We start from the raw sequence: 72,089 nt of genomic DNA on the forward strand, positions 1-72,089 counted from the left end.
AAAGAAAAAACTTGCCAATTCCTCTTTAGAGCTGAAGAGTTCAAAATGTTGAACACTTCTATTGCTCTGTTAATGAGGTCATTAATACCTAATTGTTTCTTCATTTATTTAATTCTTATTTCAATAAGACCACAAGAAATAACACCAAATTCTTTTATTTTGTATATCATGTATTTGATTTTTTCTTTTTTGATATATATGATATATCTCATGTATATCATGTATTTGATATAACCAAAGCTATGTAAAGTGCTTCATTCTGGAATAAAAATACTTCCACTGTTCTATTCTTTTTCTCTCGGGTTAATGTAACCGCCCTAGTATGCATGTCATAAAATCAATAATAAATAAATCAGCAATATGGTATATAACCATATATGGACAATTTAATTGTCACACAATTCTACTTTTTATACAATCACATTATTATCCTTAATATTATTATTTTAATATTTTTTTATATCATTTAATTATAAATTTATTTTTTATTATATATTGAGGTTTATTTATCTTTAAAACTTAAAAAAAAATATTTTGCTTATATTTAGTTAGTGCTTGGATCTGGGTGGTACGGTTGTCGACGACGGATATTGAATGTCAACCCCGTTTGGTTCCATGATTGCATGCGGGTGAGGGAGGAGATGGTGAGAACGTGAAGGGTGTTTTGGTTCATGTGAGGAATGAAGAGAAAGGAGAGAGTATTGAAGAAAAAACCACTTCACACATGAGAACTTCCCAATGTACCATTCATTTTCTTCATTCATTCTTGACGACCGTGCCTCAATGCAACGACGAAGAACTGCCCACTGCCATGCACTTTTGCACTGTTTGGGCATGGTATGAGATTCCTGACTTTGGGTCAGGAATCGTTTGACCACAAAGTGCATTTCAATGACATGAATGCAGCGGGTGAAGTAGATGGTTGCCTATTAATTGTTGTTTCAGTTGTATATGAAAGTTATGCTTTGAAACTTCAGAATTCAGTGAAAGAAACTCAAAGTATGTTCAGGTATTTTTTTTTTTATATGTAAGGATCTAGAAATTTACCTTAGAGTAGAAGTGGTATATTTTAAATGACACCTGAATATTTGATTATTAAAATGAAAAGAGCATATAAATAGAAAATTCAGTTATTCAGGTTTCATTTTAAAAAGAACCACCATCTCTCTAGAAATTTTCTTTTCCCTTTTCCTCTCCCTTCTCTCTAAGATTCTAACCTCCTCGCTTATCAGTTTGACGATCGGAGTACGCCATTAGACTCCTGGCAGCGAAGACTACAAGACTGCTCGATCAGAATCTTTGATAGAGTAAGTTCATTTATGTTCCTTTTTCCTTTCCTCCCCCTTCTTTTTAAGATTTTGACCTCCTTTTGCTTATCAATTTGACTATCGGAGTCTGACATTAGACTACTGGTAGCGAGATCTATAAGATTATCCGATCAAAATCTTAAATAGAGTAAGTTCATTTTTTTTGCTCTTCTATGAGTCAATTTTGAACTTGTTAGGTTGTCTCTATTTATGCTCTGCATGTAAATCTTTTAGCTTCAGGGTGAATCTCTGTTACCTTAGGGTCTTAGTGATATAGTTAGATTTTTTATAAGGACTTTGTGGTGCAGGTTAATTATCTTTAAAGCTTCTGGTAGATTTGGAGCTCTTATTGAGCATTTGCTCAAGTAAAGGTAAGGGAAGCTAGTTTTAAATTGCCAATAGAACCCTAGGCTAGAAGATTTGGATGTGGGGATGACGTGGTCACCAGTTTCAAATGTTCTTGCAGGATCTCTTGTTTTTGTGTAGATTGGAAATTGTTTGAGATTGAAAATGTGAAATTTAGATATAGTAGATGGTGTAGAATGTATATAAGTTTGGAATTGAATGAATTACTGAATGTATTTGAAAAAGGTTTGTGATGATTCATGTGGATGAGGGAGGAGATGGTGAGAAAGTGGAGGGTGTTGTGGTTCATGTGAAAAATGAAGAGAAAGTAAAGAGTATTGAAGGGAAAACCACGTCACACTTGAGAACTTACCAATGTACCCTTTGTTTTCTTCATTCATTCTTAACGATCGTGCCTTCATGCAACGACAAAGAACTGTCCACTGCCATGCACTTTTGCACTGTTTGGGCATGGCATGAGATTCCTGACTTTGGGTCAGGAATTGTTTGACCACAAAGTGCATTTCAATGACATGAATGCAACGGGTGAGTAGATGGATGCCTATTAATTGTTGTTTCAGTTGTATATAAAAGCAGTGCTTTGAAACTTCATAATTCAATGAAAGAAACTCAAAGTATGTTTACAAACTTGTGAATTGGTAAACTAGCCTTGGAGAGGTTCGTGAGGCATCATAGTAGAAGGGGGGTGAGTTTCGCAGTGGTTGTTTGATCTGAGATTAGCATTGACTTGGTTTTGTATTGTAGATAATCGATTATGATTGAAAAGGAACTAAGTGCATAATTGATTATGGTTTAAAAAATAGTGGATAATCGATTATGCTTGTCGCATAATCAATTATTTGTTATGTTTTCGTCGAGCATAATCGATTATGTTATTTGTGTAAAAGTGAGGGTAATCCAGGACAAGAATTATTTGGGATGCCATATGAGGGTCGTATGACAAAGTTGTTTGCATTAATGACTAGACGTTGATTTCATATATTTGCGTCTGTGTTACCTTCATGTCTTTCAATTACATGTTGTCGTTTTATTTCATTTGACTTTTTGTGTAATTTGTCCGTCTATTTTTGTTATTGGATAATTATTATCACAAGTTTTAGTATTGTACTTGAGGACTTCTAGAATATAATATTTTGTTTATGAAGTTGTATTATTGTGTTTGATAACTTCTACTATTCAGTTTATGATATTGTCATAACTTTCCTTTACTTAAAATTGGATTTCATATTTCATGTCATTAACATTTCATTTTTTTTATATATTGCAGTAATTGCATTATACATGGCATCATCATCCCAGAAACGCCACAAAACCCGTAAGGGTAAAACGCCAACAGAAGATCATGTCGTTCCTTCTCCCCAACAACGGAGATTGAAGAAGTACTTGATTATTCAAGATACTTTACTAAAAAACGGCAAATGATGATGTTTGAAAATATGTTTCATGGAAGACCAGACATATCTCAAAAAGCTATGCATTCTCCATTTTTTGTTGCTCTAGGGTTTGAATTCCAAACCTTCTGAATTTCCAACGTTTACAACCTTTCCTTGGAATGAAACCTTCAGTTTATGAGGACTTGGTTTGAGTGTTTTATACAAATCTGAAGATCACACCTCTTGGACCTTGCCATTGATATTTGTGGAAAGTGAATACACATTAATCAATTGGATTGGATGAACATTGTCGATCATAGGTATGACGGTGTTAAGTTAACCCCTAAGACGATCCCTGAGGAATGTAATTATGATCGAGCTTTAGCATTATCGTCCATGATTCGTGAAGATGTTCAAGGTCAGAATGTCAGAAATGTTGGTACTCTGAAAATGAATGACCGACTATTACATTACACATGGGTGCATATCGTGTGCCCTCGTGGGAGCAACTTCGCACAACTATTAAATGATGATATTTTCATGATGTGGTGCATCATAAATAATATACTGATTAATTGGTCACATTACATCATGCAACACATGATGAAATGTCGAGATAACAACATGCTTCTGCCATATGGAATTTTTTTAACACGCATCTTGCAGGTGTATGACTTCGACTTGTCAAATGATCAAGCAATAATGCTAGGGTGGAATCATTATTTTGGGAAAAAGAGTATGAAGAAATTAAATATATTCCAGCTCAATGGTGTATGGCAACTTGGTAGGCCTCAGCAGGATGACGAAGAAGATGATGAAGAGGATCAATTTCCACAACAACATGTTGAAGGTGATCAACCTGAGCCGACAATCCCCAATCAAACCGAATTGTTAACTCAAATTTTGTCTGGGATACAAAACATGAATACCCGCATTGACAGGGTTGATCAAAGGATGGACCGAATTAAGGATACTCTGAATGACATTCGACGTCATCAAGGTAACTGTGTTATCATTATGTTATTGTCATTGTTATTTTTACTTCTAATTTTCATGTTGAACATTAATGAATTGTTATTGTTATTGTTATTTTTTACGTTGAACATTGACAAATTGTTATTTAATAATAAGGTTTTATGGTACTTTTCATGCTACTTATTTACATAATGATATTGTTTTGAATGCAACTTTTTTAACATTTTAATTCTATTATGCATAAATCATATTTGGGTTCCATTACCAAATACGGAACTTCGACAGCATTGGTTAAGTGGCCTTCAATGTCTGCGTATCAGAACACATCGTCCTCTAGTTGTACTGGTTGTAGTGTGTAAGAACGTGATACCTTTACCCATGCTACTGGGAGCACAAGTGCCTTCGTTGTTCCTATTTGTGATTGTGGACAGTTTGTTGTTTTGAGAATAGCAACAGAAAAAAAAATGTTGGAATTTTTTTTTGGGGTTGTCCCAACTATAAGGTAAAATTTATTCAATTAGGTTTGATACAAACTTAAGAAGTCTATTTTAAACTTATTCATTGTTCAATTTTATTCTTTTCTTGAAAATAGATTAGAAGTGGCATGGTTCTAGGCTGTAATTTTTTCAAATGGTGCATTGAAGACATTGCAGTTAAACAAGATGCAATTATTATCATACAACAGAATAAGATATGTCTTCTAGAAAACTGTTTGAAGGTCTCCACAAGAAGAGTGAAAATGTTATTACTAGGGATGTGTTTTCTTTTTCTAATTAATATTATTATGTTCTTCATTTTTTCATAATTTCAAAATTACAAACAAATTAACATGTCTTTATCTCTTTCCGGATCAAATTTAATGACTTTATATTATATATTTTGACAACTACTTAATATTCATTCTCTATTCTAAATAACCATTTACTTTTTAAAATATATTCATTTTGGTAATGATAATAATGGAAATCCTTATTAATTATAATTTTATATATATATATATATATATATATATATATATATAACATACATAATTTAAAAAAACATAAATAATATTAAAATTATCTAAATAAATTAACTTAACTAACTAAATTAATTTAAATTAATAAAATGGAAAATAATAAAATTATATTTAAATATAAAAAAATATTTATTTATTTCTTTTAATTTTAAATTATTTTTTCTTTTATTTATAATTAAAATTTTAATTTCTTTTATTTATAATTAAAATTTTAATTTCTTTTATTTATAATTAAAATTTTAATTTCTTTTATTTATAATTAAAATTTTAATTTCTTTTAATTAAATATAATGTGAACAAAATTAATTATCATTTATTTCTTCTTCTTTTATATACAAGTGTAAATTTGTAATATCACAATTTACAAAATTCAAAATAATTCAAAATATCCTTACAACCATCACATCACTCACATATTTCAATAAATTTTCCTCACATATCCACTCTAACATACCCCAATCCAAACACCCTCAACTTTCTTCACACTTTTTTCACAAATTTTCACACTTCCACTCCCCTGCACCCTTAACTTTCCACTCCCCTCTAATCCACACAAAGCATTAAAGTCGGAAACTGCAAAAGGTAAGTGTTAACCAAAGGAGTATTTAGGTGTTGACATGATGGTACATATTGGTACGAATCATAATTCACCAAGATAGTTTTACGCATAACAGGTATTTTAAACATATTGCATAGATAAATATTTATCTCATAAAAATTTATAATCAATAACTTATGCTACAATGCATGTTATTTTATTATTGATAGCTTTTTAAAAGAGTTGAATTCAAACTAAAGTTGATTTATTTAAATACTAAATATAATATAAAATATAAATGTCAGAGTCATTAAATTAAAAAAAAATATATACAAGCAATTTTTCTAACTCTCTTTTATTTATCTCTTCTGGAGTATCACCTACTACTAATCAAGTATGATCATTATAACATTTAAATTTGGTTTAACATACTAGTTAGAAGATTCTTTAACATCTTTTAATCATAGTTTCAAATTGTGAAAAATTTGCTCAACGAAATCATATAAAAGAAAGTTTTGAAAGCTTTTTTTCTTTCTTCATAATTCCAATTAGTGTAGGTTAAATTCACTTAGCGCATACCAGATCTACTCAATACAGGTCAGATCCACTCAACAAATGCCAGATCCGCTCAATGTAGGCTAGTTTAGCTCAACCATTTTTAGCTTGACTTGATCAATTTTTAGTATTACACCAAAATTACCTTTGGAGTAAATCCACTCAGCTCACAAAAGTTGCATTCAACGAATTTCCTGATGAATACCTTTTTTATTCATTCTTGATCTCGGTAGTGATTCGGCTCAATGTATAAGGTTTGCGCCTAACATATTTAAGGAGGTGGTAATGTAATTTTTAGCAATATTGATGGCAGAGCCCCCAGTCACACAACCACATAATAAGGAGGATGAAACCCTAAAGGTTGTTTATGAATTTATTTGCAAAAATGGGTCTAATTGGACTTTTGTTTATTTTTTGTAGACCCAATCAAGAGGACAACTCTAGAATGAAGTAATGTACAAACATATCCAAGAAGACCTCTAACTCATCAAAACATAAACTAGAGCTTTGGTCAGAAAAACACATGAAGACTGAGTTTTGGCTGACTAGTTTGTTGAACATAGCCTTTGATGTCTCTAAATCCTAGAAGTTTGCTTGAAGACTTTACTACTACTTGTGTGTGTGGGTTTTGTGTAGTTTGAAATTTGTAAATCCACTCATAGATTTGATCTAATGTTACTTGATTCAAGTTCTTTTGAAAAAAAATGTGTTTTTTTAAAGAAAGTGGAAAATCAACCTGTTGAATTGTCGTTTCAACCGGTTGTTTTCACTTAGTGTTTTTTAAAAGAATTTGAAAAGACTTGAAATTGGTTGACTTTGCTATCAAGCCAATTCAACCGATTGTTTAGTGTTTTCAATCAGTTGATTTTTGAAAATTATTAACAGAATTCAGTTGGACTGATTTAATCTATTATGTTTGCTTTAAAACTGATTTGGCTTATGCATTAAATGTTTTTAACAACTGATTGGAGTATATATAATATGTTTTACGCTCCTGGTTGTTATTGATTCATTGAATACTTTCAAATCAAGTTTTTCCAAGATTGCTTCAAACATTGGATTCTTTATAAGAGTGGAATATGATTGCATTGTACTTCTTCTATTCAATCTGTGATTGTATCAAGGGTTATCATTCTTTTTCTCTCTTAATCATTGTATTTCTGTAAGAACTGTTGGTGTGCAGATTCAGAGGGTGTTCTGAATTTTGTGGTGTGACAACCAAAGGTGGTGTGTGTTCTTGAAGGGTTCAAGATCACCACTTTGGTGTGTGTGTGTTGTAATCAAGGTGATTGATTGTTTAGTGGAATACTCAGAGGTTTTCTAGGGACTAGATGTAGCTATTGGCTAAGAGTGAACCAGTATAAATTTCCTATGTGAATCTTTTTATCCCCTATCTTTTTAAATCTGTTTTTTGTTGAAGTATATAACTGCTGCTATAAACAACCAATTGTTTTGCAAAAACAACCGATTGATTTTCTGTTGTTAAGTGAAAAAAAAAAAAAATCTGCTGAACAGATTTCTTATTGATTGATTCTCATTAGCTTTCACTATACCTTCAATATTTGCGAAAATCGTTCATAAACAATTCACCCCCTCTCTTGTTTAAGGCCTTTAATTATAACAATTGGCATCAAGAGTTAGGTTCTTGAAAGTCATTCAAGTTTTGATCTTAAAACTTTTTTTTTATGGTTGATAAACTACCCTTTGGGAAGGGTGTATCTATTAAAAAACCACCTCAGTTTTGTGGTTTGAATTAGCAATTTTGGAAGGTAAGGATGAAGATCTTTGTAGAATCAATTGATAAAGGAATTTGGGATGCAATTTAAAAATGGTCCTTTTGTTCCTATGCTTGAAAATGATAAAGTGATTTCTGAAAAGCCTTGGTCCCAATGGACTAAACATGAAAGCAAAAAGGATCAATATGATTTTATTGCAAAGAATATTATTACATTTGTCTTAAATTTTGATGAGTTTTCCAAGGTATCACAATGTGCCTTCGCAAAGTAAATGTTGGATACTCTTGAAGTTACCCATGAAGGAACAAATGATATAAAGAGAGCAAGGAAACATGCTCTTATTCAAGAATATGAGATGTTTAGAATGCAGAAAGGGGAGACAATTACAGAAGTACAAAAGAGGTTTACTCATATTGTCAACCACCTTATGAGTTTTGGACAAATGCTTGAGAAAGAGGAACTCAACCTCAAGATACTCAAGTTCCTAGACTAATTTTGGCAGCCTAAGGTCACAGTCATCTCTGAATCTAAAGATTTAACATCCTTGACAACAACTTCACTGTTTGGGAAGCTTAGAGAACATTCATTGGAGATGAATAGGCTAAATGTTCAAGAAAATAAAGAAACTGTCAAGACTCAAGTGATGACATTGATAAAGAAACTCTTAGGTTGCTGACGAAGAAATTCAGCAAATTCCTGAAGAAAAACAACAATAAGAATCAATCCTCCTACAAGTACAATAGAAAGAAACTCAATTATTTTAATTTTAACAAATATACATGCTTTGGATGTGGTGAACATGGACATATTAAAGTTGATTGCCCCAACAATGAGAATAAAGAAAGAGGAGCAAGCAAGAAAGGTGAAAAGAAAGGCAAAGCCAAGAGAGCCTACATTTCTTGGCAAGATAATGAAGTTTCTTCCTCTACCTCATCTTCGAGAGATGAAGAAGAAAATCTTTGCTTAATGGAAAAGGGAGAATCTGACATAAGCAGTGTAAGTTCCAACACTTCAATCAATTTTGAAAACTACAGCCAACTTCTTAATGCTTTTAAAGAAACTCATGAAGAAGCTAATAGGCTGGCTCTTCCAAATAACTGGTTGAAAGACTTGAATAATTGGCTGGAAAATAGAATCAAAGCATTGGAAGTAGAGCTGGATAACTTGAGAAATGATTTTGAAAACCTGGAACTGATTTACAAAAACTCTTCTTGCAAATGTGACTCAAGTTTTTGTGAAAATTGTGAATCTCTTGAAAAGAAGATTCACTATCTTGTGAAAATTGTGGATAAGCTTTCAAAAGGAAAATCTAATTTTGAATTTCTTCTTTCTTCTAAAAAATGTGTCTTTGGTAAAACTGGTTTGGGCTTTAATCCACAAAGCAAGAAAAGTGGTGGTTTGAAGCCTTTTTCAACCTTCTTTGAAAAACAATTGATTGAAAAGTCAAAACAATTGGTTGTTTCTGTTGATCAAGAGTGATCAAGTGCTTTAAAGAATCCATATCCTATGTGTTTGATGAAAGCCTGGTGTTGCTGTTGTGTTTTGGGAGGGATCTGGGTAGAATAGAATGTGATCCACTCCTTTGTTGAATCTAAAACTGATGTGATTTAAAACCTTTTAGAAAATAAAGTGTTTTTCCAACTAAGTGAAAAACAACCTATTGTTTTACTCTTAGGAGTTTTTGAAAAAGGTTGAAAACTGTTTTAGTTTCGTTGACTTAACTGCCAAACCAAACAATCGGTTGTTTCGTGGTTTCAACCGATTGTTTCTTTGAAAATCCTAACAGAATTCTGTTTTTGGTTGTTGAATGTGCTTTAAATAATTTCCAACTGAATACGCTCCTTCATTAATTGCTTTGACTAATCCTTGGAAAATATAAATAGTTTGTTTATGTTTTCAAACAAACAAAAAAGAGAAACAGATTTGAGTTTTTCAGTTGTGAAAAAGTTGATTTCAAGATTTGAACATTCACATCAAGCTTTGGGTTTTCAAAGAGAGTGGAATAGGATTGCAATTGTATTGATTTCAGTTTGTTCTGTAAACAAGTGTAATCCCTTCTCAACCTTCTTTATTTCTGGTGTTGTGTTGCCAATGACTGTTGTGTGCTCTTGAGGTGGTCAAGATCAATACTCTTGGTGTGAGCTTTGCCAAAGGGAGTGTGTTTCTTGAAGGGTTCAAGGTCACTACTTTGGTGGTTTGTGTATTGTAATATGGTTTGATTACTTAGTGGATTACCCATTAGTTTTCTGGGGACTGGATGTAACTCTTGGCTTAAGAGTGAACTAGTATAAACTGTTGGTGTATCTCTCTCTTACTCTAAACTCATTTAAATTTTGTTTTTAGCTTTTCTGGTATAAACAACCGATTGTTTCGAAGAAACAACCGATTGTTTTTCTGTTGTTTTGCTGGTTTAATGCTTATATTCTTGGATAACCTGATTTCTGTTCTGGATTCACACAAAGAATTTGTTAAATATTGAAAAAAAATTCAAAAACCTCTCTTAAATAATTCACCCTCCTCTCGTTTAAGGCCATATATTCTAACAGTTTCATGCTTCTATTGTATGAAAAGGGGCCACTTTGTCAGATTTTGCAGAGTTAGAAAAATTTGTGTTCCTAGGGGGGTTTTAAAATGGTTTCCTAGGAATCCTAAGAATTCTAAGGCTTTTAATGAATCAATTAATGTCAATGGACCCAAATTTGTTAGGGGACCAAATCTTGCTACTTGATCTTGTTTTCTTGCAGGAACTCTTAAGAGCCAAGATTATTTTGAAGTGAAGAATGAAGCCTCAAGGGAAAGGATCTGAATTGGATTCTAAAGTGCATTTCTAGATTACACATTGATCTCTTGAAAGTCAAGTGAAATCCTTGACTTATGTTCAATGATTGTTTGGAAGAAAATATCTTCAAAGTGATAAGAACTTATGCATTTTTACTTCATAATTTGTATTCTTGGTTCATCTTGAGTAAATAAAGTCTTAATTAATTATTTTTCTTGTGAAGTCTGTTTTTAAATATCTTAATGCAAAGGTTTATGCGATCATTACAATGCTATTTCTTCTCTGGCAAGGGTTCTTGATTTGTAAAAGCACTCACGTGTTGTTGCAGAAAAACAACCGATTGTTTTCTCTCTGACAATTTTGTATTAAAGTTGTTATAAAACTTTGTGCATTGGTATAGTTTTTTTTTTCATTCAAAACTGTTATGGGTCAAAATTGCACTTATTATAGCCTTGAATACAATCTGATTGGAAGTTATTTTGGTCATAAATGGAATATATTCCATAACTTCTTGGAAAATTAAGAGATTTTATGGTTAGTCAAATCTGCATTTTGCTGTCACTAGGTGATCTGTTTGAAGGCTGACATGTGTCTATATTCTCTCTAAACAGATTTTGTTTCGTTTGAAACACAATCTACTAAAAGCCAATATTGTTGACTGCTTTTACTGATTATATATTTGTTCTTGTTCAGTTGTTTTTCCTCAGAGATTCAATCTATTCTTTTCTCCTCTGGTTTCATCTTCAATTTGCTGCTCTCTTCCTCTTTTCTGAAATTTCATTCTTGCTCCATGGATTCAACACCTCCTTCCTCCAAAAGAATGAAGACTCGTGGGGTAAAAATGGGTGGAAGTCTAGAAGTTGTTTTGTTTAGGAGAATGAAAAGATTAAAAAGTTACTACATGAGACAAGTAGGAAAGCAATTAACAACCCAAAGCTCATCTCCTTTAGCTGGTTGAAAGAGCAGAAACTCTCTCAAATAAGGGGTGTTCTGAAAGAGTAGATGCTGAAAAGGTTCCTGGAGATGTATGGGATATCTATTCTGACCTTGTGAGAGTTTTCTATACCAATCTTCAGGTTGTTGGTGATAATCTATGCACACATGTAAAAGGGATTGACATGGAAATAACTCCTGAAGTTTGGTCTGTTGTTGTTGGATTGAAATATTCTGGATTAAGAATAAATAAAGGAAACATTGGGGTTGTTGAAGAGTTCAATAAGATGCAGTTCTACAAGAGTTGCCTAAAAAATCCTCAATACAAAGTGAGGAATTTTTCCGTGGGAGGCATGAAACTCAATGAAAGGATGGTTGCCTTCATTGTATCTTGGATGTTGACTCCAAGAGGAAGCAATCATTCTATAATCACTGAAGAAGATCTTGTCCTCATCTACTGTATTATGAACAAGATCAAGATTAACTGGATTCATATCATTAAGGAGCACATGCAAAAATCCACGAGGTTAAATGACTATCATTATCCATATGTTATCCTTATCACCACCTGATATCTTAGTCTATATGACTTAGATCATCAGTGAAGCTAGAGGATCTCTGTTAAACATAGACTTTTCATACTTAATGTCATCAAACAACAACTCATACATTATCCCAAATGTATGACATCAATTTCATACAATTTTCATCGTTCATATATAATACATATTCAATCACATAACATTTAAAAATTCATATCCTTCAAGAACTTTTCCAACATAAAAAAAACAATATTTAACTTTCAAACTATCAAAATATAATATTTCTACAAGTTTAAATAATATATAAACAAACAACATCCCTGTAATAGAAATTGAATGATGGGACCACGTCCCCTACACATCCAGATCTTCTAGCCTAGGGTGCTATTAAAAAATAAACTTAACTTCCCTTACCTTAATTACTTGCTTTCAAGCAACTTCTAGAATTTTATCCCCTCAGTCTGAATAAACTTCAAAATTTAAGGGCCTAATGTAAGTTATCTAAATAAAACAAAAATTCAGTATATAGTAGAATAAGTTGAGAGGATTACTCTTCTCAACTTACCCCGCCAAGATTGATGACTAAATCCTAAGAAGAAACATAGAATAAAGAATCTTTAGAGCAAAAATGAACTTACTCTGTTTAAAAATCTGATAAGGTAGAAATGTTTCTTAACTCCTTAGGTACAACGTGTTGCGATCAGATTTTAAAATAGATGAAGATTGGAAGGAAAATTAAGAGAGAAAGAAGATAATATAATTTGGGAGAGATGGAGAGAGAAAGAAATTGGAAGAAGAACCGTGGAGGGTGGGGATGTTTGTGGGTTTCTTTTTTGTTTTATGTTGTTATAACCACAATAACATATAATGTATCAACATACATTGAGTCACGATATCATACAAATATCCACATACAACATATAACACTATGTATATAAAAAAAAACTACATATATAACATGTATGTGATCATCCTCCTCTTCACACACCCACATAAAACAATATCAAATTGAAATAGATGTTAAAATTAACTCAGATTATTTAGAGGTAAAGTAATTTTGTTCTTATTACATTAAGAAATCCAATTTCATAACTAAAATTTTCAAAAGTTTTAATCATTTATTATCAACACCTCCCTTTAATCATAATCCAAAGGAAAAAAAAGTTAAATTAGATAAATAAATACTTACTCTTAGTAAAAAAATTGTTTGGTTTTTCAACTATTACCTCCTTAGAGATAAAATTTGTTATGAAAATATATAATCCCATAGTTCAAAATTTTAAAGAGAATTTTAGAGAGAATCAAAATTCTAAAAAAATAAGTTTTACAATAAAATAAAAAAATTTGACTATTATAACCTATTTATAATTTTTATTTATTATCTATTAAAATTTATATCTCTAAAATTTTAGGTTTTACAATAAACTAAAAAATCATGATTGAAAATATTCCAACTAAATAATTAAAATAAAAATATATGGTCTAATATGCTGGTTATTCCAAAAAAACATTTGTATATGTTACCTTTTTTAATTCGAAGTAATCAAATCGGTTTTTTTTAATCAATCGTTCGAAAATTTTAACGCTATATATATTATTGTCTATTTTGAAAGAATCCTCTGTATTTTTATTATTAAATTATAAAATTAATAAAAGAATTTTTTTTGAAGTTGTTAAATGTTTTTATTAAATTTTAAAAGAAAAATGATTTTACTAAATTTTAAAAGAAAAAAAACTGTAAAGTGATAATATTAATTGCTTTTGAAAACATTTTGTGTTGAACCCTGATCCTTAAGATGGTGCCACTCAATACCCTTTCCACTCTGAATTTGATCGTTTTAGTCATACCAACATTTCTTATTCATCGTCATCAACATGAAATTGTTTCTCTTCTTCAGAATACCGATAGTACCCTTTCCAGAAACTATTTTTCTTTCGGAAAACGGTGCCAAACCTTTTCTAGTACCCTCTTCACGATGTAAAATAACTCCAACTAATAAATTTAGTTTTATTTCTACCACTAAAACATTTTCTTTATTTTTTTAACAGTTGGACTTTATATCAATTAAATAAATTTTACACACACAAAAATACAAAATTGAAAAAGAATTTCGTAAAATTTTACTAACTGATTTATTATTTATTATTATTACATAATACTTGAAAATTTTACGAAATTATTTATTATTATTATTTATTTATTATTATTACATAATACATGATATATATTTCTAATAATATATTAGAAAAATATGACTACTGTTTAAATAGAGAAATAAAAAATAGAGAAAAATAAGAATTTTTTGTATATATAAAAGATTTAGTAAAATTTAATTAATCTCTATCGGTTAATTATTGATTCAAAATTTATATTTTTTAATATTATTTTAAATATGAAATAAATAATATTTCAAGAAAAATTAGTGTCATTAAAACACATTAAAAATAATAATAGTAGGAGAACATTGTTTTACTTTGAAAAAACTCTCTTTTAAATTCCTAATAAATGTTTTAAGTCGTTAATTAGGATTTGTCGTTATTAACTATACTTCTTTTACTTAATTTTTGTTATTAATTTTATCTAAATACCCCTTACTTCTTACCTCTTAACTCCATTTTCCCCTATCAAAATCTCCCTTAAAATGGAATAAAAGACTGTTAAGTATTATGAAGAAGAAGAAAAATAGATAGTTCCAAAAACATGAAAACGAGTTCCTCTTTATAACCGATAAAAAAAAATAATACTTCAAGACAAATAAGTGATGATATAGACATAATTATTGGCAGAAAATTTTCCCCTGCACCATATCATTTAAGACATACAATATAAATTTAAAATTTAATATTACCCTTAATTTCATATTTGTTTATGTACGTAGAAATTTGAAACTGGTGATTATATATTCGATTCTTTAACATTTTCATGTTTCATTTAAGTTTCATGATAATATTCAAAGTGAGTTATGAGTTTTGGATTTTCATATTCAAAATGGTGTACTATAAATGGTGTTGAGAATCAGAATCCGAAACTCATTTATGTTTGATCTTGACAACTAAAAAGTTATTTATGTTATCCAAATAAACTTTTAAATAGTAAAATCTAAAAGTAACATATTAAGTTTAGACTTATATATTTATAACTTTGGGATTTTAGACTTATATATTTATAACTTTGGGATTTGAGTTACAGAATTAATTGCCATTACAATCTACACCAGGTCAAATTCAGGTCGAATTGGTCTAACTTTACTTGTAATTTTTTTTTAAATACGGATTTATCATTTCATGTCTCTTCATTAGGAAAGTATGTTTAAAAACATGGGTGGTAGTATGCAATATCCTAATTCTTCATGGTACATAATGGGCAATGGATTTAAATATAGGTGAAAATGTGACTGAGTCCACCAAAATTTTCAGCTGTGAGAATTTGATGATAGGAGAAATACCCACCTTCCTCTCATAGTTGAAGACTGGTAGTTGTGTAGGCAAAAAGGAAAGCAACAGGGTCCTAAAAGCACAAGTAATATCTTGCCCTCATCAATTACCTAAACCTAATTGCTTATGCATTAGGTACAACTCATGATCATAGATTTCTAAGAAGCCAGGAAAAATCAACAAAAGGCACAAATAGATTGTGTATGATAGTATTAGAGCATCAAGCAAGTATGTGCTTAGTGGCAGAGATTGTGATGGTGGTGATAGGTTTGTGGGGAGTGTTTCTGAGGCCAATGATGTTCCAATATGCTGCAGAGATGGGAGTAGTCACTGGATGTGCCATCTACAGCCTCATAAGAGAAAGGCCTTCTTCTTGGATTTTCTCTAACTTTCTTCCATCATAGTTTTTACTATTCTCATGGGAAGAAGACTGCAAATTCCCCTTTCACCACTGTGTTTTATGCATGTATTCTTGTTGCCCTATGTGCTTTCTTCCTTCAAAATCTCTTGTCATCATCATACTTTTACATTTAAATTCCACTCAATTCAATGTTTGAATATTTTCTTGTTAGTGTTGTACCTTCAATTTCTAAGACTTAACACCTACTTGAATTCTAATTTGGAAATTTGTTTTTCATCATTGTGTATGTGTTATACTTATTCAAGTAGTTGATAAAAAAAATAACCTTCATTTTCTTTCATGAAATTAGGTTGTCTTTTGTAAGTTTTAGTTTTGTTTTTTCAAATACAAATCAGATTATACGAAAATAACTCATTTCAGAATTGTTAAAGTATTAACAATATTTCAACACAGTTATTGTCACATTAATAATGAAACAAAATTTGACTAACCCAACTTAATTCATTATAAGCAATAGATTGGATTTTTCTCAACATCTTTTTTAAATTAATAATAATAGTTTTTTAGAGTTGAGAAAGTAGTCCATTGAGTTACTTTAAGTTGATAATAAAGTTAATTTTTTAGGTTATCAAATATAAGTTGGGACCAAATTAATTTATTGACTTGTTTTTTAATGAGTCAAATTTTAACTAATCTAAATCCATTCGTAATAGGTAATGGATTTATTTAGTTGATTCAACTTATTAAAAAATGTTAAAATAAATTTTTTGTAGGGAGAAACCGTGATAGAAAGATAGGGAGAATAATGTAAAAAATAAACTTTGTTCTCGTTGATAAATCTGGATCGAATTTTGGTGGTGCACTCTGAGCTGACTTTTTTTTTTTTTTTTGCTACTTTGAGATGTCAATAATTCACAATGAGGAGATCTCCACATGTAAGAAGACTCTGACGATCAAGTCAGTGAGAGCATATAATTATGAGTATCTGAATATAGAGTATTTGTATGGATGTATTCTTACTAGATTGATTTCTCTCTGTTCAGGGTCTTGAGGCCTTTTTATAGTATTCGTAGATCTCCCTTGAGGAATTAATAAACATAAAGATATTTTGATAATATATCCCTTTTATTTTAGGGGTGCATGTAGAACATTATCTCTAACTGTTTATTTTCATTAAATCTCAGAGTAATATATGTGCCTAGCTAATTCAGTTATTCATTCTGTTATTTTTACTTTAGTTATCTTTTTAATATGGGTAGACAGTTGTTTGGGCCCACTACCTGATGCGACATTGGGCCCACTACCTGATGTGATATTGGGCTCATTATTTTGGGTCGAGTTAAGTATCTTCCCTTTATAGACTAAGTGGATCAGGATAGTGCGCTTAAGTGCTCGGGTTGGACCCTGAGCACGTCTGACTAGTACACTGTATCCCAGCCTCGAGCCGAGCATGGCGAGGTGAAGAGGCTTACTTGTGCCTGCTTTGAAAAGACATTTGGGATGTTAATCGTTTTGTGCATCTTCGGCCTGTGACTTACTTTTTAATTGTGTCCATTTATGGCATTGATAACTTTGCTTATAACATATAAATGAATGTTAAAAGTAACTTACAAAACAAACTTGTTTAAACACTAAGCGTAACACAACTAAACAGATTGCGGATTGTTGACCTGAGTTTAGATAAAACACCAAAGGTGACGAGAATAATTCTTAGCAGCAAGCTAGGTCGTTGTTGGGTTGCCCCCTTCAAGGTCAGCCGAAATCGCTCGTTGCTTCAGCGTTGCTTAACCTGAGCCATTGGTTAGCTTGATGTATAAAGCAAGCACCTTACCGGGTCAGCCTAACCTTATGATTCCGCTGAAACGATATGTTGATGTCGATGTCACCGAGGTAGTTCGAACATAGGTTCGGCTAGACAGTGAGTATAACGATACGTAAAAGGTGTTCATCCCCAAGCCAATCTGACCTTAGGGTTCGGCCAATCAAGGTGTAATGTAGTTGTTCCAAATTAGTCTGACCTTACGGTTCGGCTATCCGTGGGTAACTATAACTATCCCAAGTTAGGTCGACCTTAGGGTACGGCTAATCGGGGTAACTGTAACTGTTCTGAGTTAGTCCAACCTTAAGATGCAGCTAATCGATGGATAACAATAACTGTTCTGAATTAGGTCGACCTTAGGATGCGGCTAATTGGAGTAACTGTAACTATTCTGAGTTAGGCCAACCTGCGGCTAATCGGGGTAACTGTATCTGTTCCGAGTTCGATCGACCTTAAGGTGCGACTAATCGGAGTACCTATATATGTTTCGAGTTAGGCCGACCTTAGGGTGCGGTTAATCAGGGTAACTGTATTTGTTCCGAGTTAGGCCGACTTATGAGTGCGGCTAATCAGAGTAATTGTAATTGTTCCGAGTCAAGCCGACTTATGGGTGCGGCTAATCAAAGTAATTGAATTGTTCTGAGTTAAATCGACTTATGGGTGCGGCCAATCGGAGTAACTGTAATTGTTCTGAGTCAAATCAACTTATGGGTACGGCTAATCAGAGTAACTGTAATTGTTCCGAGTCAGGTCGACTTATGGGTGCGCCTAATCGGAGTAAATGTAATTGTTCCGAGTCAGGTTGTCCTAAGGGTGCGGCTAATCAGAGTAATTGTAACTGTTCCGAGTCAGGTCGTCTTATCGGTGCAGCTAATCGGAGTAAGTGTAACTGTTCCAAGTTAAGGTGTCTTATGGGTGCGGCTAATCAAAGTAACTGTAACTATTCCGAGTTAGGCCGTCTTATGGCTACAACTAATGGGAATAACTGTAATTGTTTTAAGTTAGGCTATCTTATGAGTATGACTAATCAGAATAACTGTAATTGTTTCGAGTTAGACTGACTTAGGGTGCGACAAAATATATATATATATATATATATATATATATATACATTAATTAAATAACATAAAATGAGATGAGTTAGAAACATTTCACCATATACTAATAATTGTTAAATAAATAAAATAAGGTTAGAGACATCTTATAAGCCTAAAGCGATACTATATTAAACCAGTATTACCAAACTTCCAACATGCACTAAGTCTGGAACAATATTATACTCAAAAAAGGATTGACAATACTAAAAATCAAAGCAGAACCTATTAATTCAAACCCCTTACAAAATAGAAATGTTGATAAGAAAAATAGGTCTGATCTCGAACGAAAAAATAGATTCGTGTTCATTGGAAAAGTAAATTCGATTTTACATAGAAAAGTATATATGATTTTGAATGAAAAAATATATTTGTGTTTGATCGAAAAAGTAGATTCGATTTTGGACAGAAAAGTAAATCTGCATTGATCATAAAAGTAGATCCAAGTTATTTTTAAATGGAAAAGTAGATCCGATTCGTTTGAAAAAGTAGATCCGAGTCAATTGTTCTCTAGTGTACAAATCGTAATGAGGGAGATCATTTTAAATAAATAGCTTAATTTGAGAAATAAACCTGGATTTGAGTTGATAGAAAAAACTAGATTCGAGTTGATCGCCGTCTCTTGGACTTGGTCGGAGAGACTCCAAATATAATTTCCTCTAACGTAAATCTAGGTCTGAGAGATTCCAAATATAATTTGATCTAGACTAAATCAAGAGCGGAAGGATTCCAAATATGTATCGTGTACCGGACAGGAGCTCGGTCCTCGGTCTTGGACCAGCTACTACTCGGTTCTCAGGTAGGGCAGAGGTCAGCTCGGCCATGGACCTGGAGTCAAGGTAGTGGTGTTGGGCCTGTTTGGTTAATGAACCTAGTTTTCTAATGATGTGCTATGATTTAAATTCAAGTTGCATGTGTTTAAAGATAAAATATAAAGAGATATTCTATAAAGATATAAGATAAAATATAAAGAGATATTTTATAAAGATATAAGATAAAATATAAAGAGATATTTTATCTGTTGTGATTCTGGAGATAAAAGATAAACAGATATTTTATCTGTTTGCTGCACGTAAAATACCTGTTAATCGATGTTGTTAACCCTAAAAAGATAGAATGTGACTTGCAGTTTAGCACCAAAAGGTCATTGGTGCATGTGGCAGGTGGTTTTCTGTTAGAGATATAAGATAATGTGCTTATTTTCAGTTAATATTTGCTTATCTCAAGTGCAATTGCTACATGTGCGGTTATAAAAAGGGGTTGAAACCCTAGGTGAAGGTACGCTATTTTTAGACGTTGTTTTTACACACTACACTGAGAATTATTGTTGCTTTTGTGAGCCCTTACTGACTTGAGCATCGGAGTGCAAACAGTCGTAAGGACGCACTCTGTCTCTACAAGTAAAAGCATTCAACAACCAAGAAAGTATAGATTACAGAGAAGATAGACGGAGCTTAAATCAGTCGCCAGAGTTAACCGACGACCAAATCACCAGAAAGAACATATAGTATCATGCCTCGTACAACAATTAAAATCGTGTTGCCTCATAATTCAATTAATATCACATCGACACAAATTCGATTTGATCAAAAGAGTACATTTACATAAAATTAAATATAAATCAGCAAAACAGAATTAAAAAAAAAAATTATACATGGATTGAAGAGTGATGAGTCTAGGAATAAATTAGAGTGAAATAAGTAGGTTCTTGATGAGAGCGCCCTAGCTTTGTCCAGACGTAGAGAAATTTGAAAAAGGAGTCAAACCCATCAATGTTTGGTACGTAGTATCAAAATGACCATTTTTTGAAACTTATGAATATTTGGTTTTCAGTGCTTCCACGCATTGCTTGCAAATTGCAATTCACACATTTAATTTGAGTTTCAATTTTCCATGTTTTTTAAATCAGTGTTGCACTAACTATCAACAACTTTATCAATTTCTAGTCAACACCCTTTCTCTTATAATCATGTGTCTTACACTACTTTTACATTAATTCACGAACAACTTTATATAACATTTTTCTATATATTTAATAAATTAAATATTTCTATTTAAATTTTATATTACTTAAATTATTTTTATTATTTTACTTATGAGTTTCATTATAATATTTATGACACGATTTAAAGTGTTGAAAATAATATATATTACATTATTTTATTATTTGTATTAACAATATATATTATCATGTCACAATGAAAACATATTCGTTTTTATAATAACAAAAATAACTTAAAGAATACAAATTTATTTTGAAATCAGTTAACCGAATAAAATGCAAATAAATAATTTTTTGAAATTTAAGTTTTATAATTTCTTAAATAAATAATTTAGAAAACAAATTAGAAATTTTGTTTATTAGGTATTTAAATAAAAAAAATAGATAATCTAATGAATCAAAATTTATTTAAATCTAAATTTTGTATTTATACACGTTTAACAGAAACTTATTGTATACGCCATGACATGCTAATTGATAAAAAGGTTACGTAACACAGTGTAATTCTTTTTCATTTTATGTTTGTATAGATAATTTACACTGATAGTACATACCTATAAATTAAATTGACGAGGTAAATATAAGAAGTTAGGTAAGCTATATATATATATGTGTCTATAAAGTTGAATTAATTCACATGTTTAATAAATAATTTTAAGAATTTAATGATTTTTTTTATTTTTTAAAGAAAAGAAATCAATGTGCTATAAAAACAAAATTCCAGTTTGGTCTTAAACTTTTGAAATAGTGATTCCATTTAACCCAATTCAAGCACATATGATTTTTTTTTGTATTTAATAAGAAAAGGTCAAATACTCAAGTTTAATTATTAATATAAAGCTTAATCACATACGTTAGAGTAGGTGGTTAAATATTTTTATTATTAATATTGGTCTTGACAGTTAAATAATGACAAATAAATATAATGAAAATGTATATATAGAGTGAAAAAAGTTATATCAATTAACCATGACTTTTTTTACATTATTATTTAATTATAAACTATCATATATGGTGCATTTGTATACTTTGATAATAATTACCTTAAAAGTCTCATAAAAACTAATTTCTAATTGGTTTACATTAAAAAAGTATTTACATTAATTCTTATGCTATATTTTTTTGTCAAGTGTATCTAAATATAATATATTGTTGTTCTAATTTTTTTCGTTTGTTTAAAAATTCTTAACAATGATTCAAAATAGCATATGATTTTTTTAAATTTTTTTTAACTTTTTTGTGTTTTATTTTATTTAAATTTAACAAATTTAAACTTTGTAAAGTTGTAATTGGTTTGGTTCTTAATAGTTAGAGATAACAAATAAACTAGAAGAATTAACTTGTATTGATAAAAAAAATCTCAGAGTATATATATATATATATATATATATATATATTATTTGTCTAAAATATTTATTTCATTTTAAATCACTAAATATTTTAATTTATTTGATATTTTATTTTTAAAATTTATACAATTATAATTTTTTGATTGTTATAGTTGATAGGAAAAATATGAAATAGTAATAGAACCAATTTAAGAAATAAATAAAGTAATCTATAAAAGTATATCAAGAAAATAATAATCTTAAGATAGCACAGTATAAAATGTTTTTTAGAGTAATTATAAAGATATTCCACTAATATATTTTAATATTGATAATATTATATCTTTTTATTTTTTATGAGGATAAAATTATGTTTTTATTTTTAATATGGAGACAAGTAAAACCTAAAGTCGCCCCTTATTATTAATCTTCATATATAACTAGAAACAACTTTAACAACCTGATTTTATAATTTGAAAGATTTTATTACCAATCTTTTTTATTTACAATTAATTTGAGACTTTACAACACATATACTTATATAAATATTTGATTATATTATATGAAAGGATTTTATGATTAGTTGATAAGTTATTTTGAATTTATTTAAAAGAAAACTCCAAACTATAACTTTAAAAAAATATATAACTTTATTTATTCCTGAATTACAATAAATTCTTGATTAATCATAACTGCTGTAGTCTTAAATCCCTGATCATAAGAAAGAAAAGTCTTAAAAGGGTGATTGAATGTTTTTAGCGTATTTTTCCTCAATCATCCCTAAGAAATGCGATTATGTGATGAACCAGATCACCAATAACGTGTGATGCAAACATAATATATATATATATATATTTGAATTATTGCATGAATATTTCCTAAGATGTTCTTAATAATGTCTGAATAGAATCAGAATGAGAATGAGCAAGCCTATATAGAATGTTTGTGCACGTTATATAACAGTATGCATTGTTAAACCACGTACGATACCTATATAAAGGTGCAAAGAAAGTTGATGTTATATATATATACTGTTAAAGTTGGCATAAAATGTGGTGATTCAGCCACCTGTATCTATATATGTAACAGAAATTAATAGCTTCCACACTGAACGCGGAAGTTAAGCAACAGATCTTAAATCAATCTAGAAGAAAAAACAAACAAATTAAGTGTGTTCAATTCAGATTTATTCGAATTAAACCGAAACGCTTCTTCCTCTAGATGTTTCCTTCCTTTTTATCCTACTACACATCACATATATCAACATTATTCTCCTTCTTTTCTTCTCTCAGCATTAATCATCATTTAGTGCACATCACAGAAATATACATTTTTCCTATTGTAAGCTATAAACTACAACACACATTGGTGCACCGCTTCACGGTATTGTGATAAAAAAGTATAGAATCGTGGAGGGGGATTTTCCAGTTGTAATCACAAACAACACTCTCTGAGATCATTATAAATCCATTGGTGCTTGTCTCCTGAGATTATTAGGGACACAGAGAAATCTCAGAGATCAAAAGGGTTTCAAAGCTGTGTCTCTGAGAGTTGAAGGAAGACATGGATCATCAAGAGATGGCAGACGTAGAGTCTCAAAATCTAGAAACCCCCCCTGACGTATTCCTCAAAGGAAAACATCAAGTAACTCTTAAGGTATGCATGCATTCAAAACGTCCCTCTATTTTCCCCTATAATGAATGAAGTTCTTGCCTGGTTTATTCATTTCAAAGTGCCTGCATATATTTCTTTTCTATCTTTCTGTCATTATGAGTCGTCACTATATGTATTTACAGTCCTGTTGATAATTATTCTTTTCGTGGCTTCTGATTCTGGATTATACGGTTTTCAAAAAAGAAACTTGTATTTGCACGGCACACTTTTTCTTCAGCTTTCTCTTTTATTCATGGGGAAAACTTTGTTAAAATGATGTGTACAATAAAATGGTTTTGGTCTGCAGCATGCTAATGAAGAATCAATGTTGATTTTTTTGTTAATCTTTGTACAGTTTGATGACGTTGTGTACAAAATTAAGACGAAGAAAGGTGGATTACTTGCGAAGAAGAGAGAGACAGTTGTAAAAGAGATACTGAAGGGAGTGACAGGTGTTGTTGAACCTGGTGAAATGCTGGCCATGTTAGGTCCATCTGGGAGTGGCAAAACAACTCTGCTCACAGCATTGGGAGGCAGGCTTGGAGGGAAGCTTCATGGAAGCATAACTTACAATGGTGAAGCCTTCTCAAATGACATGAAGAGGAACACTGGCTTTGTTACACAAGATGATGTTCTCTACCCCCACTTGACTGTGCTTGAGACTCTGGTCTTTACTGCACTTCTCAGATTGCCCAAAAGTGTCACCAAGGAAAAGAAAGTTGAGCATGCAAAAGGTGTGATAGATCAACTTGGTTTAACCATGTGCAAGGATAGCATAGTTGGAAGCCCTTACTTGAGGGGGGTTTCTGGGGGAGAGAGAAAGAGGGTTAGCATCGCACAAGAACTACTCATAAACCCAAGCTTGTTGTTCCTTGATGAACCTACTTCTGGCCTAGACTCAACCACAGCACAAAGAATTGTCTCAACCTTGTGGGAGCTAGCATGCGGGGGAAGAACTGTTGTGATGACAATTCACCAACCTTCAAGTAGGCTATATTACATGTTTCATAAGGTGTTATTGCTATCTGAAGGGAACACATTGTATTTTGGAAAGGGATCTGAAGCCATTGAATATTTTTCTAATTTTGGATATGCCCCATCATTGGCCATGAACCCCTCAGATTTCCTTTTGGATCTTGCAAACGGTAAGCTTTATTTTCCAATGCATTTCAGCGTACTAGATGTTCTGTGATTTTTATTGAATTTTGGTGCTAGACATTTTGACTTTCAACATTTATACAATTTGATAGATGAATATCATGTTAACTGAACTAGATTCTGTTGCTACTAGTAGTACCCTAAATGTGAGTTCTGGGAAAGAGCTTCTGATTTTAATTTTTATAAAAGTGAACAATTGATCTTGGATTGTTCCAACTCACTTTGCTAATTCTGGATTAACTGCAGGTATCTACACTGATGAATTTAATGCGGATCATACTATAGATAAACAGAAATTGATTTCGGTATGTAAGGTAAACTGTGTTGCACAATCGAAGCCAGCACTTAAAGGAATCTATGACTCTGGCAAAGATCAGAATAGATTACAAGAAAAGGACTCTGAAAAATGGCCTACCAACTGGGGACAGCAATTCCTTGTACTATTAAGAAGAGACGTCAAAGAGAGAAGGCATGAATCATTCTCTGTTTTGCGGGTTTGTCAGGTCCTTGTGGTTGCTCTTATTTCAGGACTACTCTGGTATAAGTCTGATATCTCACATTTGCAGGATCAGGTAAAAATTCAAAATATCCTGTTTTCATTTTAGATATAACTTTATCTCAATTTTCTGTACAACTGCGCTTAACTTACCCAGTACCCATTTTTTATTAGAGCTTAACAGATCTGTATGTATAAAATTGTAAATTTACAAAATTACTCTTTTGAATGGACAAATCTTAGCTGTGATTTCTTAGGTGTTCCTATTTTGTTCTCAAATCAGAATTAGATTTATTTTAGTACTATGTGTGATAAAAAAAATTGCACTAAATGTTGGTATAAGTTACAGAACATATATCAAAAACACCTATATAGAACTGAATGTAAGTATTTTTTTTCTGAATCTATAGGTATAATTGGTTTTCACTAGTTAGTTTTGGGTAGAGAATTGAATTAAATTATGATAAGAATGACTGAAATACAATTTTGATTGCTGAACATGCAGATTGGGCTTCTATTCTTCATATCTGGCTTTTGGGGGTTTTTCCCTCTCTTTCAAGCAATTTTCACCTTTCCTCAAGAGCTAACGATGCTACAGAAAGAAAGATCTTCTGGAATGTACAGGCTTTCCTCATATTTCATGTCAAGGGTGGTAGCTGACCTTCCCATGGAACTTGTTCTTCCCACCATATTCCTTTTCATAACCTATTGGATGGCAGGGTTGAAGGCCAACGTGGTGAACTTCATGTACACATTGCTCTCTCTCTTACTCAATGTGTTAACAGCACAAGGTCTAGGCCTTGCCCTTGGTGCTTGTGTAATGGATCAAAAAGCTGCAACCACACTTGCCTCAGTGATCATGCTATGCTTTTTGCTGGCTGGTGGATTTTATGTTCAGCATGTTCCAAATTTTATAGCATGGATTAAGTACATTTCCATCAGCTACTACACGTACCAGCTCTTCATTGGATCTCAATATAGCTATGGTGAGACATACCCTTGTTTGACTGGCCAGTGCTCAATTGTGGAGTTTCCTTCTATAAAGCAAATAGGGGTTCATTTTGGATTGCATGACCAACTCATGGCTGCATTAGGTCTGTTGATAATGCTCATAGTTTACAGACTTATAGCCTATATTGCTCTTATGAGGATTGGAGTGATAAAGAACTAGCTTAGTCAAGTCAACTTCCCTGTATCAGGTTTAGTTAATAGATTTTTCCTTTTTCCTTTTTCCTTTTCAACTCAAACTTAATTCCAGTGCTGCAGTGTCATGCAGAAAGGGAACTAGCTAGCTGATGTGAAACTTCTGATGGACAGAGTAACATATGCATTTGATATAAACAACTCCATAAAGAGAACATTAAGATGATATAAGTAGGATTACTAAGAGTATCTATAATGTAAAAATTCAATTTCAGTTTTTTAATTTTCTTTTTAACAAGTTATAAAATTTAAGATTGTTTTCGATTTGCAAAATTACACTCCTTTTAACTTTTAAATTTGTATTTTTATGAAAACAAAATAGATCACATTGATCATACATGGTACATTCAACATAGACCCTTACCTACATTCATCATTCTAGAATTGTTGTTTTTGAAGTAGACATGGTGAGTTAGAAATGATGTATGAAAGGTAAAAACAAAAACAATTTTTTTTAGCGGTTTTATTTTGTAGTTAAGCAAACCAAGCTAGATCTAGGTTAAATATATTTTTCGCTTTTGTATTATAATACGAAATTAATTTTTGTCTTTTGGTTCAAACTTTAAATCATCCAAGTACCTCTAATATGGAAATTATTATTAGTTTTTTTCATAATTCGTTGTTGTTTTAATTGCATACTGATGTCCACGGTAATTACTTTCAATGGGTTGATGAATTTGAACCTCAAATTGAATCAATTCCACGACATATTCTCATTATTTTCATACTATAAAAATCAAAATGGTCTAAAGTTTGGATCAATGATCAACAACGTGGTGTTTGTTCTTTGACACCGGAGGATACCTGCAAAGACACTCCAATACTTAGAGTCACTATACAATATAGGATAGATGAGAATAATAAATATTGCTCATTACATACCTTTCCCTTAGAAGTAGTACATATTTATAAGATTGTGATCGAAGCTTGATATTCGACTTGGATTAGGCTCATTTATCATATGTATAAACATCATTCTGAATAACACAATTAGCCTAATAACATGAAAGAAATATTTTTAATCGTTTTAGGTTAATGTATAACAATTAAAAGTTATTTTCTAGATGGCTTTGTGCGTTTAATACATATAAATAACTTGACAATCTCAATAAAAAAAATGTATTTAAACGTTATTACAAACAAATTACCCAACACTAAATTATTATTAAATGTTAATTTTGAATTTTTTTTATAATTTGTAAACCATTGTAATCAAGTTTATAATAATTCATTTATTAAACTTTCTTCAATCAAATATTTTCTTTTAATTATGTTTTATTTATGAAGTTATTAATTGAAGTATGTAGAAAATATTTACCAAATAAAATGAAATATTATAAATATTGAATTATAAAATGTTTTTTTTAATCAATAATAAAAAATAATAAATGAGAATCATTTCAGAGTAATTCAACCCTTATACATGTCATGTAGATATTACATTTACATTTTTACCCAATAGTAATAGTAAACATAATGATGGTTGTTATTCAAAAATATTAAAACTTGCTTATTGCTTATAATATTGACTATTATCATAACTAATTAAATTATAAACAATAATTTAATTTACTTTTTACGCATCGCACAAATACTAAAATAATATTGTTATTATTTTATATTAACAAACACAAAAAAAATTATTAAATAAAAATTAGTTTTTAAAAAAATAATTAATTACTATATTTAATTAAATTAAATAATATTATGTGGTTAATAAATTAGTTTTTCAATTAATATTTAATTATCTATCAAAATTTTAATTATCAAAATTTTAAATACTAATTATTTTAAATTTTAAAATTGGTAATTAAAATTTTATTAGCTAATTAGATATAAATTAGTTAACTATATATCAATTTACAAACGAGTTTATAATTTTTTATTAATAATAAAATTCATTTTAAATTAATTTATAAAATAATATATAATTTAATAAATATAATAACTAATTATTTTTTTTAAATTATTTTTTATTTAATAAATTTTTAGTATTTATATTGTTATTGTAAATATATAATATTTATATCAGTGGGTCGGTTTCTATTAATGGAAACAACTATATTGACTAGTTAATGTATATTTTTCCTTTAGTATGTATACTTCTTTTTTGCTACAAATTCTAATCCTTCAATATATCATATACTAAAACAAAATATATTTGTTTTTGAGAAGAAGAAGAAAACTTAATTCTCGTTGTTGTGCTACCAATAATAGTGTAGTCACTGAAAAATGATTAGCAACATAAGAAAATTTCCTGGGCACTAATTGATGGCACTCTATAGAACTTGCATCAGAAAATATTAGTCAAGTTTACATCAAAATCTTCAACAAAATTTGACAATTAAGATGAAAGAAAACACCACATATGTTTCAAAGGCACGTTGGAAAATAATTGGTAGTACTCCGTGATTAGTGGTCCTTGATTAGTAGTAATTGCATGTTACTTTAACATACATTTTTAACATGTTTTTAAACTATCTGAATTTGTTTGGCCACTTAGCGTCAATTGCTCATATTCAATTCATTTAAAACTTTATAAAATTCAAATTTCTAACAACATTATGCTGACTAACATTATGGAAGGGATGACAAAAAAAATCAAATTGGTGCTTTATTTTTTAGACTCATCCAATCTATTAAGGCAATTTACTGCACTTCTATATTTTTATCTCCGTACTTCTTTTAATTTCAACGATATCCTTTAATTTAAGTATAAACTAAATTAAAAAAAACATTTAATTTATATTAGTTTCTTTTTATTAATATATACATAAATAAAAAAATTAAAAACTCAACCTGTCTCAAATAAACTTTCCTATAAAAAAAATGAAATGAATATGAAGTCACATTTAAATTGATTTTTTTATATTTTAAAATATTTGTTTGATGTTATTTATTTTTAAATGCAAAGAAAAGTTAAACAACAATATTAAGTTATTTCAGCTAATTTGTGTAATAAAAATATAAATTAATAATAATTAAAAAATTTATATTTTAATAATAAAAAAACTGAATCAAATAAAATAGAAAGATATTTAAAAAACATGTTTCCTTTTATTATTAATTTGAACGAAAGAAGCATTTTACCTTTCTAAATTTTTATTCATTTTTCTAAAAGTCATAAAATCCAAAAAAAAAAAGGATAAAATTAAAAAAAAAATTATCTTCATTAGATAACTAATCTTCTCATCGTCTCACACACTCAAACGATGAAACTGCTACCACAAACACGTACAACTGAAATACAACTGAAATCATTTAAAAATAAAATTATACTTCATTTAAAAATATTTAAAATTTTAAAAAGATTAAAATTAATTTTTCCACAAAAGTATCAAGGTGAAAGGAGAATTTATCATCTATTAAACATCCATTTATTTAAATAAGATTTTTATTTTGATCCATTTTTAATCATTTTTTTAGATCAAATTTCTATTTTAGTTAAACAGATTTTAGAAATAAGAAAATCCACACTTCCAATCTAAATTGCAATGAAGAGCGATTTTATTCACATGTATCAGTACCAACCATATATTAACAAGCAATATGTTTTTAGGAATCTCAAGCACTAACTCTTAAAGCTTCTCACTTCTTTTCATCTTCATATACTTCTCCATTTCTCTTCCTTTTTCTTTTATACTTTATTATCCTCTTTTTTAATTATTCTTAGATTAATTTATTTTTCATTTTGTTAAAACTAAAACTCGTTCTATAAAAGAAACTTAACGGTTACAAAATCATATTTTAAAATTTTTAAAAAAAATTGTTTGGATGTTTTTATTTTTTATTTTTTATTTGCTTTATTTTTTATTTACTTCACAAACAATTTTATTTTAAAATCTAAATTTTTTATTGTTTGGATGATTTTAATTAAATATTGCACAATTTTTCAGTTGTCTTCCATTGTATAGATTTGGGAGGGATCATGTTATGCAAACAAGATTATCACAGAAAGATTTTGTCAAAGTTTTCATATTAGGCATTTCTAAGTAACTTGACATCTCAGCTATGCCGACACCTAAAATAACAACAATCATTTGTCATTGCATGAAAGAAAATATTATTAAAAAAGAAAAAAAGAAAGAAAATACAAAAATATGGGAGATTAGACCAAAACCCATAAGTTAACAAAAATGATACATAAGTAGATTATACCTATTTATAAAGAATTCTAAGAACAGATTAGAGGTAACCTATTAATACCAATGAAAAGATTCTCTATGAATAAATTTTAAATTAGCCAATTATCAGCACACGTATTCTCTTCACGAAAAATATCTAAACCTGTTTTTCCCTCAGTAATTAAGACAAGTATTTCATCGATTACGAAACATCTAAGGAACATTGGTCCTAACAGTAAACGCAACACAAATCAAAGCAGAATCACATTCCAGTCAGACATTAGTAAGCCCCATCTTTTGAGTTTCCTGCATAGCATGAATAATCCCATAAAACTCAGCAACCAGAGCAGTCTGAACTTCAAGAAACACATAGAAAGCTCCAATGAATTCCCCCATACTCCCACAAAAAATACTTTCACAAGTAGCAAGATAAGGATATCCCCTAGCAGCCTCATCAGTGTTAATTTTAACTCATCCTAATAAAGAAAATTTTCATCTAACAAGAAGATATTACAGTAAATGAAGATGAATATTCCTTGTCTGATGTGATGCTAATGTAGCGTACGTAATCGCACGTAATCGTAATGAAGAAAGAGAGGTTTTGATGAACCCTAATTGTAGAGAAAAATAAATATAAAAGAAACTTTTATTCACTTGTATATTAGAGAGTAAAATACATGGTGTATATATAAGAAAAAGATTAAGACCTAGCTGAATCAGAAAAGGAAAGTTGGGTCAAACAAACAAAGCCCAATAACTTAAAATAGAAAATTAAATATATTAACACCCCCTCAAGCTGGGGAGTAGATATTTTTCAGACCCAGCTTGGATTTGAGAGTAGAGAATTGTGCGGAAGCAAGGGGCTTGGTGAATATGTCAGCAACTTGCATTGCAAAAGTAATGGGTAGTAGTTTGAGGAGACCAGAGTTAAGTTTTTCACGAACTAGGTGGCAATCAATTTCGATATGCTTGGTTCGTTCATGAAAAACTTGATTGGAAGCTATTTGAAGGGCAGATTTGTTGTCACAGTACAGGGTTGCAGGCTGGGAGAGAGGAAGATGTAAATCCTGAAGGAGGTAAGACAACCATTGTAACTCACATGTGGTGGTGGCAAGGGCTCTATACTCGGCTTCAGAGGAGCTGCGGGAGATAGTTGACTGCTTCTTTGATTTCCATGATATTAGGGAGTCTCCTAAGTAGATGGAATTTCCAGTGGCAGATTTGCGTGTGGTAGGACATGTTGCCCAGTCAGAGTCACTAAAACCACAAAGGTGAAGTGAACTAGTGTGAGAAAAATATAGTCCTTCACCAGGGGTGCCCTTGAGGTAACGCAAAAGATGTGAGACAACTTGCTGATGATGAGTTGTGGGTGCAGATATGAATTGGCTTAAATTGTGGACAGCGAAGGCGATGTCTGGTCGCGTTTTGGTGAAGTAAATTAGACGTCCAAGGAGTCTTCTGTATTGAGAAGTGGCATCAGCATCGAGAGGTGAGCCTTGGTCGGGAGAGAGACGGGAGGTGTGAGTCATAGGAGTGGCCACAGGTGCAGAGTCAAGCATGCCAGTTTCTTGAAGGAGATCAAGAGTATATTTGCGTTGACTTAAATGAAGACCAGTACTGTTGCGAGCAATTTCCAGTCCCAAAAAGTAAGTGAGATTACCTAATTTTTTTATCTTGAAGTGATGGTGAAGGGATGCAGTAATTGTATTGATTTCCTCCGTGTCATCACCAGTTAAGAGCAAGTCATCAACATAAACAAGAATAACAGTGAGTTTATCATTATTATATTTAAGAAAAAGAGAGTGATCAGCAACAGAAATAGAGTAATTATTTGATAAAAGAAAAGTAGAAAGTTTGGCGTACCATTGGCGACCAGCTTGACGAAGGTCATACAAAGACCGTTGAAGCTTGCAAACATGCTGGGGAGAAGGAAGAGAGAGGCCAGGTGGGGGGGTCATGTATATCTCTTCATGGAGATCACCATGAAGAAATGCATTATTGACATCAAGTTGTTTTAAAATCCAATTTTTGGTAGTGGCAATAGCAAGCAGAAGGCGGAGGGTAGTGAGTTTAGCAACAAGTGCAAAAGTGTCTAAGAAATCAAGTCCTTCAAGTTGGGTAAACCCTTTGGCAACAACTCTAGCTTTGTGGCGCTCAACAGTGCCATCAGAATGGTATTTGATTTTATATACCCATTTACAACCAATAGTTTTCTTTCCTGAAGGGAGAGGGGTAAGTTACCAAGTATTGTTAGCAGCAAGAGCTTGAAGCTCATCTTGCATGGCAGATTGCCAAGAAGCATGTTTGGAGACTTCGTTATATGTCCGAGGTTCAGGATGAGAATTGATAGAGGAAATAACATTTCTAAAATTGGAAGATAAGGAATTGTAAGACAAGTAATTATGAATAGGATATCTACTACTTACAGTGTTGGTTGCAGTGTGGAAATCTGCAAGATAGGCAGGTTGTCGGTGAGGACGAGCTGATCTTCTTGGAAATTGGGGTGAGATGCTTCCTAGAGATGCAGGCGGTGATAATTCTGATGGAGGTGCAATGTTGGATGCAGGAGCAGAGGCACTATTTGTTGGAAGATCATAGGATAATGAGGCTGGTGGAGGAACAGTATTGGGTGCAGGAGTAGAGGCACATGGCTCGACAGGAGGTGCAGTATCAGAAAAAAAATCAAAAGCAGAATTATATGCATTAGAAATAGGGAGAGATAAAGTGTTAGGGTCCTTAGGCAAGCCACTGTCCAATTTATATGGAAAGTGGTTTTCATGAAGATTACATGTCTTGATATCTCTATGCTATGAAACTTTAAATTTAAGATAATATAACCTTTTGTATTTTGCGGGAAACCAAGAAAAATACCTTTGATAAATCTATCATCTAATTTTTTTCCTATGTGCAGTAATGGTACTAGCATAACAGAGACAACCAAACACTTTTAGAAAGGAAATGTCATATGGTTTTCCAAACAACTTTTCATGAGGAGTGATGTTATCAAGTAATGGAGTAGGAATAGCATTTATTAAGAAAACAGCATGATTTACAGCAAATTCCCAAAAAATAGGAGGAAGATTTGCTTGAAAAAGTAAAGCCCGGGTTACATTTAGTATGTGTTGTTGTTTACGTTCTACAATGCCATTTTGTTGTGGTGTTTCAACACAAGATTTTTGATGTATAATTCCCTTTGAAGCATAAAAATTTGACATAGCAAACTCAACACCATTGTCAGTACGAATCGTTTTGATATTAGTTTTGAAATGATTTTGAACGAAAACAGTGAAGTTAATGATGTGTTGACGCACTTCAGATTTGTTATGCAGCAGAATAACCCAAGTATAACGCGAGTAATCATCAACAATAGTCAAGAAATAACGAAAACCTTGCATAGAAATTATGGAACATGGTCCCCAAATATCAAAGTGTACAAGATCAAAAATAGCAGAGGTAACAGTATTACTTAAAGTGAAAGGAAGTTTTCTCTGTTTTGCACGACTACAAGTGTCACATACATGATGAGTATCAACAGTAATAAAAGAGTATTGTTTGCTTAAGACATGTAATCTTTCATGTGAAGGGTGTCCTAGTCTATAATGTCATAGTGTTTTGTCTGTGATATTGCAATTAATAAAAGGAGCAATACAATGCGGTTTAGAATGACTAGAAGCAGGCAAGGTAGTGACAAGGTACAAGCCAGCGGTGGCTTTAACTGTACCAATCCTCTCTTGAGTGAGATTGTCTTGTATAATGCAGTGGGTTAGTGAAAGTTAAAGTGCATTTAAGTTGGTGTGTGAGTTTAGAAACAGATATTAAGTTTAATTGAAAATGAGGCACGTATAACACATCAGACAAATAAAACTGATCAGAAAAACGTACTAAACCAGAATATGTGGCATAAACAGTTTGGCCATTTGGAAGACTAATTAAGACAGGTTTAATTTTAGTATAAGTAGTAAAAACCTTCAAATTGTGACAAACATGATCAGTGGCACCAGAATCAATAATCCAAGATTCTTTTATAGAAGATAGTGAAGAGAGAAACTTACCTGTTGAAGAATGCTCAGTATTGGGGATTTCATCCGTAGAGATGGTGCCGACTTGATTAATTTGAGTGTGAGGGGCAGGATCCTCAAGGTTTTGCTGACGCAAAATGTTGGCAAGGAATTGGCACTGTTGTGATGTAAGTTGAATCCCCTTTACATCATGTTCTTTAGGAAAAAGCTCAGAAAAAGTGTCAGTAGTAATCATATTATTGGCTTGGGATGTCCAATTGGTGAATTTGTAGCCAGGAGGGAACCCATGCTTTTTATAACAGGTGTCAACAGTGTGGTCAAGACGATTACAAAAAGTGTAGACTTTTCTAATAAAAGAAAACTTTGAGGTTTTAACATTACCAGAAGGAAAACCCACTTTGCGAAAACAAACAGCCTCAGTATGACCATATTTACCACAAAAATTGCATGTAATAGTGTGACTACTATTAAGACTATGAAGACTAGGATTTTCATTAAACATTGCCTAAAATATTTTTAAAACCAATCAAGATTTTGAAAGAGAATAGAAAAAAAAAAACCAAGAACAACAAAGAGGGAAATAAAAATCAGAGAGAAGCGCAGCAGAACTCTTCATTCGAAGAGCTCTGATACCATATTACAGTAAATGAAGATGAATATTCCTTGTCTGATGATGCTAATGTAGCGTACGTAATCGCACGTAATCGTAATGAAGAAAGAGAGGTTTTGATGAACCCTAATTGTAGAGAAAAATAAATATAAAAGAAACTTTTATTCACTTGTATATTAGAGAGTAAAATACATGGTGTATATATAAGAAAAAGATTAAGACCTAGCTGAATCAGAAAAGGAAAGTTTGGTCAAACAAACAAAGCCCAATAACTTAAAATAGAAAATTAAATATATTAACAGAAGAGAACGAAGAACTATATTTATAATTAGAGGATAATCTGTATAGTAAGATGTAAATTCAATGGTTATTTCTTATACTTATTATTTTAATAATATTATTAAAAAAATCACTAATTTTCTGTATATACAATTATTTTTCTCTGTATAAGTCATTGAATAATGATTACGTGTAATGATAATTTTATTATATTATTAAATAATAATTTTATTATATTTTTTTAATATAAATTAACTTTTTGAGAGAGAATACCGAAAAATTTAAATCTTAATTTTTGACCATTACCAAATTTAATGATTTTGATTAAATTTTATTATTCTTTAAAAATGAAAAATTGTTATAAATAATTTAAATTGCGTATAATAAAGTTATTTGTTTGATTTAGTGTAGAGACTAAAAATATAATTAAATTTTAATTTTTGTATTACTGTAATGTATACCATCAAGATCTTTATTTGACGTCATTCGCCATGATTGTATAAATTATACATGGTTGACATCATGTTCGGGCCTAAATTATGTCGGGAATCTAAAATATTAATAAGTTTGAAGAACAATTAAAAATTATTTAAAGTTCTAATCAGTATTTATTATCAAAATTAAGCTAAATTAATCTTAAAAGTCATTATAATATATTCGGATCCAATATAAATCGTGATTTCACTCACCTCTATGAATGGGTGAACACCACCTAGTTAAAGAAATGTTTTCTTCCCAAATTTATTGCTCCGATACTGACTTGAGCTTCCAATAACCTTTTGCAGATACCTTTCCAAATCCTGACCGAGATGTGATCAAGATCCAGGATTCTAAGAGAAAAATTTAAGGAGAACCATGCGTAGTTTATGCAATTACAACCGATGATGCCAACAGATGATCTCGGTCATATACAATACACTAACCTCCTAAGCTCAATAAGCTTAAGTATTGTGAGTCTAAGATTGAAAATGTTTTAAGAATGATGTTGGTCATCCATTACGATGTCAAGTAGACTATCTCAACCTCAAGTAAGTCATCTCATTCTCATATAGGTCATCTCAACCACATACAACCTCGACTGATATCTCCACTATATAAATTATAATTAGTAAATAATTTTTTAAAAAAAGTTAATAAACTGTTTCTTTTAATTAATAAACTATTTTACCTGGATTATAATCATTATAAAAATAAATGTGAAACAACTAATTTTTTACATATTTCACAAAGTATAAGACGTAAAAACTTCATTACAACTTACAAAACTAGAAACCAAGTTGAGTTGAATCTAAATGTTAGCATCTACTGCTTTTATTATTCAGTAAATTTTATAAAAAAATTCCCGACTAATTTACTTTTGGTGAAATCTCTTTTCATAATCACTTTTTTTTTTATTTGGAAGTTTTTGTCAAAAGCTTATTTATTTGATCAGAAACTCAATTGATAAGTATTTTTCATTCTTTCTTAAATATATAATTACTTTACTATCATATAATCACATGTTTAATAATAAGAAAACACAAGATTAAATATTTTTTAGATAATTACAAAGTTTTAATCCTAACATAAGATTGAAGGGATGTCACGTAAATTTAATCTAAAACTACCTCTTTCATCTTCACATCTTATAGTTGACACAAAATTAGCACCAAAACCATATTGAAACAATTGGGTAGTGAGTTCCCTTGCTTAGACAGAAACATTAGCCAAATAAACATATATATTCCTACCAACAACAAAAACTTTAGAGGAATGGTATATCAGGAGCCACAATGTTTTGGAGGAAAAACATCACACATGTCTATGAAAAATCAAACAAAACACTGTCTTGGATCTGTTAACCATTTTGAAGACACAACCTTTGCTTGAAAATCTTGCCAAGAGCCAACTCTGAGAAATAAGGTTCTTATTTACTAAACTAGTAATATCCAAGATACCATTTGAAGATGTCATTTTCTCCCAAATTGTCCAACAATTATTCATTTCATAAATCACACCCTTCTTTTATGATATATCCTTGCCAAACACCCAACCAAATACTTAATTTCTACTAACACTAAAAAAAATCAGTAAATTAAAATCAATTTTAAAAATAAAAATTATTATATTTCATTAGATTAAATATTATTTTAAAAACTAAAAAAATTATTAATATATAAAGTAATTTCTATTATTAATAAAATTTATAAATTAACTTCTAAATTGATATTTAATTAACTATTAAAATTTTAATTAATTAATGTTTAAATCTAGTAATTAATTAAATACTAATTTAAAAATAAATTTATAAATTTTATTAAGAATAAAAAATACTTTAAATATCGATAATTTTTTAGTATATAAAATAATATTTTATTTAATCAATATATTAATTTATTTATTTTTAATTAATTTTTATTTAATGCTTTTTAAAATATGCCAAAAAGAAATTATTAAAATTATTTTTCTAATGTTTACAGTACCTAAGAAACATGTGTGGCAGATATTGATTCTGTCACAAGATATTTCATAAAAGTATAGAAATGTGTCAAAAAAACTAATTTGTTTCCCTTTGTTGGATCAAAATCGCATACTCAAACTTTACGACAACAACAAAAAAACACCTAAATTATGAAAAGTCACACCCATTTATCATTAATGATGCAGCCTAACATGAACCAACAAAATATGAAGTTATATTATAAGAATATGTTATATATAAATATATATATATATATAACTATTTTTATTTTATTTAATAATATTTTTTTTCTATTATACTTTTAATCATTTTTTTAAGTTCACATGATAGATATTATTATGAACTTAACAACGAGTATTATTGTACTTTAAAGTTAAACTATCGTGTGAAAAGTTTCATAAAAAAGAAGTTTAACTCCTTTTTCTTAAAAAAATAAAGGATTTAAAAATCTTTTTAAGTATGAGAGTAATGATAATGCTATCTTAATTCTAAAATAACTGTAGTTTTAATGATATTGCTATTTTAATAGTAAAACTTTCAGAATGCATGATTGATTTCGCTTTCCAATGTAGTGTTAATTATTTTTTCCTATAATAACAAAGGTTGTAGTCTTAAATAAAGAAGGATACAAGATGTATCTCTTTAACAACTATTAGGCTGCGCGTTATATTGCTTGGATTTATTTTTAGAAAAACTATAATGTTTTATATAATCAAGTGTTGAATTAAGTATGATTAGGTTAAATTTTAGTAGACAGGTTTGAATTTGACTTTATTTATGATTATAAATGTTTAAGTTTGAACTATTCATTTGTTATAGGTCAATTTTTAAAATTTGGTCAAACCTTACTTAGTTTGAAAGTTTACTTTATGATTTGTTTTATATAAGGTCATTAAATGAGTTCATAAATATTTTAAGAAAAATATCAATAATTATACATTATATTATTAAATATAAATTATAGGTACATATTATAATAATAATAATAATAATAATATTAATACTAATACTACCTTATATGTTTGTATTTTAAAACTATTATATATAATTTTTAATAGTATTTTTATACAAACATAAATAAAAAAATTGACTTTTTTAAGTAAAGAAAACAAAATTTATATATATATATATATATATATATATATGTATATAAATTGAAATATCGTTAGATCAAACTTCTTTCACATAAATTATGTATATAAAAAGTTATATAAATATAAAAATAATTGACATCACATTCATATACTTTAAAATTGACTTAATATATAATTTATTATAAACATATACAAATATGAAAATTTGATTATCATCTTATTTAGAAAAATATAAAGAAAACACAGAAAGAGCTATTTAAATTGTATTAGTGGATATTTAAAAAAAAAATCCAAAACTCAAAATTAAAGCTCATTCATAATTTGGTATTTTATTACAACCATTATAATGGATTTGAAACTCAATTTTATATTTAAATTTATAAATTAGTTTTAATGAATTTGAAATCACTTTTATACTTATATTTATAAATTTTTTATTTAATGTAATCTTCAATTTGGTCTTTTTATTAAGATAATGATTTAAAAAATAAAAAATTAACACATGATATATACATAAAGTGGTATAAAAAAATCAATTTTTTAAATAAACAACAAAAATTACACTAGATGCACTCCTTGATACACTTTTTTTTATAATATTGTTAAATTTAATAATAAAAAATCCGAATAATAATATAACCTTTGACTCACTTGGTAGAATGAAGGTACATCTAACTATATTTTAAGATTAATTTTATTGATAACTAATTTAGTAGTGTAGTTCTTTAAAATAAATGAGTATACGATTTGCAAATATACATGAATAAAATCTAAACGTGTATTTCTTGGAAAAAAAGAAAATGAAAAAGGAGTGTTTGGCCGCGGAATAAAGCACTTTATAATTTGTGTGGTGGGTTTTGGGGTTGATTGAAGAAGCAAATTGATTATGAGTTTTAGTTGAGGTTAGGCTGGAGTCAAAAAAACACATGCTTCGCCTCTCAGGTTTGGCCAGCCACCAAACTGACATGTTTATCCAGTTCGGCGCCTACAGAACACAAGATACAACCCTTACTTAACAAATGTGTGTCATGCCCATGCAACACTTTACATCAACAACCCTAACAAAATATCTTCCTTCTTTCATGCTATCTACCTGCCTTCACACAACTTCCCTATACTATTTTCTTACTCTTAGCCTCCAAAATAATAAGAGGAGACACAACAACTTACATGAGATTATCTCTTTTAACCCTTTTCTTTTAACCCTTTTACATGAGATTATCTCTTTTAACCTTTTTTTTAATGTGTTTTTTTTTTTATAAACTCAAAAAGTCCTCTTATTTGCTTATTAGTCTCTGTATTTTCTGAGATGTTCTCTTCTCAATGTTGATGACTTCCTTCGATATGGGATGAGAGTGTGTACTTACAAAAGATGCTCTCACGTTCAACTCAATCATCTTAGATAGTTGAAAGTGATAAATGTTATTAAAAATATACATCTACATGAACCTTGTCAACCTATTTATAGAGTTATGTTGAGCCTCCATGCAGATGGGCTTGCATTAGTACGAATGGGGTGATTAACCTTATTAGTTTGACACCAACTACGTTTAAAGTATATTAATCTTGTTTTTAAGCAATCATTGTATCAAGTTCCAGAGACATGTTTGACGGTATTTTTGAGATCCTTATGTAATTTTTTTGGCCTTTTATAGTGAAGGTGATCTCGATCGTGTATAGTAAGCTCAGAAAGCTTTCCTTGAGAGTCCTATTGTAGGAAAAATTATGCGGATGTTCTCTAGGCCATGAAGCCCAAGCCCAACAAGGGGCCCAAGCCCATCAAGGGGTCCAAGCCCAACAAGGGGCCCAAGCCCAACGAATTACTAGGAGCATGGCAAGAGCTTTGGGACAAGAGTATAATAAAATGGCTCTTCTTATTTCTTTTGTAGAATAGGGGTGTGAATGTAATAAAAAGGTGTAAGTAGTAAGGGAGTCTAGGGGGGAGTGTAGATAGGAGCCTAGGGGGTGCCAAACCGAATTTCATTGCATTTGTGTGCCATTTAGCTTGCATTTTCAGCACCTCTAGGCTATAAATAAAGGTGCTTAGCTTGTACAATTCAGATTGGAATTTTATAGTAGAGAGACTATACTCAATTTGGGAGAGAATTTGTGAGTTTTGAGTCTTCCTCTTCTTTGCCTTATCTTGTGAGCTATGGTGAGCTTCAAGTGGTGGCACTCCATCACTTATCTTGGTTCAAGGTTCCAAGTGGCGTGAATGGCTTCTTCCAATCCTCAAAATCCAGCAAGCATCTTCATATAAGTGTCTTCTTTCCTTTCTTCAATTTTTCATTCGGTAGTTTCATTTCCTAATGTGTTTCCTTTATTTTCTACCGTTTACATTCTGTTTTCCAGCTTTGTTCTTTGTTTCTTTTTCGGTTCAGTAGCTAGTTTCTTAATTCTGTCCAGTTTTAATTCTTGTTCTTCTTTCCTTTTGTTTTGATTCAATTTGACAATACATGGACTTCAATATGAATCTTGGTTGGTGCTTAGTTTTGGTGAGTTCTTGAATTTAGAACATTGATCCAATTCTAAAGTAAAGTGCCTTTCAAATCCAGCTCAAGTTGTTCCTAAGAATGTCAAGAATCATGTGTTCTTGTAGTTACATTCACATCATCTTTGATAGGTGCCAAGATGGTATCAGCTATCTCCCTAACCCCAGGCTCAAGGGGTATTCCCTATAGAGTCTATAAAGTTCTTAGTATGGATTGATTGGGGACTTGGAACAACATCTCTTGTGATGAGCCTTCAGTTGCCACAGTGGGTGTTAGTTTTGCCTCTAGGACTAAGACATGTTAGGTTTATGCTCCCGATGGAGAACAAATCTGATTGTGGAGCAAGCTGAAAGTGCTCTTCTAGCTTGGTTGGGTTATGATTGGGTAGATACGTGTGTGACAAAGTACTTTTCTAAGTATAAGTGGTCATCTATGATAGGATCTTTTGCTGCTAGTGAGTCAATGCTTAAGAAAGATATCGAGGTAGTCATAATTTCATTAGAGCAGTGCAATGTTATTGACAATGTTTGTTATGGTCAAGATGGGCTTCGTACGGATTTTTTTATATGTACGTGTACCTCTTCAAAAATCTTCACACTCGTTTTCCTTTCTACAAATTCACTATGGGTTTCCTTCGGGTCTTAAACGTTGCTCTTACCCAATTACATCCAAATTTGTAGGCTTCACTATAAGCTTTTCGCTTATTATTTGAGTTGTTTAAATTAAAGCCCTCCCCTAGGTTTTTCTTCACTATTATAGTTCCTAGCCAATTGACCCAGTTGGTTGGTTGTCACTTATCGTCAAACCGAGAACGTGTCTTCTTTTACCCTATATGTCTTTGTATAAAAATGTTAAGGGGGAATTTTTTTAAAGTCATAATAGAGTCTCTAGGTAATCTCGTCTAGTAACATAGTTGGTTGAGGTTGATGATAACCTCTAAAGACTTTGAGGTTTTCAAGATTTTAGACCATTGTCGAGGAGGTTGCCCGCTCAAAAGATCCTCACCATTTATCTTTCTCCCCAATGATTGTGGATTTTACCAATATGTATAGTTTTTATTTCATTACAGTAGGTGTTAACTTTACTAAATGCTTTTGTGTTTTCTAAGTGTTATGGCTTACCCTGCTCATGATTTCAAGCAAGTCCTGATGGAAGAGGCCCAAGCACAAGCCCACATGCAAGCCCACCAAAGGGTAGATTTGGGCCAACCATAGAGTTATGGCCAAGAGGATCCAAGAAGACGTTCTTTTACATGTTCAAATGCCATAAACTCTAGTGTAGAGTAGACTTTAATTTCTTGTCAAAATTAGCATAGGAACTTTATTTGTAATTTTCTTAGAATTAATTTTGGCACCTAAAACATCAACCTCGGTAAACTTAGAGTTTCTAAAAAAACCTCTAAATTTACCAAGGCCGGTCTAGAAAGCCCATGGAGGGGGTGAACATAAAAACTAGACACACCCCTCCCCATGTGCTCATTTGTGCACCCATGTGCCATGTGCACCCATGTGCTTCACATTTACATTTCATTTGGCTAGCATTAGGGTTGCATTATGGTCCTCCTTAGCCTATAAAAGGAGGAGCCTACACCTTGTATTTTCAAGTTTAATTGAGTATTGTTATGCTGCCCATTTTGTGCACTAGCTTTACTTCTCCTAGAAATCTAGGCTATAAACTTCACTCCTTTCACCTTTCTCCATAGAGCTGGCCGAACCTCTCTAACCCATACTCATCATGCACCTTCAAAGCCATCACAACTCCTAGGAGGGCTTTGTTTCACTCACCCATTGCTTCCGCCTCACTTTCACTACTTTGATTCAAGAAGAACACATGAAATGCCATCATTTGGTATCAGAGCTTTTGGTTCTTCAAGATGAGTAGCTTGTCTTTTTAATTTCAGTTCTTCTTTATTTCATCTTTGTCATTTCAATTCCTTACTTGTCTTGCTGTTTTTATATTTTAATTTGTTCTTGGTGTGCTTTGTGGAAGATCCAACCCAAGCACTCTTGTTCATTTGATCTTGAACAAGTTCTTGTGCAATTTGTGATAGGATTCCATACACCTTTGTGTTGCTATTTTGTTTTAGGCTTTGAGTCTTTATTGCTTTCATTATTTTGCTTCATATTATGCTTTGAGTCTTTAATTTTCTGAATCTATACATGTTTTGTCAAGTCATGTTCATCCATATTGTCATCAATTCTTAGTAGTCCTATTTTTTTGGCTTGATTGTTTCTTGTTTTGGGTCTTTTTATATTGCTTTAATCTGCTGTTATTTTGATCCTTTGGTGCTTTTTATTTTTAGTTTGAGTTCATAATTGTGTCTTAGTTCATACACAATTTCCTTTCTCACTTTTTTCCATTGTGTTAATTTGGTTATCTTGCTGTTTTTCTTCCAGTTTTCCAGATTTCCCCTGTATCTTCTCTCTGTTCTGGGCTGTTTTGTTTACAGAATTTTTTTCACCCATAGGAAAATTCTGAATTTCTGGAAAATGCAAGTTTAAGGTGTTATAGAAAGGACAAAAAAAGAATGAGGTCAAAAGAAGCAACAGAAAAAAAATGATAAATCTCACAAAATCAGAGTGCGAATCTTGAGCGTTCCAGCTGGCCTAACTGCACACCAAATTTGCAAAAATTATTAAAAACAAATGGTGCATGCGTTTTAGGTGATTCCAAAGCCAAAATTTAGCTAAGATCCTGAATTTTCTTGTATCCAAATTTCAGAAACAAATCTTACAATTACAGCTCAGCATAAATCGGGGAACAAACACGTTTTCTGGCCCACAACATTTTCCAGTGGTGCTGTTTTTTTTTTATTTGGTCATCTAATCTAGTGCTTTTCTTTAGGAATTCCTTTTGTGTGCCAACTTTTATTGAGTACCTATAATTGTTTGCTTTAATTTCTTGAATCTCTTTCTAAGTTGTCATATTATAAATCCTTTTGGTGGTACTGTTTTCTTTCAATTAAATTTGTTTCTTGCTTTTGTTTCTTGACCTCTCATTTTGGGTGCTGGAATTTAATTCTCTCTTGGTGCTTATGTGCATGGAAATTGACTTGGTTTAAGGTTAAGCTCTTGTGAATAGGTGCTGGAAATTGGAGAATTAAAGCCAACTTTCTAAGGAGGAGACAAAGCCAAAACCGAAACAAGCTTCCTTGAAACAAACACTACAAACACTTAGGAGATCAACAATCAAGACAACAAAGAAGTGCACTAACCAAAAGGAGGAACAACAAAGGGAGTTTTCTTATTCTCCTTTGCAACTTGGTTTATTATTAATTACCTTGTTAATTACGTTTAGACGGTGAGTGTGTCTTCAAGGACTCAAAGTGTCCAAGAAGCCTCACCTAGGGCCGAATAGTATAGCATTCTTGATTAGTAATTGTTACTTGTTTGTAATTGCTTTTCTTTTGCTTTCATAGCCACGTTTTGCATGTTTAATTTTGTTAATTGTTGGTGATTGTCTTTCTTTTTGCTTAGTAGTAACGCTTTGCATGCTTATTTTGTGTTAAAACCGACTAGCTTTGTTAAATTAGTTAGCATACATTGTTTTCTTGCATTGAAAAAAAAAAATTGATTTCTCAACTTATTTGTGTTCTAAGTGTTTCACTAAGAGAAAGTCTTGTGTGAAGATATTGGAGGATAGTTTTTGGCAAGGAAAAGGCTTGGTATTTAAGTAGTCCTTTCTGACTCACCTCCCTTACCTGGAAAACTACCTTCTTTAACTTTCCTAAACTTTCTCAAAGTAAAACACCTATATACACAAAGCTTTAGCCATGTCTTCTTCTTCTCATTCTACAAAGTCTATTGGAAGTGAATTAAAATCTTTAAAAACTCTTTTGAAAGAAGTTTCACAAACTGTGCAATCAATTGCATATAGACAATTGGAGAGTGAGACTAAACTTAATGTTTTGACTAAAGCAAAGGATGAGAAGTCTCACATTCTAAAAAAATTACCTTCTCATGCATATATCTCTAAAGATCATGATTCTTTTGGGGAGGGAAGCATTAGAGTAAATGATTATTATCAAGCACCCCCTAGAAGACATAGAGGAGATAGAAAAGAACAAGAAAACCCAAGAGAGGTTAGGGTAGACCAACCCCATTTCCATGGAAAAGAAAATATAGAAGCTTGCCTAGATTGGGAAATGAGGGTAGAAAAATTGTTTGCTTCCCATAAAGAAAGAAAGGAAAGAAAAATACAAAAGAAGATAGGGGAAGTCGAAAGGGAAGCTAAAGAAAAAGAAGAAAAAGAAAAGCATGAGAAGACCCTTGAAGAACAAAAGGCGTGGGAGAAGAGTGTTCCTTCCCACAAGGTCATTCAACAAGAAGGAAAAGTTGAAAATACATTTGAAAATATACCTCTTGTTGAACAACCTAGCCTTACCTTTTGTAAAGGAACACTTGCAAGCCTAAGTGAAAAAGAAGAGTCTTTAAAAGAAGCTTGCATAGATAAAAATGAAATAGATTATTTCTCATATGTGCTAAGATATCACCAAGTGAATGTCAAGTTTTTTATAAGCATCTACAAAAACAATTTTTTATGTGAAGTAGTGCCTAAAGAAACTTGTCATGTCTTATTGAGACAACCATTGCAAAGTGTACAAATCCTTATAAACAATGGTTGTCACAACGAGACTATCCTTACACATAAGAGAAAAAGTCTTCATGAAGGAGAACTCATGGGACAAATTAGAGTTGATAAAACTCTAGAGCTTTTAAAAGGAAAAATTTTGTCCCCCATGAGAAAAGAAGTTCAAAGACATTACCTTAGGTACAATTCTTGTTTTCAAAATACGCCCAAGGCAATGTCTCATAAACTCTATACTCCTTCACCTTTTGCAAATGATCCTTGGGAAGATATAAATTTCATATTAAAACTCCCTAGGACAACAAAAGGTTGTGATTCAATCTTCATGGTTATGGATAAACTCTTCTCTAGAGAAGTGATACATCTTCATGGTTTATCTTCAAGCATAGTGTTGAATAGAGTTCCAAATTACGCAAACCATGATTTGAGGATTTCCTTTGGAAAACTTGCAACTAAATTGCACACTTTAAATTCTTATCATCCTCAAATGCATGGTCAAAATATATTTGAAAATCTAGCTCTTTCTACTATGCATAGAATAATCATGAAGTGCACACACAACTCTAGAGGTGAGCAAACATACCATAAAGTAGTTCACAAAACTACTTATATTTCTACTTTTAAAGTTATGTGTGGGTTCAATCATCTTTCTCCTTTTAAGTTGTTACCATCTTCTATAGGATTTATGCCTAAAGAGAAAGTAACCACAAATGAACATTTTAAAATACATAAGATGATTAGAGACCACACACAACCATTAAAAGAGAAACTTTGTCCAAGGTTGCCAAAACCAAAAGAAAAACAAAAATGGCAACCTAGTAAAATTAATTTGCAAACTAACACCTATGCCTTATTTGATTATTTCTATAGGTGGACGTTTGATCCAGGAGGACAAGCTTTGGCGAAGCAAAAGGTTGCTATCCGAGATCAAGTCTGTAGATCTGAGGATAGATCTTCTCAAGAAGGAGGAGATGATGGACACCATCCAGCCACATCCATTCCCCTAGCCATGAAGAAGAAGAAGAAATGGATTTGAGGACAAATCCTTTTCAAGAGGGAGGGGATGATGGAAGAGGCCCAAGCACAAGCCCACATGCAAGCCCACCAAAGGGTAGATTTGGGCCAACCATAGAGTTATGGCCAAGAGGATCCAAGAAGACGTTCTTTTACATGTTCAAATGCCATAAACTCTAGTGTAGAGTAGACTTTAATTTCTTGTCAAAATTAGCATAGGAACTTTATTTGTAATTTTCTTAGAATTAATTTTGGCACCTAAAACATCAACCTCGGTAAACTTAGAGTTTCTAAAAAAACCTCTAAATTTACCAAGGCCGGTCTAGAAAGCCCATGGAGGGGGTGAACATAAAAACTAGACACACCCCTCCCCATGTGCTCATTTGTGCACCCATGTGCCATGTGCACCCATGTGCTTCACATTTACATTTCATTTGGCTAGCATTAGGGTTGCATTATGGTCCTCCTTAGCCTATAAAAGGAGGAGCCTACACCTTGTATTTTCAAGTTTAATTGAGTATTGTTATGCTGCCCATTTTGTGCACTAGCTTTACTTCTCCTAGAAATCTAGGCTATAAACTTCACTCCTTTCACCTTTCTCCATAGAGCTGGCCGAACCTCTCTAACCCATACTCATCATGCACCTTCAAAGCCATCACAACTCCTAGGAGGGCTTTGTTTCACTCACCCATTGCTTCCGCCTCACTTTCACTACTTTGATTCAAGAAGAACACATGAAATGCCATCAAGTCCTAAAACAATTTTGGTAGCAATCTGGAAAAGTCGATGACAAGGCTTCAAAGGAGGATCTTGCATCCGCGACTAAGGTGGGAATTCCTTCAATAGGTCCAACTATCGACCTGTTGCATCCCCGACTAAGGTGATTTTACCTACTTCAGTCATTCGGGTGTCAATTGATTTCTACTTGTTATTTGTCATGTTTCTTATTGCTACCATAAGATCCTCCTCATTTGTTTCTTGACTCCACGGTGGACGTTAATTATTCTTGTATTAATCGAGAATGTATCTTTACTTGCTTAGTAGATTACGTACCTTTCAAGAGTCCTCCTTGCAATGATGATGATCTCTTTCAGTACGGGATAGGGGTGTGTACATGCAAAAGGTGTTCCAACACTAAAGTCAGCTCTCTTTGATAGTTGGGAGTGATAAATACTATTAAAAATTACCTCTACCTAGTCCTTGTTAACCTATTTGTAGAGTTATATTGGGCCACCACATGGATATATAGGTCTGAATTAGTACGGATAAGATGGGTAATCTTGTATTAATTTGACACCAAATATGTTTTCATTAGATTAATCTCATTTATAAACAATTGCTGTATTTGAGTTTTCAACACGTATTCGAAAATAATTCTAATATTTTCATGTAATCTTTTCGATCTTTTATAATAAAGGTGATCTCGATGGTGTATACACTGGTGCAGAAAAGGTAAAAAATGTTAGAATATATGGCCTTAAACGAGAGGGAGTGAATTGTTTAAGAGGGGTTTTTGAAATCTTTTTAATCTTTAACAAAATTCTTTGTATGAATCCAGAACAAAAATCAGGTTAGCCAAGAACAAGATCAATAAAACAACAAAGCAGCAGAAAAACAATCAGTTGTTTTTGCGAAACAATCGGTTGTTTATACCAGTAAAGCTAAAAACAGAATGTAAATGAGTTTAAGGGTAAGAGAAAGATACACCAATAGTTTATACTGGTTCACTCTTAAACCAAGAGCTACATTCAGTCCCTAGAAAACCACTGGGTAATTCACTAAGTAATCAAACCAGATTACAACACACAATCCACCAAAGCAGTGACCTTGAACCCTTCAAGAAACACACTCACTTTGACAATTCACACACTAAGAGTATTGATCTTGATCCCCTCAAGAGCACACAACACTCCTTGGCAATACAACACCAGAAATACAGAAGGTTGATAAGAGATTACACTTGTTTACAGAACAATATGAAATCAATACAAAATACAATCATATTCCACTCTCTTAGAAAATCCAAAGCTTTGATGTGAATGTTCAAATCTTGAATCAACTCTTTCACAACTGAAAAACTCAAATCTATTTCTCTCATTGTTTGAAAACATAAACAAACTATTTATATTTCTCAAAGATTGATCAAAGCATTTAATGAAGGAGCGTATTCAGTTGGAAATCATTTAAAGCACATTCAACCACCAAAACAGAATTCTGTTAGGATTTTCAAAGAAACAATCGGTTGAAACCACGAAACAACCGATTGTTTGGTTTGACAGTTGACTCAACCAAACTCAAATAGTTTTCAACCTTTTCAAACACTCCTAAGAGTAAAACAAGCGGTCGATTCGACAAAACAACAGGTTATTTTTCACTTAGTTTGAAAAATACTTTATTTAAAAAAAGATTTAAAACACATTAGTTTTAGATTCAACAAAGGAGTGGATTACATATAAAGCTACCCTGATCCCTCCCAAAACACAACAACAACACAACCTTGCATCAAGTACAAAGGATTTGGATTCTTCAAAGCATAATTTGAATTCTTCAAAGCACTTGATCACTCTTGATCAACAAAAAATGGCGGTTATTTTAGCCTTAAAACGGTGGTTTTCTGACCGCTATTTTTCAATGCATAGTCTATTCTCTTCAAGCAAAGAAGGAGACTATTTAGTCGTCGTGTTACATTCAATCTAAAACGGCGACTATGGTAAAAATCGTCATTTTATTCCCTTCAATTAATAATCTTTTAAAAAAATTACAGTTATTCATGTTTTGAATGAGAAAGACACTTACACAATGACAAAGAGCTCGAAGATGAAGAAGAAACAGAGAGAGCACGAAGCAAAGAAGGAAGACAAGCGCGAGAAGACAAAGAAAATACGAAAGCGTAAGTGACGCGTTACGAATTAGGATAATAAAATGAGTATAAAATGGCGGCTCTGAGGTAAATCCGTCGTTTTAGACCAAAGCTCTTGGTCTACAAAGACAACTATTAGTGGTAGCTGTTGCCTTGTTCTAAGATAGCGACTACCATTAATAGTTGTATTTGTAGATAAAGTGTTTTGATCTAAAACAGCGCTTTAACTCATAACTACCGTTTTAAACTCGCTTTAATTTAAAAATGTCACCACGTTTAACAGTAGAAACGTTATAAATATATTATCCTAAATGAGCCGTAACTGTATATTTTCTTTTATTCAGCAATCCCCTAGAGTGGTATTAAAATCATCTCATTATTTTAGTATAGTTCCTTTGTTATTCATGATTTGACTTTTGTAGTATTCTAAGAAGTTTGCTCCTGTAGCTTCAACTTTTAATAAGAAATAGTGTCTCTTTTTTTGGTGTATAAATAATCTAAATCTGCATTTTATATCAACTGAATTTCCGGGGGCTTGTTGCCTGGTTTTGTTTCCTAACTTTTTGGAGATGTTTCTTTGATAAAATCTTGACAACGATCTCACCACACATAACAAAAGAAAAGGAAGCCCTTAAACTATTTTATGAAATGGATAAAGTATTGAAATATAGTATAAGATTTTCTCCTAACCCTTATACTCTGCTCAATATAAAGTCATTCCACGTTTAGGAGGTATTATTATGTTTTAAATGTCAATTGATAAATAAATTATATAGTTATTAATTACTACTGTTTTTTTCCTTACAAAAATATAAAAGTTTGTATAAACTAGTAATTGATGTTTGAGGAGTTTTACCTGGTCAAGGTTTCCTCATATTGTTCCCTAGTATCAATTTTAATTTTGGCCTTTTATTTCTACTAAGGTGTATGCGCCTAGTTAAAGTTGACTTGGAGGTTAGGAAAATGAAGTTTTTATGGATAAAATTATTAGAAAAGTAATATTTTTGTTGAACTGTGATCTTGATCTTCCTAAAGATAAATACTAGTACGAGTCGTTTGAGTGTAAATGAAGACTCGTCTTGAAAACACCTTTCAAAACTTAAGATGGGCAAAAGTTAAGTAACAGTATACAAAACCAGTTATGATTTTTTTTTAATGTATAGGTTTTTGAACCACTAATATAAATAACAATATAAATATAAATAATAATTACAAATAAATAGTTATATATTAATAAAAAATTATTAAATAAAAACTAATCTTATAGACTAAAAATAATTAATTGTTATATTGATATTTATATTAGTTTATTTAATTAATTACTAACTTTTTAGTTACCAATTATTTGGATTCTAGAGTTTATAGTTAAAATTTTGGTAATTAACTAGATAACAATTTGAAAATTATTTATCAATCATAAAATTAATTTACATACCAATAATTTTTGTAGTAATTATATAGTCAATATAACAACTATTTATTTTTTTATTTCTAAGATTAGTTTCTATTTCATAATTTTTCTGTAAATACATTATATATATATAAATAAATACATTATAAGATAAATATTTATATCCATTATTTATTTATATATATATCAAATTATGGTTTACATATGAGTTCCAACTCAAGTTAAAGTTAATTTTTTCAAAAATAACAAAAAAACCCGATTGAATACTATGGGTTATGACTCACCTTTGACCGTTTTCTTGGCATAATTGGGAGGTTACTTGATGGAGGAGGGCCCAAGCTCACCACACTATGAAAGCCAAGCTTCCAAGACTAAGACCGTCTAGCCATGATGAGGAGCGTCTAGTCTCAAATGGAGCGTCTAGCCTATGATGAGGAGCGTCTAGGCCATAATGAGGAGTGGCTACATAAGGAGCATCTAGAAGGAATCCTAGACCGTCTAGCTCACCACACATGGATCAAGCTACGGTTTTGGAAAGCCTTGTAATTGTTACATGGAGGCCCATTAGGGGTGCTTAGTAATTAGAGTAGTGTAGAAAGCATAAATGAATGAACATTCTAGAATCTAATGTGGTGTGGCCGGTCATGAGCATGTGCCATGTGCCTTGTCATACTTGCATTTCATTTGGCTCTCATTTCATTTACACTTAGCTCAGCTTTTATGGTTTTATAGCCTATAAATAGGAAGGCTATCTCTTGTATTTTCCAAGTTTATTGTGAGTAAAGTTATGTTGCCATTTTGTGCCAAGCTTTGCTTCTCCCTAGAATTCTAGGCTCTAAACTTCATCTCCTTCACCTCTCCTTGGGTTGGCCGAACCTCCCTAGCTTCATACACATCATGCACCTTCAAGATCAACACCACTCTTACGAGGATCTTGCTCACACACCTTCATAGCTTCCGCACCACTTTTTCTTACATGATTCAAGAAGACCTTCATGAAAATGCCATCATTTGGTATCAGAGCTATGGTTCTTCAAGATGAGTTGCTTTTGGTCTTTCATTTTTAGTTCTTCTTTACTTTCATTTTGTTCATCTTATTTTCCATAATTGTCTTGCTGTTTTTTACATTTTAATTTGTTTGGTGTGCTTTGTGGAAGATCCAACCGAAGCACTCTTGTTCAATTGATCTTGAACAAGTTCTTGTGCAAATTGTGATAGGATTCCATACACCTTTGAGTTGCTATTTTCTTTTAGGCTTTTGAGTCTTTATTGCTTTCATTATTTGGTTCATATTATGCTTTTGAGTCTTTAATTTCTGAATCTTATATGTTTTGTCAAGTCATGTTCATCCATATTGTCAACAATTCATAGTAGTCCTTTTATTTGGCTTGATTGTTTCTTGATTTTGGGTCTCTTTATTTGCTTGAATCTGCTGTTCTTTGATCTTTTGGTGCCTTTTTAATTTTAGTTTGAGTTCATATTGTGTTTAGATCCTACACAATTCTATTTCACAAATTTCCATTGTGTCTAAACTTTGGTATCTTGTTGTTTTTGTTTCCAGTTTTCAGAATCCCCTGTTTCAGATTTTCTGTGCTGACTGTTTTGATCCAGAAAAATATTTACACTCATAGGAAAATTTTGATTCTCTGGAATTTGCAAGTTTGAAGTGTTATAGAAAGGAAAAAAAAAAGAATTAGTCCAAAAGAAGCAACAGAAAAAAAATGATAAATCTTTTAAAATCAGTGTGCAAATCTGAGGCGCTACAGCTGGCGTAACTGAACACCAAAATTGCAAAATTTATTAAAAAAAATTGGTGCATGCGTTTTGAGTGATTCCAAAGCCAGATTTTAGCTAAGATCTTGAATATCTTGCATATCTAATTTCAGAATCATATCTTAAAAACACAGCTCAGCATAAATTGGGGAAAAACACGTTTCTGGCCCACAACATTTTCCAGTGGTGCTGTTTTTTTTTATTTGGTCATCTAATTCTAGTGCCATTCTTAGGATTCTTTTGTGTGCCTACCTTTATTTTGGTACCTTTTATTTGCTTGCTTAATATTTCTTGAACCTCTTTCTAGTTGTCATAATCTAACTCCTTTTGGTGGTACTGTTTTATTCAATTAAATTGTTTCTTGCTTTTGTTCTTTGACCTCTAATTTGGGTGCTGGAATTTATTCTCCTTTGGTGCTTATGTGAATGGAAACTTGACTTGGTTAAGGTTTAGCCCTTTGATAGGTGCTGGAAATTGGAGAATCAAGACCTATATTCTAAGGAGAAGACAAAGACAAAGCCGAAGCAAACTTTCTCAAAACACTACACGCATTTGGAGGGCTAACAAGCAAAGACAACAAGGAAGTGCACTTAGCAAAAAGAGGATCAACAAAGGGAGTTTTTCTTAATTTCCTTACAACTTAATTTTTGTTAATTACCTCTTTATTACGTTTTAGACGGTGAGTGTGTCTTCAAGGACTCAAAGTGTCCAAGAAGCCTCACCTAGGGCCGACTAGTATAGAATTCTTAATTAGCAATTGTTGATTGTTGGTGATTGTCTTTCTTTTTGCTTAGTAGTGACGCTTTGCATGCTTATCTTATGTTAAACAGACTAGCTTTGTCAAATTAGTTAGCATACATTGTTTTCTTGCATTGAAAAAAAAAACAAGTTTTGTTTTCTCAACTTACTTGTGTTCTAAGTGCTTTACTAAGAGAAAATTTTGTGTAAAGGCATTGGGGGATAGTTTTTGGCAAGGAAAAGGCTTGGTACTTAAGTAGTCCTTTGTGACTCACCTCCCTTACCTGGAAAACTACCTTCTTTAACTTTCCTAAACTTTCTCAAGGTCAAACACCTATATACACAAAGTTTTAGCCATGTCTTCTTCTTCTCACTCTCCAAAGTCTATTGAAAGTGAAGTAAAATCTTTGAAAACTCTTTTGAAAGAAGTATCACAAGCGGTACAATTAATTTCTTTTAGACAATTGGAGAATGAGAACAAAATGAATGAGTTGGCTAAAGCTCAAGAAGAGAAATCACAAAACTCACAAAAATAAAATAAAAAACGCATGCATCCCATTCTAAAAGTAATGAGACTCTAGGGGAGGGAAGCCTTAGAATTAATGACTATTACCAACCACCCCCTAGAAGAACTAGACAAAGGGAGCAAGAGAGCCCAAGGGAAGTAAGGGTAGACCTACCCCATTTCTATGGTAAGGAAGATGTAGAAGCCTACCTAGATTGGGAGATGAAAGTAGAGCAACTTTTTACTTGCCATAGGGTGAGTGAAGAGAGGAAGGTACCCTTAGCAACCCTTAGTTTCCAAAGCAATGCCATGTATTGGTGGACCTCTTTAGAGAGAGACCGACGTCTTCATAGGGAGCCTTCCATAGAATATTGGAATGACCTTAGGGGAGCCCTAAGACGTCGCCACATACCTTCCTACTACCATAGGGAGTTGATGGACAAGCTCCAAAGACTCCAACAAAAGAACTTAAGTGTGGAAGAGTATAGGCAGAAAATGGAGCTCTACATGATGAGAGCATCCATTAGAGAGGAAGAAACCACCACCATATCTAGGTTTCTAAGTGGGCTCAACCTTGAGATAAAGGATAGAGTAGAACTATTACCCTACCAAGACTTGAATGATTTGGTTCAACTTTGCATTAAAGTTGAACAACAAAATTTGCGCAAAACTTCAAGTCAAAGGGTGGGTTCTTACTCCAACTCTTATCCCAAGAAAGACTTTAAAAGGGAGGGTAGTACACCTAGAGACGAATCCAAAGAAACTACCAAACCCTTAGTAAAAGATGCCTCCACCCCATACATCCGTGCTAGGGACACCAAGTGTTTTAAATGTTTTGGAAGAGGGCATGTGCAAGCGCAATGTCCAAACCAAAGGGTTTAGTTTTTAAAGGGCAAAGATGAGTACACAAGTGGTGAGGATGAACCTAGTACACAAGGAAAGGGGGAAGGAGAGAGGATAAATCCTTTGGAGGGGGACTTATTGATGATTCAAAGAATCCTCCACAATCAACCTAGTGCATCCATTGAGACACAACGAGAGAACATTTTTCATACTAAATGCAAAGTTTTAGAAAATATATGCTCTCTTATTGTGGATGGTGGATCATGCTGCAATTGCTGTAGCACTAGATTGATTGAGAAACTAAATCTACAAGTAGTTCCTCATCCAAAACCTTACAATTTACAATGGATCAATGAGGATGGAGAACTACGTGTAGACAAACAAGTGGAAATCGAGTTTTCTATAGGTAACTACGAAGACAATGTTTTGTGTGATGTAGTACCTATGGAAGCTTGCCACATCTTATTAGGTAGACCATGGCAATTTGATAAGAAAACCTCGCATAGTGGTCTAACTAACGAGATTTCTTTCATCCACAAGCACAAAAAGTTTGTACTTAGTCCTTTACCACATTCCCAAGTGGTAAAAGACCAAATACAAATGAAACACAAAAGGGATGAAGAAAAAATAGAAAAAGAAAAAAATTTTGGGAAACAAAAGGCGTGGGAGAATAGTGTTCCTTCCCACAAGGTCATTCAACAAGTCAATCACAATGAAACTACCTTTACAAACATGCTTCTTGTTGAACAACCTAGCCTTTCCTATTGTAAAGGAACACTTGCAAGCATGAGCACAAAAGAAGAGTCTTTAAAAGAAGCTTGCATAGATCAAGACTATTTCTCAAATGTGTTAAGATATCCCCAAAAGAATGACAAGTTATCTATAAGCACCTACCAATTTTTGTATGAAGTAGTGCCTAGAACAACTTGCCATGTCTTATTGAGACAATCATTGCAAAATGTACAAATTTTCATAAACAATGGTTGTACCAACGAGACTCTCTTTGCACATAAGAGAAAAAGTCTACAAGAAGGAGAACTCATGGGACAAATGAGAGTTGATAAAACTCTAGAGCTTTTAAGAGGAAAACTTTTGTCACCCATGAGAAAAGAAGTTCAAAGACATTACTTTAGGTATAACTCTTGTTTTCAAACTACACCTAAAGCAACGTCCCAAGAACTCTATACTCCTTCACCTTTTGAAAAAGATCCTTGGGAAGACACACATTTCGAATTAGAGCTTCCTGGGACGACAAAAGGTCTTGCTTCATTCTTCATGGATATGGATAAACTCGTCCTGAGAAACGTGACAAGCCTCCATGATTTATTGTCAAATGATAGAGCTTCAAAACTTGAAAACATAGCTCTTTCTTCTGCGCTTCACGAAATCATGAAGGGCACTCACAAATCTTGGGATAAGAATCCTTTTTCTTATAAGCATGCATACAATGGAGTAGTCCATGAGATTACTCATATTTCTCCAAATGAAGTTGTATGTGCCCCATGTCCTCTTACCTATTTTAAGTTGTTACCATTTCTTAAAGGGATTATGCCTAAGGGAAAAGTAACTACTATTGAAAATTTTCGAAAACATAAGAGGATTAGAGGGCACCTACAACCCTCAAAAGGGAGGTATTGTGAGAAGTTGGCCAAAACACGAGAAAAACAAAAATGGCAACTTCACACATTTATTTGTTCTCCAAAGGCTCACCCTAAATCCTTTGCTTTGTTTCAAGATTCACATAGATTGTTATTTGATCCGGGAGGACACATCTTGACGACGCAAGAGGCTGCTATCCGAGATCAAGAATGCAAATCTGAGGATAGATCTTCTCGAGAAGGAGGAGATGATGGACACCATCCAGCCACAACCACCCCCTTAGCAAAAGCCTTGGATTTGAGGACAAATCCTTTTCAAGAGGGAGGGGATGATGGAGGAGGGCCCAAGCTCACCACATTATGAAAGCCAAGCTTCCAAGACTAAGACCGTCTAGCCATGATGAGGAGCGTCTAGTCTCAAATGGAGCGTCTAGCCTATGATGAGGAGCGTCTAGACCATGATGAGGAGTGGCTACATAAGGAGCATCTAGAAGGAATCCTAGACCGTCTAGCTCACCACACATGGATCAAGCTACGGTTTTGGAAAGCCTTATAATTGTTACATGGAGGTCCATTAGGGGTGCTTAGTAATTAGAGTAGTGTAGAAAGCATAAATGAGTGAACATTCTAGAATCGAATGTGGTGTGGCCGGTCATGAGCATGTGCCATGTGCCTTGTCATACTTGCATTTCATTTGGCTCTCATTTCATTTACACTTAGCTTAGCTTTTACGGTTTTATAGCCTATAAATAGGAAGGCTATATCTTGTATTTTCCAAGTTTATTGTGAGTAAAGTTATGCTGCCATTTTGTGCCAAGCTTTGCTTCTCCCTAGAATTCTAGGCTCTAAACTTCATCTCCTTCACCTCTCCTTGGGTTGGCCGAACCTCCCTAGCTTCATACACATCATGCACCTTCAAGATCAACACCACTCTTAGGAGGATCTTGCTCACACACCTTCATAGCTTCCGCACCACTTTTTCTTACATGATTCAAGAAGACCTTCATGAAAATGTCATCATTACTTGCCACACTTAATTGCAATTAAAGGGAGGTTATTCACCACAATTAAATTGTAATCAAATGGAGGTTTCTTACTACAATTAATTGCCATCAAAGCACTAGTGCAAAAAGAAGAAAATGATACCCTTTATTTAGTGCGGCTTTTGCGCTACCCGCTTTCGTAAAAAACGTGGTGGCGCGCTTCAAAATGTAGGGTAAAAAAAGGATTTACGAATGTGGCTAAAGGTAAAACCGCATTCATAAATCAAAACGTTTTGATTTACAAGTGCGGCTATTTGTATAGCCGCATTCGTAAATCAAAGAGTTTTGATTTACGAATGCGGCTATTTATATAGCCCCACTTGTAAATCAAAGCGCTTGATTTACGAATGCGGCTATTTGTATAGCCGCACTTGTAAATCAAAGCGCTTGATTTACGAATGCGGCTATTTGTATAGCCGCACTTGTAAATCAAAACGTTTTGATTTATGAATGCGGTTTTACCTTTAGCCGCATTCGTAAATCCTTTTTTTACCCTAAATTTTGAAGCGCGCCACACACAATTTCATACTTTCTTTCTCGTCTTTTTCTTCGTTTCGCGTTCGCACTCTGAGTTCGTCTCCTTCTACTGCATCTGCATTCTATTTGTGTTAATGTAAGTTTCTTGAGCTCTCTTTCTTCCTCTTCATCTTCACAAATATATGCATAGATGTTTTCGTTTTTCTTATATATGTTTTTTTCCTTGCATTGGTGGTCTCGAAGCACTGTTTCGTTCGCTGACATTCGTTTTCATTGTACTCCCAGTACCATTATAGTGGAAGTTTTGGCTCTCTCGTCAGTGGTTTTTTTACCTCTATTTAAAGGGGTTTTCCACCTAAAAATTTCTGGTATCATTCTCATTTTACTTGTTACTTTAATTTCTCATAATCTTTGGTTGAAATTATTACGCTTCCGCACACGATATCCCTATAAATTGGCATCAGAGCTTTTTCGATAATTCAACCAGGATCTGTTGTTCAATAATATCAAAATTGGATATTGAGAAATTTGATAGTAAAATCAGCTTTGTTATTTGGCGAGTCCAGATGCTAGCTGTTCTCACCCAGAATGGTTTAAAGAAAGTTTTGACAGGTAAAATGATGAGACCAACCACTATGACGGAGGAGCAATGGGATGAGATGGATGAAAAGGCATTGTCTACAATCCAGTTATGCTTGTCCCGTGAGGTGTTGCGTGAGGTCATCAACGAGAAAACTATAATAGGCATATGGAGTAAATTGGAGTCTCTATACATGACCAAAAGTCTTACAAACAAACTCCGGTTAAAGGAGCGACTCTTTACACTCCGAATGTCCGAAGGTACTCCCATCCAATCTCACCTTGATGAATTTAATTCCATCATAATTGATTTGGAAAATTTGGATGTTAAAATTGATGATGAGGATAAAGCCGTTCTACTTATTGTTTCTCTACCACCCTCGCATCGACAATTCAAAGAAATTATGTTATACGGTAATTATCTTACCTTAAGCTTTGATGATGTCAAGACTAATTTACTAGCCAAAGAAAAATTTGATACTCAAATTCATTCTAAAAGTTCTGGTGAAGGATTAGTAGTTAGAGGGAGAAACCAAGAGAAAGGTAGGAACACTAAACATAAATCTAGGTCAAAATCTAGAGGCAAGAACTCCAAATATTGTGGTTTTGCAAGAAAAAGGGACACGAGATCTCTGAATGTTATAAATTGAAAAATAAGCAAGATAGAGAAGATAAAGGAAATGGTAAACAACCAAAAAAAATTGCCGAAGCTAGTATTGTTGAAAATGAATCTGATGGGGATTGTTTTGTAGCTTCCAACACTAAACAAAGGTCTAAAAATGAATGGATTCTTGATTCTGGTTGTACTTTTCTCATGTCTCACAATAGAGATTGGTTTACCACATATGAACCAGTTTATAATGGTCTTGTTTTGATGGGAAACGATGCTCAATGCAAAGTTGTTGATGAAGGAACAATCAAAATCAAGACACATGATGGAATTGTTAGAACTTTAACAGGTGTCAGATATGTCACTGAGTTGAAACGGAATCTCATTTCCTTAGGCACCCTTGAATCTCATGGGTGTAGATACTCAGCTGAAGGTGGAGTTTTAAAAGTGTCTAAAAGAGCTCTTGTGTTACTAAAGGCAATTCGATGTGATAGTTTGTATGTGCTGCAGGGTTCAATAGTTATAGGTTCTGCAGCTGTTGCCTCACCCAACAAAGATAACACGAAGTTGTGGCATATGAGATTAGGTCACATTATTGAGAAGGGAATTATAATCCTCAAGAAGAAGGGTCACCTTGGTAACCATTGTACTGGAAAGGTTGATTTATGTGAACATTGCATTTTTGGTAAGCAGAAAAATGTTAGTTTTTCTAAAGCCATACACAGAACCAAAGGTACTTTGGATTATATTCATTTGGATCTTTGGGGTCCATCAAAAGTTCCCTCCAGAGGTAAATGTCGTTATATGATGACAATTATTGATGATTTCTCACGAAAACTGTGGGTGTATTTTCTCAAACATAAGAATGAAGCATTTTCTACTTTTAAAGAGTGGAAATTATTGATTGAGAATCAGAATGGCAAGAAGATAAAGAGGCTAAGGACAGACAATGGCCTTGAGTTTTGTTCGAATGAATTCAATGATTTCTGCAAGAAGGAAGGCATTTCCAGACACCTCACCATCCCAGGGATTCCACAACAGAACGGGGTTGCAGAAAGAATGAATAGAACTATCCTGGAGAGAATTCGTTGCATGTTCTCCCATTTTAGTTTGAGCAAATCTTTTTAGGCTGAAGCGGCTTCAACAACATGTTATCTGATAAATCGCTCTCCTAACAGATCAATTGATTGCAACATTCCAAAAGAAGTTTGGTCAGGTAACCCTGTTGATTATTTTAATCTTAAAATATTTGGTTGCCCTGCTTATTCTCACGTAAACGAGGGAAAATTAGAACCTCGTGCTAAGAAGTTCATTTTCTTGGGTTATGGCTCAGGGGTTAAAGGTTATCGTTTGTATGACCCAAAATCTCACAAAATAATTCACATTCGGAATGTGACCTTTAATGAAAATGCTATGCTCTTTTCTGTAAAAGATACTGTCATTTCCTCAATTGATACAGGTGACCAGGAAGATGCTCGAGAGAAGGTGGAGTTTGAGATTAAAACACTCGCTCATGAGGAAGACGTTCCCAATTCCTCCAGTAGTCAAGGTGATCAAGTCACTACTATTGATGGTACAAATGAACATTTGAGTCCACATGAGCAATGTCCGCCTAAACGACGAGGGTTACCACAGTCGTGGTCTATGGCTTAAGAACTTCCACAACAGAGACCAAGAAAACCGACTCAAAGATTAATTGTAGAATCAGCCAACATTGCTTTTGCTTTAACTATTGCATAAGAGATGGGTGAAGAAGGTAAACCCAAGAATTACCCTGAAGCTATCTCTGGTGATGACTCAACAAAGTGGATTGTTGTTATGCAAGAAGAAGTTGAGAGTCTTCTCAAAAATGAAACATGGGAATTGGTGAAGTTATCAGAAGGAAAACGAGTAGTTAGTTGCAAGTGGATCTTTAAGAGAAAAGAAGGGATCTCTAGTGTTGAGAGTACAAGGAATAAAGCACGATTTGTTGTAAGAGGTTTTGATCAAGAGAAAGGTATTGACTTTAATGAAGTATTTTCTCCTGTTGTTCGTCATACTTCAATACGTATATTACTTGCTTTAGTTGCCTTGTATGATTTGGAGCTAGAACAGTTAGATGTGAAAACTGCTTTTCTTCATGGTAATCTTGAGGAAGAGATTTACATCCAGCAACCTGAGGGGTTCGTTGTTCCTGGAAAGGAGGACCATGTATGTCGTTTGAAGAAATCTCTCTACGGCTTGAAGCAATCACCAAGACAATGGTATAAGAGGTTTGATTCTTTCATGGTTGGACATGGATACTCCAGAAGTAGCTATGATAATTGTGTTTATTTTCAAAAGACATCTGATGGGTCATTTATGTACTTGTTGTTATATGTTGATGACATGTTGATTGCTGCAAGAGATAAATTTTTAGGTAACAAGTTAAAGACCCAGCTTAGTAGTGAATTTGATATGAAGGACTAAGGTCCTGCCAAGAAAATTTTAGGAATGGAGATCAATAGAGACCGTCAAGCTGGAAAACTCTTTCTATCACAAAAGAAGTATGTTCTTCAGATGCTTGACAAATTTGGAATGCGAGATTGCAAAGCTGTTAATACTCCAATTGCCACCCACTTCAAGTTGTCATCAGATCAGTGTCCAAAATCAGACGAGGACAAAAGGCGCATGTCGCATGTCTCGTATTCAAATGCAATTGGAAGTCTCATGTATGTTATGGCATGTACTAGACCTGATTTAGCTTATGCTGTTAGCATTGTTAGCAGGTTCATGCATAATCCAGGCAAGGCACACTGGGAAGTCGTTAAATGGATACTTCGTTATCTGAAAGGGTCTCTAGATCTTGGTTTGGTATTTGATCAACATAGAGTCGATCCCGAAGGAGCAGTTGGCTATGTTGATGCTGACTATAGTGGTGATTTAGATCGGAGAAGGTCACTTTCAACCTACATTTTTACCCTATGTGGGTCTGCTATCAATTGGTATTCTTCACTTCAAGCCATTACGGTTTTGTCCACCACTGAAGCAGAATATATTGCTGCTACAAAAGGTATGAAAGAGGCTATATGGCTTCGAGGCTTGGTAAGTGAACTTGGTCTTCAACAAGATGTTCTTGTTATATTTTGTGATAGTCAAAGTGTTGTCCACTTAACCAGGAACAGTAAGTATCACTTAAGGACCAAGCACATTGAAATCAAACACCATTTTATCCGAGACATTGTTGATACGGGAGATATAATTGTTAAAAATTCATACGGCCGAAAATCTTGCAAACATGTTGACCAAGCCACTTCCACCGGCTAAGTTCGATCATTGCCTGAACTTAGCTGGTATTATCCATACTTAATCAAGGCTTCATGGCGAGAGTGTTCTAGTCAAAGGCAAGTAAAGGTGGAGATTTGTGGGTTATGACTCACCTTTGACCGTTTTCTTGGCATAATTGGGAGGTTACTTGCCACACTTAATTGCAATCAAAGGGAGGTTACTCACCACAATTAAATTGTAATCAAATGGAGGTTTCTTACTACAATTAATTGTCATCAAAGGGAGGTTAATTACCATTAATTGTATTTATTATTGTTGTCTCCTAGAACCACTATATATAGTGGCTTCCTTCAAGCAATGAAACACACAACAAACAGCAACACACACTTGCTTCCTCTCTTTTTTCTTATACTCTATATTTCTTCTCTTGGGTGTAAGTGTTTAACCCATATAGAGAGAATTTGTTTTGGGGCTATTTATCTATTAGACTGAGAGGAATTCATTGTACTCCCAGTACCATTATAGTGGAAGTTTTGGCTCTCTCATCGGTGGTTTTTTTACCTCTATTTAAAAGGGTTTTCCACCTAAAAATTTCTGGTATCATTCTCACTTTATTTGTTACTTTAATTTCTCATAATCTTTGATTGAAATTATAACACTTCCGCACACGATATCCCTACAAATACAAGAAAAAATCTAGCTAAAAAATCTTATAAAATGATAAAGTTATCCCACTGAAAAATGAGAAATAAAATAAATCATTCACATGTTAAAAATTATTCAAATTCTTAGCTGAAGGCTTGTGTATTAACACATCGGTTACAATCATCATTTTACTATATATTTGCACTAATCAATTTAATAATAATTTAACCTTATTAGTTGTTATACACAAAAACAATTAGTTGTTATATTTATTAAATTAAATATTATTTTATAAATTAAATAAATTATTATATTTAAATTATTTTTTATTATTGATAAATAATTTTTAAATTAGCATATAATTAATTATTAGTTATTTAGATTTTAAAATTAGTAGCTAAAATATTGGTATTTAATTAGATATAATTTATAAATGATTTATCAATAATAGAAACTAATTTATATATCAATAATTTTTTAGTCTTTAAAATAGTATCAAATTTAGTCAATATAGCAAATAATTATTTTTGGTCCCTAAAATTAATATTTTTTTAATGATTTTCTGGTAATGTGAAGACAACAATAGTCTGAGTCTCTTTAAAGGAGGTGTTGTTATAGAAACTTTTAGAATAAGATAAGTTTTAAAAAATTATTGAGACATTCATTATATGTTTAAAAGCACCTAAAACAAAACAATATATTTTCCTAGAAGACTCTACTAAAATAGTAGTTGTTGTGATCAATTATCCCTAAGATTGTCATTTAATTATAAGAATATAGTGCAAAAAAAAGTAGAAATCATATAATCTTTACTCCAAATGTGATCATAACGGTGTATTTAACTATCAAGTCAATATTTTCAATTTTTGTTTTTTGCATATCTTATACATAAAACATCAGGTGTTTACTTCCCACACATTTTCTAACAACTTATGGGATCAATACACAATTATGAATACATGAAATTAGTTGAATATTGTTTGACAATAATTCGGTCCAAGCCTTTAATTGGACTAAAGAAAACATTTCAATTGCATCAATTATGGCATTATTAAACACTACATTGTTCATTTGCCTCCAAATCTCCCAAATTACTACAATCCACATATCGCCTCAAACCTTATTTGCATAATTTGTAATCCAATGTAACCTAAATTGTTGGAAATGTGACTTTAGACTAGAATTTTGTACTATTAACTCATTCATCCACTTGTAACACTTAATACAAATTAGCCATGCTACCTTACATGCAAAGAACACATTGGAAGTAGTTTCTTGTCCCTCCCCACAAATCACACACAAATCACTAGCTATTGTTATTCCCCCTCTATATAACTTGTCTTTTGTGGCCACTTTATTTTGTAGAACTTTCCAAGCCAATATTTGTTTTGATAGAAGTGTCTTAACTTTACAAAAGAATTCAAACATGGTAGGTAATGTTAGATACTAATTTAGAAACTAATTTAATATTTTTTTACTAATAATAGAAACTACTTTAGATATCAATAATTTTTTAGTTTATAAAATTGTATCTAATTTAATAAATATAATAATTATTTTTACAAGGTTGAATATCCTTTACACAAGGTCTTGCTTCAGCTCCACGTTTTCCTTCTTCTCGGTCAGTCAGTGCTTGGCTTTGGTCACACGTCTTCGATCCAGAGTAGAGGTACGTGCAACGAGTACTCCAACGCTCAAGTAAGATATATATATATATATATATATATATATATATATATATATATATATGGTTAAATTAAGTTATATGTTGGGGATCATAAATTAATTACCTTTCAACCAATGGGTGTTTATCTATTTATAGTTTTTGTCATGAACCCCTATCTATAAGGAGTTTGGTATAGGTCCATGTAGACTCGTGTTATCCTAATCATGGTGAATGATTAAATTCCTTATAATCACTAATTGTTATGGCGGATTTACTTTGGTTAGACTGAGAGGTTTCTTGTGTTATAATAAGTTGTGTTGTCGATATGTCACAAAATCATTGACACAGATTCGATCACCCAGTAGTATAATTATTAATTATTTATTGTTTGTAAAAATAGTTATTATTTAGTAATTTTGTTATAGTAATAATTATAAATTATATGTAAATAAAGTAACTTAATGGTTGAATCCAATAAAAAAAGAATAAGACACGATTACGTGAAACTCCAATCTCGTGTGCACAATAAAGTAACTGCTTCTAAAGATCAAAACTTATCATTGGACAGAGGGACTTATCGAACACACTTAAATGAACTCGGCATGAACATTCTTCGAGTTGCACTTTGCAAAAACTTTCCTTAGATAGAAGGGAGTAGGCAATTCAGCCAAAGGACTTCAGATTTTCTTAACTTGTTACTGCTTTTTAGTATATTATGGATTAGAAAAAACAACTCAACCCATCGCTGTATAACTATGAATATTGCACTTAACGAAAGAGAAAAGTCTTGACATTTTTTTGGGTCAACGAGACAAATTTGACAATAATGAAGTAGCACAGCTACCACTCGTGTTTTCCTTCTCTTTTTCTGGCCTTTGGCCAAAACCTTCATTTATGCATGTGATTTTAACAAACGTAAAGTTTGACATGATCACCCCATTTTAAAATTCAAAATGGATTCAAGTCGTGGCTAAGCGAAACAAAAATTAAAAAACAGACTTTTATATCATTGCAATACAAAATTCACCACTCTCCCATGTAATCTGTGTTTTGAAACTATGTAAAATACGTCATCATGCAAAGAAAATTATTAAAAAATTACTTTATAGTAACCGCAGGAGTAGAAAATCTGCATACCAAAAACTAGTTGTTAAGAGAAACAACCTTAATTTATTCGATAAAAAGTGAAAATGCGATTGAACAATTGACCAAGCTTTTGGTAAAAGTAGAAATTGAATAAAGTCGTCAATATTATAGGCCTTACGAAATTTCCTTCCATATATACTAGTCAAGTTACATAAAAAGGAAGCCTGTAAGAAAGGGTACCATGGAAAAAAAAAAGGTGATTAATTAGCAAAATACCAAGTAAGCCAGAGAATCAAATTTTGAATTTTAACACTTTTCACTTTTAAGCAATTAAGACAAAATCACATGAATTAAACGCTTAAAATATATACGTCTAGTAGTAGTACGTATACTAGATAGAAATAGATTATTGGTAAAAGCAAAACCAAGTAAGAGTAGTTAGGTAGCTTGAATAAACGTTCCCATTTCATCCTTGTGGTTGGTTTAACCATTGAACTAAAGCCACCTCTTGTAGTTGGAATCCAAACGTGGCACAAGGGCAATTCCCATCACAAACACCCTATTGACCACATAGCCTCTCCTTCTCCAATCTTCAACATTTTCACTTCATTTGTCAACCACACACTTAATCTCTCCATCGTGTGCTAATACTATAATACTTGGTAACTCGTAAGTCACATACCTCTCCACGTCACATTATGTTTTTGTTCTCGCACTTACCTTTTTTTACACATTTGTACATCATCTTCACTAAACTAACACACAACACCACCAAAACATACCCATCATAATTTATTCTCTTTCCTATCTCCAACCCACGTTCACAAAACTCTAATACGTCACCAATCAAGGAGGAAGAATCGCGAGTGCATTACCTTACATTACATTAGACTACAATTTACAATATTTTGACCTTCACAGCCACGTCACCACCCTATCTTTTCTAGGAAAATGACCCTAAAACCTTGAAAGCAAAGCCACACCAACACACCAACTATGTTTATACTTGTAATGGAGTTTGATGAGCGAAAGAAACACGTAGTAATAATAATAATAATTATTATTAGTAGATTAAAAAGGCAAAAAGGAAAGCAGGGAAAAAAAAAAGGAAAAGGGAAACACGTGTCGAAAGGTGGAAGCAACCACCGCACGAACTTTTTGTGCTGCTTTGTGCTATCGTTTTCTATGTTACCGGTTGTAACAAAAGTCCAGCCTAACTCTCTCAATCTCTCTCTCACGTGGACACGTGCCCGCACGTGGACGCCCTTCCCGCACCCTCTCCTTTCGCCATTGCCGACGTGGTTTAAACTCGCGCGTGAAAAATGATTTTGCACTGTCTTTTAAAACACTGCTCTCATCTCAGACCACTGTCACACAGTAGTGGATACTGCCTACACAACTCCGCTTCTAGAACACTCAACATGCAACACTATCACTCACACGTGTCACTCAATCAAATCAGATTCATGATATCTTTTTTTATTATTATTTAAATAAAGCTGTTTTTTTTAATTGCTTGATTGAAAAAATTCTCTTACATTTGGGGTATCAATCTAATTTAGGTTTTTAACCTTCATGGGAATGGCTCAATCCCATGTGGACTTTTCTCTCTTTTTCCATTAACCTTGAATGAAAAGCAGGGATTTTTATTTAGGTTTTTTTTTTTTTACGGCTACATGCAATGAACCTACCGAACGACCACGACCGTATCGGAACCGATAAGGTCGACTGTCTGGATGCCTTATTGTTTGAGACACGTGGTGAAGTCCAAGAGGTGAGTAACTCAAGTGGGCCCCGCTCTCCAACAGTAAGACAAAGATAACCGTACTTATCTTACCCCATGTGATGCTATAAATATCGACCAATGTCTACCGGTTTCGGAGAAATAAAAAAGAAGAAAAAAGGAAAGAGAAAACAAAACATCTTCCCCTGCTACTTCATCATCACCGGTTCTGTTTGCTGTGTTTTCTTCTCCTCAGACGATTGAATTGCTTTCAAAAATGGGAGTTCCAGAGAAAGACCCACTTGCCCAGCTGAGTCTACCTCCTGGTTTTCGATTCTACCCCACCGACGAGGAGCTTCTCGTTCAGTATCTCTGCCGCAAGGTCGCCGGCCACCATTTCTCTCTCCCAATCATTGCTGAAATTGATTTGTACAAGTTCGACCCATGGGTTCTTCCAAGTAACTACTACAATTTCCTTTTCTTCTTTATTGATTTCTCTCTTGTAAATGTTAATTAGTTGGTTGTTCTGTGCTGAATTGACACGACTTGTTAATTTCTCAGGCAAGGCGATTTTCGGGGAGAAAGAGTGGTACTTTTTCAGCCCTCGAGACAGGAAGTACCCAAACGGGTCTCGACCCAACAGAGTAGCCGGGTCGGGTTATTGGAAAGCCACCGGAACCGACAAGATCATCACCACCGAAGGTAGAAAAGTGGGCATAAAAAAAGCCCTGGTTTTTTACGTTGGCAAAGCTCCGAAAGGCACCAAAACCAATTGGATCATGCACGAGTATCGGCTTCTTGATTCTTCCCGAAAGACCACTGGTACCAAGGTACATACAGACAGACACATACAAACAAACACGCATATATTATAAATAATTAAGTTTACTTTCGTTTTTGGTTAAGATAATATAGAGGATTATGTTTAAGCATGTTATTAGTTAATGGTAATTGTTGTACACCATTAATTAATTGGAGCGTTTAATTGATGGTGCAGCTGGATGATTGGGTTCTGTGTCGTATATACAAGAAGAACTCGAGTGCACAGAAGGCGGTGCAAAACGGCGTCGTTTCGAGCAGGGAACACACCCAATACAGCAACGGTTCCTCGTCGTCGTCATCGTCCCATCTGGACGACGTTCTGGAATCGCTGCCAACGATCGACGAACGGTGTTTCATGATGCCACGTGCTCACACGGTGCAGCAACAGCATGAGGAGAAGGTGAACATTGAGAACCTGGGTGCGGGTGGGTTGGTGGATTGGGCGAACCCTGCGGTTCTGAATCCGGTGGGTGATTTCGTTTCGGGGAATAATCAAGTGGTGCAGGAGCATACTCAGGGGATGGTGAACTACAGCGGGTGCAATGACCTTTATGTTCCAACCTTCTGCCACGTGGAGTCTGCGCTTCCGCAAAAGATGGAGGAAGAGGTGCAAAGCGGCGTGAGAAACCAAAACAGTAATAACTCGTGGTTTCTTCAGAACGATTTTACGCAGGGGTTTCAGAACTCGGTGGACACGTGTGGGTTTAAGTTCCCGGTTCAGCCGGTGGGATTCGGGTTCAGGCATTGAAATGTAGCGGGTTACGGAAAAAGAAATAATGTTTATTTTGTGTAAATAGGTGGGGATTGTTTGGGGTAACTGGTTGGGTTTTAGGTTCCTTTTTAGAAAAGGTGAAAATTTTGGTCTTCATTTTCGGCTAAAGATGGAGGTACAGGCGTTGAATGAATCGATGATCGAGATGAAGCAATGATGGAATGGAACCATTTAATTTATTAGGACGTAGTAGTTTTGGGCCACACAAAGCTTACTCACCCACATGAATCACATTTTGTACTTAAATCACTTCAAATACTTCCAATGTTAGGTTTCATTGATTTCGATCTTCCCATCTCATTCTTAGCTATTATATTATTGCATTTTTAAAATATGGTGCTCGTGTAAAATGACTCACCCTTCATTTGGGAAGGTAGGCGCATGGTCATTACGAGAGAGAAAGTGATAAGGTTCGCATATACTTGAGTTTTTTCTTTCTTTCTTTCTCTTATCTGTATTTTGACGATTTCAGCAGAGAATATAGAAAATGGATTTTCAAGAGGGAAAAGTAATCCACCAAACAAAATAGAGACGGATCTAATTAAGAAAACTTCATTCCGCAGGACCAAGATGACGTTTTCACCAACAAATAAAATTTGACTGCACAATTGTTGAAACATTAGAACAAAATCTTATCTGTTTTCACGGATGGAGATTTTTCCAAACAGAGGAAATTCAACAACAAAATATTTTTTTAATTCTTATCAATGGAAATTACTAACAGGGACTATTAAGATGAATGAATAAGTAAGATGAATAAATTGTTGATGAAAATATGAGTTAAGTAATGATAAGGAAGTTATCTAATTTAATGTTAATGTTTACAGAATAGGGAAAACTTTGAAGAAGAATCTATTAGCTAGAAAATTATGGAAAGTGATCTTATTCAAATATTTGTAGTGAAATTGTTATATGAAGACCTGAAGACTTGGTGTTTGCTTTCAGGAAAGATTTTTCGCGAGTAAAGATAGGTAAGAAAAGTACAAAAATTAATAAATAAAAAATTAATTAAATGCAAAAAATATGGCCAATTTTTTTTTTGGTATATATGGACAACCTTAAATTTGTATACAACCACATTACAACTCCCAATACTATTATTTTAATACTTTTTTATATCATTTAATTACAAATTTACCTTTTACTATATAAACTTATTTCTAAATCTATCACATCAAGGTTGTATACAACTACAAGAGTTGTCAACCTATCATTTTTCTTTTTTCTTTTACGTTTTTTTGGTATAGTTGCGAAAGTGTCTTCATAATTGATTATGATTATAAATACATATTTTATTATTATTATTATTATTATTATATATGTAAACTATTATATTAAATATATATAATATTTTTATATTACTAATTTAATAATATTTATATTATAACACAAATAAATAAATAAATATAATTATATAATATAATATAAATATTAATAAACATATAAAATGAAAATTATATTTAATAATAAAATTAAATAATAGTAATAATAATAAAATTATTAATTATTAATTAATTATAAAAATATTATTTATTATTTAGTTAAAATTAATTTATAATAATATTAATTAAGTAATTATTATATATATATATATATTATTTTATAATTTTTAAAATTTATTATATTTATCAATTCATTTACAAATTTTCCTAAATTTTTCTTTCACTTTTTACTCTATTTGCCTTAATCCAAACAAACTCATTTTCTTTAAGCTTTCTGATATGAATCCAAATAGGAATGATAATAAAATTGAAAATTTAGGGTTACAAAACAGAATAAAATTCAAAACAGTAACAATACAAACCTGGATAAAGGAAGGCGCCACAAACAAAGTTTGATAAGCCTAAGGATGATCGCCACAAGAATTGGTGGATTCTTGATAAGATCGCAAGATACAGGTAAAAACCCTAACAGAGAAACACTCTAAAATTGTCAAAATATTCGTCCCCTATTATGAGTTTTAACAGTGTATAAATTACAAAGGTCTTTTCTTGTTTGTAAGAAAATAAGACGATACTACAATCCTTATATTTCAAGAATGATCATTTGTTCCAACGGTTAGTTTGATACTCTGTATTTGGTTCTAAATTCAAATCCTAACTCCAAATAAAATAATAATATTATTTTATTTTAATATTCCAATCTTGCTATGTGGCCATTGGGCTTGGATGTCCGCATGATGAGATGGTTGTGTGAAAATTTTTAATTTTCTTAAAACATGTAAAATATAAATTTACAAATTTATTCTAATTTTTTTAAATTAAATAATAAAATATATGAAGTATTTTTTTGTGTAGATTTAGGTTAATTAAAATTTTATAACTTATTTTTTTACCATTAA

The 72,089-nt window shown here is 32.3% G+C and overlaps 3 protein-coding genes across 3 annotated transcripts in view; all 3 read left to right on the forward strand.

Annotated features, from left to right (window-relative positions):
• LOC137834451 (putative 2' cyclic ADP-D-ribose synthase BdTIR) overlaps positions 1–288 on the forward strand; it is a 1,440-nt gene extending 1,152 nt beyond the window's left edge. The window contains exon 2 of the mRNA XM_068642501.2: positions 1–288. This exon is cut by the window's left edge and continues 86 nt beyond it. Within this exon, the coding sequence (XP_068498602.1) occupies positions 1–29 (29 nt within the window). The 3' untranslated portion in view covers positions 30–288.
• A 22,982-nt stretch (positions 289–23,270) lies between these two features.
• Positions 23,271–26,842, forward strand: ABCG9 (ABC-2 type transporter family protein). Its single transcript, XM_068642502.2, has 4 exons — positions 23,271–23,817; positions 24,170–24,959; positions 25,219–25,544; positions 25,974–26,842. The coding sequence occupies exons 1-4, from the start codon at positions 23,725–23,727 to the stop codon at positions 26,637–26,639; spliced, it is 1,875 nt and encodes a 624-aa protein (XP_068498603.2). The 5' UTR covers positions 23,271–23,724; the 3' UTR covers positions 26,640–26,842.
• Positions 26,843–68,287: 41,445 nt separating this feature from the next.
• On the forward strand, positions 68,288–70,035 carry LOC137835300 (NAC domain-containing protein 72). Its single transcript, XM_068643748.2, has 3 exons — positions 68,288–68,612; positions 68,716–68,984; positions 69,152–70,035. Exons 1-3 carry the CDS (start codon positions 68,432–68,434, stop codon positions 69,722–69,724), a joined length of 1,023 nt encoding a protein of 340 aa, XP_068499849.1. The 5' UTR covers positions 68,288–68,431; the 3' UTR covers positions 69,725–70,035.
• The last annotated feature ends 2,054 nt before the right edge of the window (positions 70,036–72,089 follow it).

This window comes from Phaseolus vulgaris, chromosome 5, assembly GCF_051622355.1.
Source record: "Phaseolus vulgaris cultivar YP4 chromosome 5, ASM5162235v1, whole genome shotgun sequence".
In the NCBI taxonomy this organism is placed as follows: Eukaryota; Viridiplantae; Streptophyta; class Magnoliopsida; order Fabales; family Fabaceae; genus Phaseolus; species Phaseolus vulgaris.

Coding starts and splice junctions, on each gene's coding strand:
- ABCG9 (XM_068642502.2), top strand. CDS start 23,725: ATGGATCATCAAGAGATGGCAGACGTAGAGTCTCAAAATCTAGAAACC. Junction 24,960..25,218: donor CCTTTTGGATCTTGCAAACG/GTAAGCTTTATT, acceptor GATTAACTGCAG/GTATCTACACTGATGAATTT. Junction 25,545..25,973: donor TCTCACATTTGCAGGATCAG/GTAAAAATTCAA, acceptor CTGAACATGCAG/ATTGGGCTTCTATTCTTCAT.
- LOC137835300 (XM_068643748.2), top strand. CDS start 68,432: ATGGGAGTTCCAGAGAAAGACCCACTTGCCCAGCTGAGTCTACCTCCT. Junction 68,613..68,715: donor CGACCCATGGGTTCTTCCAA/GTAACTACTACA, acceptor TTAATTTCTCAG/GCAAGGCGATTTTCGGGGAG. Junction 68,985..69,151: donor GAAAGACCACTGGTACCAAG/GTACATACAGAC, acceptor TTGATGGTGCAG/CTGGATGATTGGGTTCTGTG.